At 37.0% G+C, this 72089-nt stretch overlaps 1 protein-coding gene across 1 annotated transcript; it reads right to left on the reverse strand.

Moving 5' to 3' along the window:
• Positions 1-18232: 18232 nt before the first annotated feature.
• LOC123590812 (NKG2-A/NKG2-B type II integral membrane protein-like) lies at positions 18233-45465 on the reverse strand. The gene is made up of 5 exons (XM_045464325.1): positions 45221-45465; positions 44208-44261; positions 43527-43675; positions 20582-20685; positions 18233-19831 (listed from the first exon to the last, which is right to left on the reverse strand). The coding sequence occupies exons 1-5, from the start codon at positions 45405-45407 to the stop codon at positions 19702-19704; spliced, it is 624 nt and encodes a 207-aa protein (XP_045320281.1). The 5' UTR covers positions 45408-45465; the 3' UTR covers positions 18233-19701.
• Positions 45466-72089: the final 26624 nt, after the last annotated feature.

A 72089-nucleotide genomic window follows, 5' to 3' on the forward strand; every position in this document is an offset into this window, starting at 1 on the left:
CCTTAATGTGCCTTACCCATTTAGCCTGTCTCCCCTCCCACATCCCCTCCAGTAACCCTCTGTTTGTTCTCCATATTTAAAAGTCTCTTGTATTTTGTCCCTCTCTATGTTTTTATATTATTTTTGCTTCCCTTCCCTTATGTTCATCTGTTTTGTCTCCTAAAGTCCTCACAAGAGTGAAGTCATATGATACTTGTCTTTCTCTGACTAATTTCGCTTAGCATAATGCCCTCCAGTTCCATCCACATAGTTGCAAATGGCAAGATTTCATTCCTTTTGATTGCCAAGTAATACTCCGTTGTATATATATACCGCATCTTCTTTATCCATTCATCCATCAATGGACATTTGGGCTCTTTCCATACTTTGGCTATTGTTGAATAGTGCTGCTAAAAACATGGGGATGCATGTGTCCCTTCGAAATAGCATACCTGTATGCCTTGGATAAATACCTAGTAACACAGTTGCTGGGTCATAGGGTAATTCTATTTTTAATTTTTGAGGAACCTCCATACTGTTTTACAGAGTGGCTACACCAGCTTGCATTCCCACCAACAATGCAAAAGAGATCCCCTTTCTCCGCATCCTCGCCAACATCTGTTGTTGACTGAGTTGTTAATGTTAGCCACTCTGACAGGTGTGAGGTGATATCTCATTGTGGTTTTGATCTGTATTTCCCTGATGATGAGTGATGTTGAGCATTTTTTTATGTGTCGGTTGGCCATCTGGATGTCTTCTTTGGAGAAGTGTCTATTCATGTCTTTTGCCCATTTCTTCACTGGATTATTTGTTTTTTTGGTTGTTGAGTTTGATAAGTTCTCTAGAGATTTTGGATCCTAACCCTTTATCTGCTATGTCGTTTACAAATATCTTCTCCCATTCCATCAGTTGCCTTATAGTTTTGCTGATTGTTTCCTTTGCTAAAAAAAGTTTAAAAAAAAAAAAAAGATAAAGGAAAGGACCCATATAAATAAAATCAAGAATGAAAGAGGAGAGGTCACAACCAACACAGCAGAAATAAAAACAATAATAAGAGAATATTGTGAGCAATTATATGCCAATAAAATGGGCAATCTGTAGGAAATGGACAAATTCCTAGAAACATATACACTCCCAAAACTGAAACAGGAAGAAATAGAAAATTTGAACAGACCCATAACCAATAAAGAAATTTAATCAGTAATCAAAAATCTCCCAAAAAACAAGAGTCCAAGGCCAGATGGCTTTCCAGGGGAGTTCTACCAAACACTTAAGGAAGAGTTAACACCTATTCTCTTGAAGCTGCTCCTAAAAAATAGAAATGGGAGGGGCGCCTGGGTGGCGCAGTCGGTTAAGCGTCCGACTTCAGCCAGGTCACGATCTCGCGGTCCGTGAGTTCGAGCCCCGCGTCAGGCTCTGGGCTGATGGCTCAGAGCCTGGAGCCTGTTTCCGATTCTGTGTCTCCCTCTCTCTCTGCCCCTCCCCCATTCATGCTCTGTCTCTCTCTGTCCCAAAAATAAATAAACGTTGAAAAAAAAATTAAAAAAAAATAGAAATGGGAGGAAAATTTCCAAACTCTTTCTATGAATCCAGAATTATATTGATTCCAAAACCAGACAGAGACGCCACTAAAAAGGAGAACTATACACCAATTTCCCTGATGAACATGGATGCAAAAAACCTCCACAAGATATTAGCCAACTGGATCCAACAATACATTAAAAAAATTATTCACCACGACCAAGTGGGATTTATACCTGGGGATGTAGGGCTGGTTTAATATCTGCAAAACAATTAATGTGATTCATCACATCAATAAAAAAAAAAAGACAAGAACCACATGATCCTCTCAATAGATGCAGAGAAAGCATTTGACAAAATACAGCATCTTTTCCTGATCAAAAACCCTCAAGAAAGTAGGGATAGAAAGATCATACCTCGAGATCATAAAAGCTATATATGAATGACCCAACGCTAATATCATCCTCAATGGGGAAAAACTGAGAGCATTCCCCCTAAGGTCAGGAACAAGACAGGGATGTCCACTCTCACCACTGTTATTCACCATAGTATTGGAAGTCTTAGCCTCTGCAATCAGACAACACAAAGAAATAAAAGGCATCCAAATCAGCCAGGAGGAGGTCAAACTTTCACTCTTCGCAGATGACTTGATACTATATATGGAAAACCCAAAAGATTCCACCAAAAAATTTGTATGGATATGAAATCAAAGCACAGAAATCGGTTCCATGGAGGGTATTATGCTAAGCGAAATTAGAGAAAGACAAATATCATATGACTTCCCTCATGTGAGGACTTTAAGAGACAAAACAGATGAACATAAGGGAAGGGAAACAAAAATAATGTAAAAACAGAGAGGGGGACAAAACATAAGAGACTCTTAAATATGGAGAACAAACAGGGTTACTGGAGGGGTTGTGGGAGGCGGGATGGTCTAAACGGGTAAGGGGAATTAAGGAATCTACTCTTAAAATCATCGTTGCACTATATGCTAACTAATTTGGATGTAAATTTTAAAAACTAAAATTCAAAAAAGAAGAAGAAATGAAGAGTTTCCCAGATAAACAAAAACTAAAGGATTTTGTGACCACTAAATCAGCCCACCAAGAAATATTAAAAGGGACTCTTTGAGTGGGAGAGAAAGACCAAAAGTGACAAAACTAGAAAGGAACAGAAAAAATGTCCAGACACAATGACTTAGCAGGTAATAAAATGGCATTAAATTCATATCTATCAATAATCACTCTGAATGTAAATGGACTAAATTCTCCAATCACAAGACACAGGGTAGAAGAATGGGTACAAAAACCAAGACCCATCTCCATGCTGCCTACAAGAGAATTTTACTTTAGTTATTTTATTTTATTTTATTATTTTATTTTATCTTATCTTATTTTATTTTATTTTATTTTATTTTATTTTATGTTAATTTATTTTGAGAGAGAAAGAGAGAGAGAGAGAGAAATGGCAGAGAGAGAGAGGGAATCCCAAGAAGGCTTCATGCTGTCGGTGCAGAGCCTGACATGAGGCTCAATCTCATGAACTGTGAGATCGTGACCTGAGCTGAAACCAAGAATTGGATGCTGAACTGACTGAGCCACCTTGGAGCCTCCAAGAGACTCATTTTAGAGCTAAAGACATCTGCAGATGAAAAGTGCAGGGATGGAGAACCAATTACTATACCAATGGATGTCAAAAGACAGCTGAAGTAGCCACACTTGTACCAGATATATTAGATTTTAAACCAAAGACAAGAGAGAAGGGCACCATATCATAATAAACAGGTCTATCCAAAAAAGAAGATCTAACAATTGTAAATATTGATGCCCCACATAAACATGGAAGCACTCAAATATATAAAATAACTAGTAACAAACATGAAGGAACTCATTGCTAATGATACAAAAATAGTAGGGGACTTTAACACCTCATACAACAATGGACAGATCTAAGCAGTAAATCAACAAGGAAACAATAGCTTCGATGACACACTGGACCAGATTAACTTCATGGATATATTCTGAACATTTTATCCTAAAGTAACAGAATATGCATTCTATTCAAATGCATATGGAACATTCTCTAGAAGAGGCCACATACTGGATTACAGTATGGTTGTATTGTAATATGAGTACTGACTCAACCACTACAAAAAGATCAAGACCACACCATGCATATTTTCAGACCACAACCCTATGAAACTTGAAGCTAATCACAAGAAAAATTTAGAAAGATCACAAATATATGGAGGTGAAAAAATATCCTACTAAAGAATGAATGGGTCAACCCAGATATTAAAGAATAAATAAAAATATACATGGAAACGAATGACAATGAAAACATGGCAGTCCAAAGCCTTTGAGACACAACGAAAACAGGCATAATAGGGAAGTATAGAGCAATACAAGTCTACTTCAGGGGCAAGAAACATCGGGGCAAGAAAAATCTCAAATAACCTAACCTTAATCTAAATGAGCTAGAAAAAGAACAACAAATGAAGCCTAAAGCCAGCAGGAGAAGGGAAATAATAAAGATTAGAACAGAAACAAAGGATATAGAAAAAAACAAGCAAGCAAACGAACAAACTGTAGAACAGACCAATGAAACCAGGAGCTGGTTATAAGATAGGATTAATAAAATGGATAAACCCCTAACCAGACTTATTAAAAAGAAAAGAGAAAGGGCCAAAGTAAACAAAATCATAAATGAAAGAGAAAAGATCGCAACCTGCCGGAGGCCAGTTCCAGCAACCAGGGGTTCCCGAAGGAAGAACGGTGTCGGTGAAAAGAAAACAAAACTAAAATAAAAAACTAGAAAATAAAAAACTAAAATAAAAAACTAAAACTAAAGTAAAAATGGACACAGACAACAGCAGCGTGTTGAACTGGCTAATTTATTGCAGCAAATGTGGCTTTACATATGCTAGTGATTTCCTTGTAACATATGTCATCTATGTTTTTCTAACATTACCTAATTTTGAAAATGTTCCTATGTGTAAACAACCTTCAATAAATAACATGGCGATTTTCCTCTAATGTTCCCGCATACCTTTGGATTATTGATTAATTTCTTACATTATCCCATGATGCATCTGCATGTATCTATAATCTACAAAGCATTTGCTTTGCTGTTCTCGTGAAAGGCCCTCCATGTCTCAACACCTCAAGTGGAACAGTTACAGGGACATGACCTCCAAACACATGAGGCCAAAAGAACAATGTGTTTGCCTCAGTCCGAGGTGCCAGGAAGGGGCGGAAAAAGCCTTAGAAACCCATGCCTCACACATTCTCAGAGGGACAATGCACCTAGGAACCAATGAACCATTCTGTTACCTTAACCGACTAGGTTCAGTCATCATCTGGAATGCCTCTGGGGGGCCAGGTGGGCCTAGGGGTTGAAGTCACCTGTGTCCAGAGATACACTCCTTAGTTGCCGGAGTGAGGCTTTCAAATCCATATGTGTCTCCTTTACAGGCCATCTTTGCTGGCAAAGGTATGAGGCTATCCTTCCTGTAAGTAGAGGAGTCTCCATAGGGGATGGTGAGGGCTAAACGTAAGACCACACAATTTCTTGCGGAACCTTATTTTCCTCCCCAATGGTTCTTTTCCCAGGGGGCCTGTCGAGGGCAATTCCCCAACAGACAATACCCCAAGTACTTAAGGCAAAATTACCTAAAAACGGGAGTACAAGAAGCTTCACTGTCGGTGGCCCTCCCTGCAGTCACCAATCCAATCCGTCCACAGCTGGGGCCCTGCCACTCAGGTTGGGATAGCTCGGCTTCCAGCAGCAACCATCACCACAGAAATACAAATAATTATAAAAGAATATTATGAAAAGCTATATGCCAACAAACTGGGCAATCTTAAAGAAATGGATACATTCCTAGAAATATAAACTACCAAAACTGAAACAGGAAGAAATAGAAAATTTGAACACATCCATAACCAGCAAAGATATTAAATTAGTACTAAAAAAATGTCACAATAAACAAAAGCTCAGGGACAGGTGGCTTCCCAAGGAAATTCTGCCAAACATTTAAAGAAGAGTTAATACCTACCTATTCTTCTCAAGCTGTTCCAAAGAATATACACAGAAGGAGAGCTTCCAAAGTCATTCTACAAGGCCAAGATTACCATGATTCCAAAACCCGACAAAGACCGCGCTAAAAAAGCAAATTACAGGTCACTATCCCTGACGAACATGAATGCAAAAAATTCTCATCAAAATACTGGAAAATTGAGGGGCGCCTGGGTGGCGCAGTTGGTTAAGCGTCCGACTTCAGCCAGGTCACGATCTCACGGTCCATGAGTTCGAGCCCCGCGTCGGGCTCTGGGCTGATGGCTCAGAGCCTGGAGCCTGTTTCCGATTCTGTGTCTCCCTCTCTCTCTCTGCCCCTCCCCCGTTCATGCTCTGTCTCTCTCTGTCCCAAAAATAAATTAAAAAATGTTGAAAAAAATAAATAAATAAAATACTGGAAAATTGAATCCAACAGTACATTAAAAGAATCACTCACCACAATCAACATTTATTCCTGGGCTGTAAGGGTGGTTTCATATCCATCATGTGATACACCACGTTAATAAAAGTAAGGATGAGAACCTTAGGATTCTCTCAATAGATGCAGAAAAAGCATTCAACAAAGTATACTAGCCATTCTCAATAAAAGACCTCACAAATAGCTGTAGAGGGAGCATACCTCAACATCATTAAGGCCGTATCTGAAAGAACCGTAGCTAATATCATCCTCAATGGGAAAAACTGACAGCTTTTACTCTGTGGCCAGGTGCAAGACAGGTATGTTCACTCTCACGATTGTGGTTTAAAAGTCCTAACTCAGAATTTGGACAACAAAAAGAAATAGAAGACATCCAAGTCAGCAAGGAAGAAGTCAAACCTTCACTATTGGCCGACATCATGACACTGTAGGTAGAAACTCAGAAGGACCGCACCAAAAAACTGCTAGAACTGATACATGTATTCAGCAAAGTAGCAGGAGACAAAATCACCCTACAGAAATCTGTTGCATTTTTATACACCAGTAATGAAGCAGCAGAAAGAAAACTGAAGAAATAGATCCCATTTACAATTGCACCCAAAACAATAAAATAACTAGGAATAAACCTAACCAAAAAGGTAAAAGGTCTCTCCTCTGAAAACTATAGAACACATATGAAAGAAATTGAAGATGACACCCCCCCCCCAAAAAAATGGATAAACATTCCATGCTTATGAATCGGAAAAAGAAATATTATTAAAATCTCTATAGTACCCAAACCAAAGCAATCTACAGATTTAATGTAATTCCTATCAAAATACCATCAGAATTTTTCACCGAAATAGAACAAACAATCCTAAAATTTGTGGGGGACCACAAAGACCACTAATCATAAAAACAATCTTGAAAAAGCAAAGCAAAGCTAGAGACCTAACAATTTTGGACTTGAAGTTATATTATAAAGCTGTAGTGATCAAGACAGTATGGACTGGCATAAAAACAGGCACATAAATCAATGGAATAGAACAGAAAACCCAGAAATCGACCCATCACTATATGATCAACTAAACTTCTTCAAAGCAGGAAAGACTACCCAATGAAAAAAAGACAACCTTTTCCACCAGTGGTATTGGGAAAACTTGACAGCAACATGCAGAAGAATGAAACTGGACCACTTTCTTACACCATAAACAAAAACAAATTCAAAATGGATTCGTGTCCTAAGTGTGAGACAGAAAACCATAAAAATTCTATAGAAGAACACAGGCAGCAACCTTGTTGACTCAGGCCACAACATATTCTTGCTAGACACATCTCTGCAGGCAAGGGAAACAAAAGCAAAAATGCATTACTGAGACTTCATCAAGATAAAGGCTTCTTCTGTACAGTGAAAGGAGCAATCAACAAAATTAACAGGCAGCCTTTGGAATGGGAGAGATAGTTGAAAATGACATCTCTGATAAAGGGTTAGTATTCAAAATCTATAAAGAACTCATCAAACTCAACACCCGAAAAACAAATAATCTAGTGAAGAAACAAGCAGAAGACATGAATAGACATTTTTCCAAAGGAGACACACAAATAACTAACAGACGTATTAAACGGTGCACAATGGAACTTATAATTAGGAAAATACAAATCAAAATTCCAATGAGATATGATCTCACATCTGTAAGAATGGCTAAAATTAATACAGAAATCAATAGATGTTGGCGAGGATGCAAGGAAAGGGGAGCTGTCTTACACCGTTGGTGAGAACGCAAACTGGTGCATCCACTCTGGAAAACAGCAGAAAGTTAAATATAGAACTACCTTACAACCCAGCAATTACACTAGTAGCTATTTATCCAAATAATTAAAAAAATACTGATTTGAAGGGGTACATGCACTTCAATGTTTATAGCGGCACTATCAACAATGGCCTAATTATGGAAAGAGTTCAAATATCCATCAACTGACAAATAGGTAAAGAAGATGTGGTATGTATATAAAATGGAATATTACTCAACAACCAACATGAATGAAATCTTGCCATTTACAATGACATGGATGGAACTAGAGTGTACTATGCTAAGCAAAATATGTCAATCGGAAATATAAATACCACATGATTTCATTCATATGTGGAATTTAAGTAACAAAACAGATGAACATTACGGGGGGGGGGGAGAAGACCATCAAACAGACTCTTTAGAGAACAGACTAAGGATTGCTGGAGGGGTGGTGGGCAGGGGGATGGGTTAAATGGGTGATGGGTATTAAGAAAAGGGCACTTGTGATGACCACTGGATGTTGTATGTAAGTGATGAATCACAAAATTCTTCTACTGAAACTAATATTATACTGTATGTTGATTAACTGGAAATAAATACAAACATACATACAAACATACATATATACAGTATCCAAAATATATAAGGAATCCTATAAGCCAGTAACAACAACAAAAACCAAATAACCCAATGGAAAAATGGGCAAAAGTATAGAATACTTTTTCCAAAGAAAATATATAAATGGCGATAAAGCATATGAAAACGTACTCAACATCACTAACTACCAGAGAAACACAAAGCAAAACCACAATGCGATATTACTTCATACTCATGAGGATGGATACTATTAAAAAAAAAAAAAAAAAAAAGAAAGTGTCGGTGAGGAGGTGGAAAAAGAAGATCCTTGCACGCTATCTTTGGGAATGTAAATTGATCAGCCATAGGAAAAACTGTATGAAGCTTCTTCAAAAAATTAAAAATTGAATTACCACGTGAATCACTAGTTCCACCTATAGGAAAATATATAAAAAACATTAAAAGCAAGATTTTAAAGAGATATCTGCACACCCAGGCTCAAGGAAGCATTATTCACAAGAGCCAAGTGATAGAAGCAGCCTACTGCCTGCTAATGGATGGATGGAGAAAGAAAGCATAGTACACACATAACAACATATTATTCAGGCTTAAAAAGGAAGGAAATCCTATCACCTGCTACAACGTGTATGAAATGCCAGGGCATTGTTCTAAGTGAAATAAGGCAGGCACACACATGCAATCAATCACTCAATCAATCAATAAAATAGAAGTGTATGATTCCACTATTGAAAGTAGCCAAACTTACAGATACAGAAAGTAGAATGGTGATCGCTCAGGGCTGAGGGAAAAGTGGCGAAGGGTAATAATGGTTCAGTAAGTATGTATTTCTAATTTTATAAGGGGAAAAAGTTCTAGAGATCTGTTAGGCAACGACTGAATATAGTTAGCTCTCTAAACTGTGCGCTGAAAGTCAGTTAAGACACATGATATAGTAAGTGTTCTGTAAGATGTGATATAAGTTTATGCTTCCCACTACAACAGTCTGGAAAAAAACACAACTATGGAGACAGGAAATAGGATCAGTGGTTGACAAGGTTTAGGGAGAAGGAAGGATGGCTAGATGGAGCACAGAGGATTTTCAAGACAGTGAAACTATGCTATATAACTCCATAGTGGTTAATACATGTCATTACATATTTCTGCAAACTCATCAAATTCACAATTAATAGTAAACCTTAATGTAAACTATGGTCTTTGGATGATAGAGATTTGTCAACATACGGTTATCAGTTGTAGCAAATGAATCACTACACTGAGAGATAATGACAGTGAGAGACTCCATCCACGACTCGTGCATTAGACAGTAGGGGAACACAGGAAATCTCTGTGCTTTGTCTGAGTTCTGCTGTGAACCTAAAACTGCTCTCAGAAAGTAGTCTATTTTTTTTCACATGGGTAATGTGGTAAATTTTATGTTATGTGGGTTTTTTTTTTTTTGCCACAACTTAAAAAATAAAATAAAAGGTAAACAAAAAGAGGTGATCTTGACAAAAGCAAGAGAAAACTACTCATTACGTTTAGAAAAATAATAATATGATTAACAGATGAGTTTTCACCAGACACCATGAAGAATAAAAGACAGTGAAGGTCGGGGCGCCTGGGTGGCGCAGTCGGTTAAGCGTCCGACTTCAGCCAGGTCATGATCTCGCGGTCCGTGAGTTCGAGCCCCGCGTCGGGCTCTGGGCTGATGGCTCAGAGCCTGGAGCCTGTTTCGGATTCTGTGTCTCCCTCTCTCTCTGCCCCCCCCCCCCCCCGTTCATGCTCTGTCTCTCGCTGTCCCAAAAATAAATAAACGTTGAAAAAAAAAAAAAAAAAGACAATGAAGGTCAACATCAGAGCTGAAAGTCATGCACTTGTTGTGATGAGCACTGGGTGTTGGATGTTAAGTGATGAATCACTGAATTCTATTCCTGAAACCAGTATCACACCATAAGTTATTTTAAACAAAAACTTGAAACAAGCAAAAAAAAAAAAAAAAAAAAAAAAAAGAAGAAAGGAAAAAGTATTTAGCCACAGAGCTAAAAGTACTGTAAAAACAAAAACAAAAACAAACAAATCAGCCCCCCCAAACAAACATACACAAAACCCAGAACAAAACAAACAAACAAAAAAAACCCAAAAAGACATGTCAAACCAGAATTATAAATTCAGCAAAACGGTCTTTCAAACAAGAAGGTGCATAAAGACCCCACATCAAACACAACACCTAACAGAATTTCTTCTTAGTAGACCCACCGTCCAAAAATGTTCTTCAAGCTAAAAGTAAACGATGCTAGAGTTAACTCATTTCCACAAGAAGTAATAACGATCACCAGAATGATAAATATGTCAGTAAATTTTAAAATCTGTGTATTGGGGCGCCTGGGTGGCTCAGTCAGTTAAGCAGCCAACTTCAGCTCAGGTCATGATCTCGCGGAACGTGGGTTCGAGCCCCGCATCAGGCTCTGTGCTGACAGCTCAGAGCCTGGAGCCTGTTTCGGATTCTGTGTCTCCCTCTCTCTGACCCTCCCCCGTTTGTGCTCTGTCTCTCTCTGTCTCAAAAGTAAATAAATGTTAAAAAAAAATTTAAAATCCGTGTATGTATTTTCCTCTTGTAAGTGATCTATGAAATGATATTATTTAAAATCATCATTACAGGGGCGCCTGGGTGGCGCAGTCGGTTAAGCGTCCGACTTCAGCCAGGTCACAATCTCGAGGTCCGTGAGTTCGAGCCCCGCATCAGGCTCTGGGGCTGATGGCTCAGAGCCTGGAGCCTGTTTCCAATTCTGCGTCTCCCTCTCTCTCTGCCCCTCCCCTGTTCATGCTCTGTCTCTCTCTGTCCCAAAAATAAGTAAAGGTTGAAAAAAAAAATTAAAAATAAATAAATAAATAAATAAAATCATCATTATAACACCGTATGGTTGGATTGTACTATACAATCTTATGCTGGTATATGGGCACACGGGAGGGAAAAGAAAACGTTTTTTTTTGTATTTGTCAACTTTTGTGGTGCAAAATCATCATGAATGGTTCCTTTCAAGTCTCCAATGTGAAATCGTGAATGTAGAGAACGTAAAGATGTGCATAATTGGTGTTCAGAAACCAGGGTTCAGTACAACATTGTTAGAAGGACAGGTTTCCTGCTCTGAGTGTTTCTATGAAATCTTTCCTAAGCTGAAATGATGTAAATTAAAGAAACAATTACCATTAACTTCTATGGAAGAGTTGTTGAGCATTCCCTGACCCAAAAAACAACCTCTCATGTTTTTTTTTTTTTTTTGGGATACGTTAAGAAATATCTTGCTAACGGATGCACAAAATAAATTGAGATGAAATACAGACGCTGAAAACCACAGTTTAAAGCTACCCTTGACAGTGAGATGCTGAGTAGCTGGTCTGACAGGACCAGACTCACTGCTTGGGGTGTGCGCTGCCTCTATAACAGCAAAGCCAGCACTGAATGCATTTTTCGCTTTTCATCTCTTTGTTCAGAAAAGCAAAACTCCCCTTCCCCTTTCTGTTGTTCACCAAAAAAAAAAAAAAAAAAAATGGTACTAATCCAGGTCTTTCATAAAAGCAAAGTGACATAATGCGAACGGTTGGAAAGCTGTAACGGGGGGAGGACAAATTGCAATGTTTGTGCTTAATGTATTTTTACGTATTTATTTATTTATTTATTTATTTATTTTCAACGTTTATTTATTTATTTTTTTTGGGACAGAGAGAGAGAGAGCATGAACGGGGGAGGGGCGGAGAGAGAGAGGGAGACACAGAATCAGAAACAGGCTCCAGGCTCTGAGCCATCAGCCCAGAGCCTGACTCGGGGCTCGAACTCACGGACCGGGAGATCGTGACCTGGCTGAAGTCGGACGCTTAACCGACTGCGCCACCCAGGCGCCCCTATTTATTTATTTAGAGAGCAAGTGTGAGCGGGGGAGGGGGCAGAGAGAGATGGGGACAAAGGATCTGAAGCAGGCTCTGCGGTGACGGCAGACACCCAGATGCCGGGCTCCAGTTCACAAACTGTGAGATCGTGACCTGAGCCCAAGGCCGATGTCTAACCGACTGAACTGCCCAGGTACCCCTCATTTAATGTACTTTGTCCGAATTAGTTTGAAGTAGATGGCAACCACTTCAGGATATATGAGTAAAGAGTCCCATCCACAAGGTGAAAGGCTAGGAGGTACCAACGCTCATCTGCCCTACAGAAAACAGTAAGAACAGTAACGAAACCACTTCAAACGGTTCAGGGAAAGCTCTGCACAACAAAGAGCAGCAAAAACTGGGCAGAACTCGAAAATTCAGGGTGGCTCCTCAGAACGTAAAGGAAGCATTTTGCCCGCACCACCCAGCCAGCTAGTTGGGAGCCGCTTGGCACCAGGAGGAATCCCCTCAGGGGAAGTCACCTCATGGAGAGAAGGGGGGCAAGAGAACCCAGCAAGGTTTAGCTTTGTGGCCATCTGCAGGTTTTGCAACAGAGGTGCCCCACTGATACTGATCCCACTTGATGGAGCAGCCCAGAGAGCCCCCTCTGCAGCTACTCCCAGAGGCTGGAGCTGTTGCCCTGGTGAGACTTGCCTTCAGGGGCGCCAGTTGAGGCATTTGGGGACTGGGTGCCATAGCACTTCACCAGATACAAGACTAGAGCTACGTCTGAGTTCTTCCACTCCCGGTCCCAGGTTGGGGCTCCGTCTCAACATTACTGGGAAAGCCTGTGCTGTCTTGAGCCCCGTCCCCAGGTTCCAAGAATGCTTTGGCTCCCAGTATGGGTACCTGCGGCTACTTCCGTAAGCCCCACCCACTGGGTTCCATGTCACGACGCTGGGTCTTCGTTGTAAAGGGCGCTCCTGCTGCTCTGAACCCCACCCCTACTTGAAGCCTAGACTCTGAACTGCCATGGCTCGCACCAGGTTGCTGCTGCCTGGACCCTTCACTCCATCTATGGCAGCTCAAGGCTCTGACCCATCATCGCCATAGCCAACCTACCACTGCCTACAGCCCCATCGCTTAGGTCCCATATCAGGGTTCTGAAACCTCATTGCTGGTGCTGTACTGCTCCATCCCAAGACACACTTTCAGCTCCCAGGTCCCAGCCTGAACTGTCACTGGGGGCTGGGCTGCTAAAGCTCCGCGCCCAGGTCCCTGGGTCATGAGAGGTGGTTTTAAGAAACTACCACTGGATCGCGGTGCTGCTATCTTGTGACTGCTACTTGGGACAGAGTTGAAACTTTGCCTCACCCTCCCCAGCATATGCGACTTCTACACTCTGCTTCTCCTGCCTAAGCCCCTGCTGAAACTTGTCATTCTAGGGTCTGTGTCTCTGTTATATTCCCTTCACCAACCAGAGCCACAGTTGTGTGCCCCTGAGACCCTGGTACAGTTTGCATAGAGTATCTGCCCATGTCTCTATCCTAGACCCCAGTGCCCCAGCCACAGCAAATGAACTTGTGCGCCATGACCCAGGCACAATGGTAGGTCCATCGGTGCCTTATCTTGGACAATGGCTCCAACACTGCTTTGAGGCCTCTGAGGTCAACATGTCACATCAGACACCAAAAAAGATCCTTTCAGCAAGATCTTCTTCCCACGATTAAGACAAGAGAGAATGGGATGCTAATTTTTTTCAATTTTTTAATATTGATCTATTATTGAGAGAGAGAGACAGAAAGACAGAGTGAGAGTGGGAGAGGGGCCGAGAGAGAAGGAGACAGAATCTGAAGCAGGCTCCAGTCTCTGAGCTGTCAGCACAGAGCGTGATGCAGGGCTCCAACTCACGAACCGTGAGATCATGACCTGAGCTGAAGTCAGACGCCTAACCAACTTAGCCACCCAGGTGCCCCTGGGATGATATTTTTAAAGTGAGCAAAGAGGGGCGCCTGGGTGGCTCAGTCGGTTAAGTGGCCGACTTCAGCCCAGGTCACGATCTCGCGGTCCGGGAGTTCGAGCCCCGCATTGGGCTCTGGGGTGATGGCTCAGAGCCCGGGGCCTGCTTCCGATTCTGTGTCTCCCTCTCTCTCTGCCCCTCCCCCGTTCATGCTCTGTCTCTCTCTGTCTCAAAAATAAATAAAGGTTAAAATTAAAAAAATAAAATAAAATAAAGTGAGCAAAGGGAAAGAAAAAAACCCAAAAACCTGTCAACCAGAAATACCTTACTCAGGCAGCATGATCTCCTATAGCCAAATTATAGAAAGAGCCCAAATTCCCATCATCTCATGAATGGATAAAGATATGGTATTTTTCAGAGTTAAAAATATCATAGTAGTAGGGGGGACCTTGGGCTTGTCTCATGCCTCAAACACAGCTAGATCAACATCAAATCACTCTGAAGGCCTCGGAAATTGATCACAAGGCAATCGATAAGAGAACAAGCTGCACAATTCAAGGTAGAGAATGTGGCAGGTACGCGGAGCAGGGGAACTGGGGGAAGAGAAAATCAGCGTTGCTGCAGAGGGTCAGAGCCCTTTACACAGAGAAGAGTAAGAGAGAAGGAGGGAGAGAGCAATGCATTCGGTTCATGTAAGAAAAGCACTCGCCCCAAACCACTGGTAGGAGAATTATGAGGAACTGACTCTTCCAAGTTTTTGCGAAGAGTTAAGCTGAAATTTTGAGTTTTTGGAATTCTGTGCCATTTGCCGGAGTAGACTCGGGGCGGGGGAGGGGGGTGGCATTGCTCCTGGGTAGAAGAAAAGGAGGCCCGGAATGTACCGTGGACAGGTGGGGTGGCCATCCCTTGGGTTGCACGGGGAGACTTATCCTCTCCAAGGATAAAAGACCCAGCTGGCGCCTCTGAGTGGGCATTCAACAGCAGGGCACAGAGGTACAGGAAAAGGACAGGTGAAGTGATCGCAGCTTTTTTCCTGTGCCTCACCATAAACTCCAGGCACCTGCCCAGCCATGCAACTGCTTTTCGGGGACAGACCGGTGCCAGGGGCAGTGCTGTGAGGTTCTCCCCTGGAGGAGGGGAATGGGTTCTATGCCCTGCCGCATCCTTTAAGATCTGGAATGTTGAATCCCAGTCATACACCAAAGATAAAACACAGGAGAACTGTGGCACCACAGTGTGTGGAAGAACTGGACACAGAAGGGTCGAGGGCAGGGATCTGACAGAAGCCTGGGACACGGGAGGGGAGATGATTTGCTTGCCCGTGAGGGCTGTCTGAACAGTGGCTCCGCTAGCCGGGGATGACAGAGCTGGGTGATGCCTTTTTCCCCCACCCACCAGCATGGCCAAACTTCAGACAGCAATCCAGCATCTCCAGTAGAGGCTAGCACCCTTACACCAAACCCACCCCCTGCACCCTACAGGGACATCTTTAGGAGGACAGGTCTGAGTGTAAGCCAGCACAGTTGACCTCTTCCCCAGGGGTTTCGGTGGACCCCCTAACCCAAGCTCACTTTACCGAGTAATTCTCCTGGCTTATTATGGGTACATATAAAACTTTGGGCATCTTATTATGCATGTATTTAGATATGTATTTGGGGAGAAAATTGGGAGGGGTTCTACATCAGAAATACATTAGGCAGCTCCTCTCTTACTTTTCTCCATTCTCCATGGTAAGAGATGCGTAGGTGTGGATGGGATACTCCAACATTGAAAGGAAAAGGGCACTTAAGCCTCTTCTTTCCCTGGGCCCCTGTAGGTTCCCCAAATCTAGCAGCTGAACAGGTTTGCTCGCCAAGCCTTGACAATGCTTTTCAAAATTTCTTCAATTCCCAACGAGACAGTGTGAGGTGTTGGTAGTGGGTGAGGAGACTGGGCTTTTGGCCAACGAGACAGAACAGGAAATGCAACCTGATTTCAAAAATGGAAACACATGTCCCCCCAAAATTACTCATTTAGTGTCCATAGATGACGTGTATGAAACTCCTCAAAAACCATTTCTTGGATGTTTTATTATTTCCTTTTGAGAGAAAGAGAGACAGAGCACAAGCAGGGAAGGGGCAGAGAAAGAGGGAGACACAGAATCCAAAGCAGGCTCCGGGCTCTGAGCTGTCAGCACAGAGCCTGACGCGGGCCTCGAACTCACGAACCATGAGATCATGACCTGGCTGAAGTCGGACGCTCAACCGACTGCGCCACCCAGGTGCCCTTCTCAAAAACCATTTTCAAACTGAAAATGTCTTTGATATATATGATCAAACTCCAAAGTCAGATTTTATTTCTCATACCCAGCTAAACAAATATATTGTAACAATAGAGCTTTGGACGAGTGGAAGGAAGAAGACAGTTTTAGAGCTTGGGTTTTCTTAGAAATCGGCCTTTATGAAATATTTGGAAAAGCAAAATATAAAGAGATCACATATAGGAAGAACCTCTTGTGGCTTGGCTACATTTTAAGGATATTTAGGCATTATGTAATTTATTCCTCAGCCCTTGGCGTTGGCTACATATACAGTTACCATATCACAGGTGATGGAACTGAAGCATCAAGTTTTTAAGTAAAAATGACCAAGATTTAGTGAATGCTTAGGTGTCAAAAGGTGCTTTTCAAATAATCTTCAAGCAACTCTATGAATAAGATACTATTTGCGTCATATTTTATGGGAGAGGCAAGCGAGACAGATCAGTTTTCTGACTCACAGAACTAAGAGTGTGCATTCAGAATTACATTGAAAGGACCTGGTTTCATTGTTGATGTTTTTAAACTTTATACCTTACTGCTTATTCCACATTTGTAAGTTGATCAAGGCCCCTGGTGAAAACATCTGCATGCTGATGTTTCCCGTTATACAAAACCACCTTACAAGAATTTTTGGTACAGAGGAAAGAAAAATCTAGATGGAAGTTAGGAACGTTCTATTTTTTTTTTTTTTTTTTTTTAACTTCTCATGTTTATTTTTTACAAACAAAGATATCCATCTCATGAAACACAATGAGAAAAATATTCCTATGGTTATTATGGTAAATTGGGTTATTTTTCAGTGAACTTACGTTTCCTCTAACTGACCACTTTGAAAACAGTATACTTTGCAGACAATTAATGACAGGTTTGACCATAGGACTTGTTTTCACAATATAGTGTGAGTGGGAAAGTGATACCTTCTGAGCTCAGAGTGCAGGCATTAAGAAGCACATTTCTGCTGGCCCCTCTGACAGCTGCTAATCTCTGCTTTAAAAGGTCGTATACCACATAGCCCACTGTTCTAAGAATAAACAATACAAAAGGATCTGAGCTGCATCTGTGGTTTGCAGTCAAGTCCATGCAACCCAAGCTCATCAACTAAAACGCAGCCAAACCACAAATGGGTGAACGAGACATAAAGGCTTATTTTTAGATGCCAATGAAATTTGGGTTGTTTGTAACACAAGTTTAGCAATTAGTACATTTGCCACTTACATATTATATGAAATTAACTTTGAATATCCATCTATTTCCTCTGTATGAACATGGGAAATAAATATAAAGAATATGTCTATATTCAAGAGATCAAAGCATATGAAATGCGAATTTATTTTGCGACTTTGAGTTTTATCTCCCTTCCTCTTGTCACTGAATTACAGTAGAAAAATCTCTGAATCACTATCAAATTACTAAAGTTTGTCCTGTGATCTGGCAATAATTAGCTGTTTTACCCACACAAATATCTGTACATTTTTAATTCTTGTTTTCTTCATCATTTACTATTTTATTTTTCATGCCAAAGTATGTATTTATTTACTTATTTATTTATTTATTTACTGGGAGAGTGGAAACAAAGCAAGGGCAGAGAGAGGGGGACAGAGGATCCAAAGCGGGCTCTGTGCTGACAGCACAGAGCCCGACGCGGGGCTCAAACTCACGAACTGTGAGATCATGACCTGAGCCGAAGTTGGACGTTCAACTGACTGAGCCACCCAGGTGCCCCTGCCAAAGTATATTTTTAAATTTGCTGGCACAGAACGACAGAGTGAGGACACAGATAATTGAATAAAACAAGATACCTTCCAAAATATCTGAAATCCTGGTGAGGAAAACAGTAGACAAGAAGAAGTACCAAAGGACACTGGTTGTTATTCATTGAAAAAGCAACCTCTCCCCAAAAATGAATCTAATCTTTGATTAGTGCTGCACTAAAACGGATTCAGAAGGTACAGCTTGGTTCCATTCTCTGAGGAAGTGGGCAGATCTGAATGGCTCTTAGACGGCAACCCTGGGATTGTTGCATGATACCCTGAGTGCCTGGTTATCAATTTAGTACTCTCAGCTCCAAATCTATCCCTCAGTGCTCTTTTCTCAGATAACGGTGCAAGATCCTATCAATTTTCTCTCGTCATCTCACAGGAGGTTGACTTCTGTTGGTAAAAGGCCATCGAGAGACACTGCAGCAGAAAGTGCTCTTCTTCCTGGTTCCTTGGTGTTTTCTCTCCTTTGGCCACTATGGCTTAGTTGCCAGCTGCATGTTTGCAGGAAGTCCTGTGTATTCAGCCTCCATGAGTGTCTGTGGCCAGTGCCATTTAAAGTTTCCTCTTCCAGCCTCTACCTGCTAACACTCTGGCAGGGGGTTCTTCCTGCCTGCCAGTCTTAGACCGAGATCCTTCCTCACCAAGTTCAGCCAGGGGACCGAGGAGCTGCTCTGCCCCAGGTCAATCCAGTGAGCATGTCGGCCATGAAGCTGTGTGCACCCACATTGTCCTCGATGACATCTAAATCCCATCTTCAGAGAGCGGATCTGGCTTCCCAGTGATCCCTCCTTTCGGTACTTTCCTTTAAGCCTAAGGTATTCTTATAACTTTGTTTCATCCCCTCATGCTAGGCTTTCCCATATAGTTAATAATTCTTTATATCAAACTTCTCCTGGTTTCTGTCTCCTACCTCAACACTGACTGATAACCTTGCCACTCTGGGTCATTCAACCTTCACATGCAGCCCGTTTAGGGCTAGAACAAATCAATTAATTTGGCAATATGAGGGGGCTTTTTCACCCTACCAAGGGCTTTATCATAATAATGCTTGATATTATCATTTATAATGTATATGTAATTTATTTTAATAAATAACAAAAGTTTAAGAGATGGATGATATATTCCTGAGTATATATTTTTTTATGTTAATATAAATAAAGATTTAAAAATAATTCTACAACCCTAAGGGTAAAACCTCAGGTACTCTTTGGACCTTGGGTCCAAATCTTTGGAGATTAATCCTTGGTAACAAGCAAAGCATTCTAATGAGTGATGTTGATGATGGGAGACGGCATGCATATGTGCATGCTGGAGGGTTATGGGAAATCTCTGTACCATTGTCTTAATTTTGCCGTGACCCCAAAATTGTTGTAAAAAATAAAATCTTAAAAAAATAACTCTAAGAAAAGAATCATATGGCTTGAAGAAAGGAGAAATATATTCTTTATAGATGGTGAAGCAGCATTATATCAGATTTAGGTAGGTTGAAGTGCCTGGTGCTTACACATATATGTTTTTATTTCTAAGCAGGATTCAATTAAAATTTTTTTGGCCTGAACGTATAAAAAGGTACAATTGTGGTCCCACTCTGAAGATACTGACAACCTGAAACATAGAAAATAATATCTAGTTAATCTTGGTAATACATAATTTTAAATCTTAATGAACATGCAATCCATTTGGACTAAGAGTTATGTATCTAAATCTGAATATTTTCGGGGCGCCTGGGTGGCGCAGTCGGTTAAGCGTCCGACTTCAGCCAGGTCACGATCTCGCGGTCCGTGAGTTCGAGCCCCGCGTCGGGCTCTGGACTGATGGCTCAGAGCCTGGAGCCTGTTTCCGATTCTGTGTCTCCCTCTCTCTCTGCCCCTCCCCCGTTCATGCTCTGTCTTTCTCTGTCCCAAAAAAATAAATAAATAAACGTTGAAAAAAAAAATTAAAAAAAAATAAATCTGAATATTTTCCATATTATTTTTCTATGGAAACACTTCAACAATGGTGTTTCTAAAGTTGTTCCATTAAGGGGCGCCTGGGTGGCTCAGTCAGTTAAGCATCCGACTTCAGCTCAGGTCATGATCTCACACTCCGTGAGTTCGAGCCCCCTGTCGGGCTCTGTGCTGACAGCTCGGAGCCTGGAGCCTGCTTCAGATTCTGTGTCTCCCTCTCTCTGACCCTCCCCTGTTCACGCTCTGTCTTCTCTGTGTCAAAAATAAATAAACATTATAAATAAATAAATAAATAAATAAATAAATAAATAAATAAAGTTGTTCCATTAAAGCTGTTTTTTTTTTTTTTTTTTTTTTCCTATGACAAATTCTTTGAGGCATAAAATAAAGGAGTTGTGAAGAAACTTACGGTTTGGAAAGGAAAGTTAAGCCTTTGGGCCACAGCCATGAACTATTATTTCTTGTCTGGGAGACTCTACACCATGAAGAACGAATGAAGAAGTCCAACATATACTATGAGAAAACAAATTTTATTAGAAGTCACATCAAAGCTCTTATACTCATGTGAACTTTGTAGTAACAAGTCAAGCTCATTCTTTGTGACTTTATATAATCTTTCAAATTGTAATACAGTGCTATGCACCGAACCCATTGTAAAGATATCTTAGTAGGACTAAGTGAAGAAGACACACTGCCATGGATAATAATTTGGGGTTCTGACAATTGCCCTGAGGTTAATCATAATAACTTGTGAAATATTTATTATTTTAAAAACTCCTAGAGATTCAAGTAAGAAGTACCTTTGTAATCTTCTTGCCTAGGACTGCTCCCATGCCTTTCTACCTACCCACCCTAGTGCAGTGATCAAAAAGAATTGTACTATTGGGGCGCCTGGGTGGCTCAGTCAGTTGAGCATCCGGCTTCAGCCCAGGTCATGTTCTCCCAGTCCATGAGTTCGAGCCCCGTGTTGGGCTCTGTGCTGACAGCTTGGAGACTGGAGCCTGCTTCTTGTTCTGTGTCTCCCTCTCTCTGCCCCTCCCCTGCTCATGCTCTGCCTCTCTCTCGCCCTCTCAAAAATAAATAAGCATTAAAAAAATTTTTAATAAAAAAAAAGAATTGTACTATTTATGGGGCACCTGGGTGACTCAGTGGGTTGAGCATCTGACTTCACCTCAGGTCACGATCTCACGGTTCATGAGCTCGAGACCCGCGTTGAGCTCTGTGCTGACAGCTCAGAGACTGGAGCCTGCTTCAGATTCTGTATCTCCCTCTCATCCTTCCCCACTCGAGCTCTCTTAAAAATAAACATTTAAAAAAAATTTTTTTTTAAAAAAGAATTGTACTATTTACAATTTGGGAAGACTGAAAAAAATCATGATGCAGTTGCCTCAAGGGCAGACATGAGTAGGAGTGGGGAAGGGGATGAAATAACCATTGCTTTTTCAGCTCAAAGTGGTGAGTTTGCTTGATAATGAATGAGGGAAACTCACACTTTCCTTTATCTGAGCTCAAGTCCCCCAGTAAGTAAAATGGGAAGATATTGAAGGGAAAATTACAACAGAAGAGATGATATTAGCTCTCTACACACTTTTAGCTGATGGGGAAAATGCGCCCACATGTAGAGGAGACTCAGATAAAAGCGAAAGCTGAGACTTGAGAATTGACAGTAAAGTTATGAGCACTCCCCTCCCACACACACCCCCCACCCCTCCCCACACACATACACATACACCTGCACATCCATCACATGGCAGAGGGTGGAAGCCTTACTGATTTGCAGTATTTGAACACAACCTTTAAAAAATTAGTGTTTGACATCTAAGCTGCAAAATCACAAGGGCAATCCCTAGGAAAATAGGCTATAAGTAAATAAATAAATAAACAAACAAACAAACGATAAGCATTAGGAAAAACTGATTTTTCAGTAAAAGCTATGCAAGCTCCAAAAATAAGAAATCTAAGAAAAATGAAATTCAATGCATGTTTACTAAACTATATTATCAGAAATGTGTACCTAAAAAACTTTTAAAACACGCAAAGAAACCGGAAAATGTCTTCCATACTAAAGTCAATAGAAACTTTTCCTGGGAAAGATGTTAGAATTACTGAAAAAAAAAAGTATTTTAAAGTAACATTTATGAATATTTGTAAGTTATAAAGGAAACTATGTTCAAATAATTAAATGAAAATATGGCAGCAACATAACAACTAGGAAATATCAGTAGAAAAATGAAACTATGTGAAAAAAACACAGAGAAATTCTGAGTTTATAAATACCTGAAATGAAAAATTCACTCAATTGGCTCTATAGAAAATTGGAGATGCAAAAGAAAAACTTGATGAAACTGAAGAAGGGGTAACAGAATTTATTCATCCCATAGAATGAGAGAGAAAAAATAACGGAGTTCAGAGATCTTCAATAATCAGAAAACCACCATGGGTCTGAATAAAATCAAAGGAGGATAAAAGAAGCAGAAGAAAAAAAAACAAACAAACAAACAGAAAAGCAATATTAACACACAGTGAAAGAATAACTTCTTAAATAGCATTTTTTTTCAACGTTTATTTATTTTTGGGACAGAGAGAGACAGAGCATGAATGGGGGAGGTGCAGAGAGAGAGGGAGACACAGAATCGGAAACAGGCTCCAGGCTCTGAGCCATCAGCCCAGAGCCCGACGCGGGGCTCGAACTCACGGACCGCGAGATCGTGACCTGGCTGAAGTCGGACGCTTAACCGACTGCGCCACCCAGGCGCCCCTTAAATAGCATTTTAAAAATATTTGTGGAACCCAGTGGCTCAGCAAACTACTAACAGAATGAGCATAAGAAACCCACATCTCACGACATGATAATGGAATGACCATTAAGTGACCATTAAGTGTCACTTGCGAACACAGACAAAAAAATAAGCCTGAGGGAACAGGGTGGATTATGAGGTGACTTAAGTCAGTATGAAAATCAGGGAATGGGTGGCATATCTCCCACCTCCAGCAGACTTAAACCACATTTTCTACCACAAAATCCACAGATTAGATCCAGATCTGATCTGTGTTCAGATTAGAGGGGGAATGACACCAGCAACAGAAAACAATAGGAAGCCCAGGCCCTTAATCCCCCATGGAAAGAATAACTTAAAAATACATCCAGACGCAAACCCATATGTAGTCAGGCTAATCATTTTTGATAAGGGTGAGAAGACCATTTAGTATGGAAAGGGTAGTATCGTTCACACATGGTGCCAGGAAACTGACTACCCACACACAAAAGAATGAAGGTGGATGCTTAGGTTTATGCCCCATAATAAAGTTCATTCAACATGGACTAAACATCATCGGGACACCTGGGTGGCTCAGTCAGTTTAAGCATCTGACCCCAGCTCTGGTCACGATCTCGTGGTTCATGAGTTCGAACCCACATCGGGCTCCACACGGACAGTGCAAGAGCCTGCTTGGGATTCTCTCTCCCTCTCTGTCTGCCCCTCCCCCAATTTTGTGTGCACTCTCTCTCCCACACACACAAAATAAATAAATAAACTTTTTTGAAAAATCGGGCTAAACACAAGGCACCTGCTTGGCTCAATCGGTTAAGCATCTGACTTCAGCTCAGGTCATGATCTCACAGTTCGTGAATTTGAGCCCCATGTGGGGCTCTGTGCTGACAGCTCAGAGCCTGGCGCCCGCTTCAGATTCTGTGTCTCCTTCTCTCTTTGCCCCTCCCCTGCTCACACTCTGTCTCTCTCAAAAATAAACATTAAAAAAATTTTAATAAAATTTTTAATAATTTTTTAAAAAATGGACTAAACACACAAACATAGATGTAAAACTATCAAATTCCTTGGAGAAAACATGGGGGGAAGTACATAAAATTTTACTTGGCAATGACTTCTTGGATAGGACACCAAAAGCACAGACTACAAAGGAAAAGACCATTGTAGACAAATGGGCTACATCAAATTAAAACATTTCTTTGCATCAAAAGACATCCACAGAATGAAAGATAGAGTGGAAAAATGCTTGCAAATCATATATCAAAACAAAGATTATATCCAAAATATATAAGGAATACAATGTCACTGATAAATACAAAAACCCAATAACCCAAATAAGAAATGGATCGGGGGTGCCTGGGTGGCTTAGTCTGTTGGGCGTCCGACTTCGGCTCAGGTCACGGATCTCACGGTCCGTGAGTTCGAGCCCCGCATCGGGCTCTGGGCTGATGGCTCAGAGCCTGGAGCCTGCTTCCGATTCTGTGTCTCCCTCTCTCTCTGCCCCTCCCCCGTTCATGCTCTGTCTCTCTCTGCCTCAAAAATAAATAAAACGTTAAAAAAATTTTTTTTTAAAAGAAATGGGTAAAGGAATTGAATAGACATTAGAAAATATACAAATGGTCAAAAAGCATATGTAAAGGTGTTCAATATCACTGATTGTGAGAAAAATTCAAATCAAAACCATAATGAGATATCACCTCATACTTACTAGGATGGATACTATTTAGGAAAAAAGGAGGTGGAAAAAGAGGACCCTGGCACGTTGTCATTGGGAAAGCAAATTGGTCAGCTATTATGTAAAACAGTCTAAACCTCCCTCCAAAAATTAAAAATAGAATTGCCCTATGAATCAGCAATCCCACGTGTAGGAAATTTTCTAAAAGAATTGAAAACAAGATCTGGAAGAGATACCCGCCCACCCATCTCACTGCAGCATTATTCACAAAAGTCAACCGGTAGAAGCAGCCCAAATGTCCACTGATGGAAGAAAGGAGAAAAAAAAAAAAAAAACAGTATACACAGAACAGTGTAATATTATTATTCAGCCTTAAAAAGGAAGGAAATCCTATCACATGCTACGACATGGTTGAAATTCCAGGACACCATGCTGAGTGAAATAAGCCAGTCACACGCACACACAAGAATACGATTCCACTTCTAGGAAGTATCTAAAGCAGTCAAACTGGTGGAAACAGCAAGTATAATGGTGATTGCTAAGGGTTCAGGGGAAAGTAGAGAAGTTCATTCTGTCCATTGAGTATGGAGTTCCAGTTTTCCAAGGTGAAAGTTCTAGAGATCTGTTGGACAACGATGTGAATACAGTTAGCACTCATGAACTGTATGCTTAGAGTTGGGTAAGATGCATGAAACTGTTAAAGTGTAGTGGATAAGACGTGAGACATTGTGTGATTCCAACTATATGATGTCCTGGAAAAAAAAAATAAAACTATGGAAACAGTAAAAAGATCAGTGGTTGCCAGAGCTGAGCAAGGATTGAAGGGAAGGGAAGGATTGATAATAGGTGAAGGACAGAGGATTTTTAGGGCAGTGAGCCTATATTATATAAATATGTAATGGATGATAAAAGTCTTTACACATCTCTCCAATCTCATAAAATGTACATAATCAAGAGTAAACCTTAATTTAAACTGTGGTCTTTTGGTGATAAAGATGTGTCAATGTACTTTCATCAGTTGTAGCAAGTGTAACCCTAAGGTGGGAGATATTAACAATGGGAGAGTCTATGCATGTGTAGACAGTAGGCGTATATAGGAAACCTGTGTGCCTTCTCTCAGCTTTGATAGGACCCTAAAATTTCTCTCAGAAATAAAGTTTATTTTTTATATAAATGGGTAATATGGTAAATTTTCTATTATTTTTTTACCACAATTAAAAATAAAATAAAAAGCAAACAAACAGAAAGAGGGGATCTTGAAAGCAGCAAGGAAAAAACTACTAATTACATTTAATTACAACTAATAATATGATTAATAGAGAAGTTCTCATCAGAAACCATGAAGAATAAAAACAGGGAAGGTCAAAACCAAAGAGCTGAATGTGCTGGAAAAACAAAAAAACAAGACACAAACCAAAACCCCTCAAAAAAAAAAAAAAAACCCACAACAAAGCAAAACATGACAAAGAAAGCTTGTCACACAAACGTTCCAAATTCAGCAAAACAGTCTTTCAAAACAGAAGGTGCATGACGACCTAACAGAGTTTCTTAGCAGACCTGTTCTCCGTAAATGTTTTTCAAGCTAAAAGTAGATGACAAGGGATGGTGTCCACAAGAAGGAAAAAAAGATCAATAGTAATGGTAAATATGTGGGTAAATTTAAGAGTCTCTGTGTGTGTTTGCTTCTCTCAATTTTTTAAGAGGTAAGATTATTTAAAGCCACAATTGTAACACTGTATAGTTGGGTCTATACCATATATGGATACAACCTTGTGCTGGTAATTGAGCACATCAGAGAGGAAAGAAAACCTTATTTTGTTAGCACTTGTTGATTTCTGTGGTGCACAGTCACTGCGAAAGTTTCAAGTCACCAATGTGAAATCATGAGCACGGTGTTGAAAAAGATATGCATAATTAGTGGTCAGAAACCAGTATTAGCTGGCTTCAGCACTGTTTCAGAAGTACATACAGGTTTCCCTCCCTATCTGAAAGTAGAGCGCTTTTGTGAAATCATCCGTAAGCTGAAATGGCGTAAATTGAATAAGCTATTATCATTAATGCATATGCAAAATTTTCAAGCATTCCCAGACTGCCACCTTGTCCCTGGACTACTACACCCTGCCTCTGTGCCCAAGCATCCCTGAACCTCATAATCCCAGAATCTGTGTCACTGAGGCATTTGCTTCACCAGCCAGAGTCACAGTGACTATCTATCCCCTGAGATGTAATTACAGGATCCCTCGGATATCGGCACATGCCTCCACTGGAGCCATCAGTTCCAGAATGACAGCATGTGAAACTGCCCAGGACCCTACACCGTGGAAGTTCCATTTGCATTTGTTCCTAGCACTATGGCTCCAATACTGCTTGGAGGGGTTTGAGTGCCAGCATACCAAGAAGGGTCACCTCAGCCAAACCTTCCCCCTTGCACAAGCCCAGAGAGGGTAGAATGTTTTCTTTTTCTTCTTTCTTCTTTTTACGTGCAGTACAGCTAACATACTATAATGTTTTATTAGTTTCAGGTATGTAATAAAGTGATTAAGCATCTCTAAACGTTTCTCATTGCTCATCATAAGTATATTCTTAAACCTGTTTACTTATTTCACCCATCCCCCATCCACTTCCCTTCTGGTAACCATCGGTTTGTTCTCCATAGTGAGAGTCTGTTTTTGGTTTGTCTCTTTTTTTCCTGGTTCACATGTTTTGCTTCTTAAATTCCACGTATATGTGAAATCATACGGTCTTTGTCTTTCTCTGACTGTCTTATTTCACTTTGCATTATACTCTTTAGATCCTTCCAAATTTTTTCAAATAACAAGATTCATTACTTTTTATGCCTGAGAAATATTCCATTGCAATAAACACATTGCAATGGTGTCTATACCTTTTCAAATTACTGTTTTTATATTCTGTGGATAAATATTCAGTAGTGGAATTACAGATCATAGGAGACTTTTAGTTTTAATTTTTTAAGGAATATCAATACTGTTTCCACAGTAGGCTGCATCAGTTTTCATTCACAGTCATGCACAAGCGTTCCTTTTTCTCCACATCCTTGCCCACACTTGCTGTTTCTTGTGTTTTTTTTTTATTTTAGCCATTTTGACAGATGTGACATGATATCTCATAGTAGTTATGATTTGCATCTCCTCGATGATCAGTGCTGTCGAGCATCTTTTCATGTATCTGTTGGCCATCTGTGTTTCTTCTTTGGAGAAATGTCTGTTCATGTCTTCTACCCATACTTTAATTGGAGTATTTGGAGGGTTTTATTGGTTTTTTGCTTTTTGGTTTTTTTTTTTTTTTTTTTGGTGTTGAGTTGTATATGTTCTTCATGTATTTTGGATACTAACCAACCCTTTGTTGGATATGTGATTTGCAAATATCTTCTCCCATATAGTATGCTGTGTTTTAATTTGGTTATTTCCTTTGTTATGCAGAAGCTTTTTTATTTTGATTTAATCCAAATAGTTTACTTTGCTTCGGGAAGCATATCTACAAAAATCATGCTGTGGACAATATCAGTGAAATTACTGCCTCTGCTCTTTTCTAGGATTTTTATGGTTTCAGCTCTCACATGGTCCTCAATCCATTTTGAGTTTATTTTTCTGTATGGTGCAAGAAAATGGTCCAATTTCATTGTTGTTGTTTTTTTTTTGAATTTTAATTTTATTTTTTATCTTTTAAAATTTACATCCACATTAGTTAGCGTTGTTTTGCAGGTAGCTGTCCAGTTTTCCCAGCACTATTTGTTTAGAAGACTTTTTCCCATTGCATATTCTTGCCTCTTTTGTCAAAGATGAATTGACCATATACTTCTGGGTTTATTTCTGGGCTCTCTATTCTGTTCCATTGATCTCTGCATCTATTTTTGTGCCAGTATCACACTATTTTGATTATGACAGCTTTGTAGTGCATCTTGAAATTTGGAATTTTGATACCTCCAGTGATGCTCTTCTATTTCAAGATTGCTTTGGTTATTGGGCATCTTTTGTGGTTCCATACAAATTTTAGGATCCTTTGTTCTGGTTCTGTGAAAAAATGCTGTTGGTATTTTTATATGGATTACGTTAAATCTGTAGATTTCTCTGGATAGCATGCACATGTTAACAATATTTGTTCTTCCAATTCATGAGCATAGAATGACTTTCCATTTGCGTTGTCTTTCATTTCCTTCATCAATGATTTACAGTTTCAGAGTACATGTCTTTTACCTTCTTGGTTTAACTTATTCCTAGGTAATTTTTCGTGCACTTTCAAATGAGATTGTTTTCTTTTTTTTTAATTTTTTTCCATGTTTATTTATTATTGAGAGACTGAGTGAGACAGAGCATGAGCATGGGAAGGGCAGAGAGAGGAGACACAGAATTTGAAGGAGGCTTGAGGCTCTGAGCTCCGAGCCCAACGCGGGGCTCGAACCCACCCACTGCAAGATCATGACCTGAGCCGAAGTTGGATGCCCAACTGACTGAGATTGCTTTCTTAATTTTTCTTTCTGCTACTTCATTGTTGGTGTATAGAAAAGCAACAGATTTCTGTATATTGATTTTTGTGTCCTGCCATTTTACTGAATCCACGTATCAGGTCTAACAATTTTTTGGTGGAGTCTCATGGGTTTTCTAAATAGAGGTATGTTGTCATCTGCAAATAGTTAAGGTTTTACTTCTTCCTTACCAATTGGATATCTTTTATTTCTTTGTGTTGTCTGATTGCCGTGGCTAGGACTTCCAGTACTATGTTGAATAAGATTGTGAGAGTGGGCAACCTTTTCTTATTCCTGACCTTAGGGGAAAAGCTTTTAGTTTTTCACCACTGAGGATGATGCCTGCTGTGGATTTTCATATATGGCCTTTATTATATTGAGGTATGTTCCCTGTAAACCTACTTTGTTAAGGATTTTAACAAAAATGGATGTCGTACTTGTCAAATGGTTTTTCTCCAGCTATTAAAGTGATGATATGGGTTTTATTTTTTCTCTTGTTGATGTAATGCATCACACTGATTGATTTACAAATACTGGATATTTGCATTCCAGCAATAAATTCCACTTGATTAGTGTGAATAATTTTTTAGTGTATTGTTGGATCTAGTTTGCTAATATTTTATTGAGGACTTTTGCATCTGGGTTCATCAGAGATAATAGGCTGTAGTTCTGGGTTTTGTTGTTGTTGTTGTTGTTGTTGTTGTTGTTGTTGTTTTTCTAGTGTCTTTATCTGGTTTTGGTGTCAGGGTAATGCTAGCCTCATAGAATGAATCTGGAAGCTCTCCTTCCACTTCTATTTTTTAGAATGGTTAGAGAAGAATAAGCATTAACTCTTCTTTAAGTTAAAGAAGGTTTGGTAAATTCACCTGTGAAGCCATCTGGTCCTGAAAGTCTTTTGTTACTGTTCAATTTCATTGTTGGTAATCAGTCTGTTCAATTTTCTATCTCTTCATGTTCAGTTTTGGGAGGTTATATGTTTCTGGGAATTCATCCATTATTTTTTGCTTGTCCAGTTTGTTGGCATATAATGTTCTTTTACAATCCTTTGTATTTCTGTGGTGTCAGTTGTTATTTCTCCTCTTTCAGTTGTAATTTTATTTGATTCCTATCTCTCTCTCTCTCTCTCTCTCTCAGTGAATCTGGTTAGAAGATTATCAGTGTTTTTTTTTTTTAATCTTTTCAAAGAACCAGCTCTGGATTTCATTGATCTGTTCTATTCTTTGTTTACTTTCTATATCATTTATTTCTGCTCTAATCTTTATTATTTACATTCCTCTTCTGGTTTTTCCTTTGTTTTTGTTTCTTTTTCTAGCTCCTTAAGTGTAAGTTTTCGATGTTTATTTGTGATTTTTTTCCTCTTCTTGATGTAGGCCTGTATTGCAATAAACTTTCTTGTTAAAGAGCTTTTGCTGTATCCCAAACACTTTACACTGTTGTGTTTTCAGTTTCATTTGCCTCTATTTATTTTTTTATTTCCTCTTTGATTTCTTAGTTGTCCCATTTACTGTTTGGTAGCATGAAATTTAACTTTCATGTATTGGTGTTCATTCCATATTTTTTTCTTGTGGCCGATTTCTAATTTTATAGCATTGTGGTCAGAAAAGATGCATGGTATGACTTCAGTGTTTTTCAGTTTGCTGAGTCTTGCTTTGTGGCCTATTCTGGAGAATGGTCCATCTGCACTTGAAAAGAATGTGTGTTCTGCTCTTTTAGGGTGGAATGTTCTGAATATTATCTGTTAAATCCATCTGTTCCAGTGTGTCATTCAAAGCCACTGTTTCCTTGTTGATATTCTGTTTGGATGATGTATGCATTGGTATAAGTGGGGTGTTAAAGTCCCTTACTATTATTGTATTTCTATCAGTTACTTCCTTGTAGTTTGCTACTAATATCTTTATGTATTTGGGTGCTCCCATGTTGGTTGCATAAATATTTATAATTGTCTTATCTTTTTGTTGGATGATTATAGAGTGTGATTCTTTGTCTCTTGTTACAATCTGTTTTAAAGTCTATCTTGTCTGAAATGAGTATTGCTACCCTGGCTTTCTTTTAGCTTCCATTTGCATGATAAATGCTTTTCCATCCTTTCACTTTCATTTTCATGTGTTTTTAGCTCTGAAGTGAGTGTCTTGAAGGCACATATACATGGGTCTTGCTTTTTTATCCATTCCATCACCCTGTGTCTTTTGATGGAGCATTTAGTTCATTTACATTCAACGTACTTATTGACAGGTATGTAATTATTGCCATTTTGTTACCTATTTTATGGTTGTTTTTGCCATTCTATTCCGTTCCTTTCTTCTCTTGCTCTTTTCTCTCATGGTTTCCTAGCTTTCTTTAATGACATATTCGGATTCCTTTATCTTTATTCTTACATATCTATTACTGGTTAATATCTATTACTGGTTGATTTCTGGTTACCATTAAGTTTATGTTAACATCTTCTGCATATTATAGCAGTCTATGTTATGTTGATAGTCTCTTTTGAACCCATTCTTACTGCTCTCCCACCACCCATTTTAGGTGTATGGTGTCATACTTTATATCCTTTTATTTTGTGAATCCCTTGCCAGATTTTTATAGATATACTTAATTTGAGTGCTTTTGTGCTTCCTGTTTTTCTTAGTCCTCCTTTTGGTCTTACCTTTCCACTCAAAAAGTCCTTGTTAACATTTCTTGAAGGGATGGTTTAGTGGTCGTAAATTCCTTTAACTTTTGTTTATCTGGGAAACTCTATCTCTCCTTCTGTTCTGAATGATAGCCTTGTTGGAAAAAGTATTCCTCATTGCAGATTTTTTCTTTCATTCAGCACTCTACATGTATCATGCGGTTCCCTTCTGGCCAGCAAAGTTTCTGGTGAAAAAGCAGCCAATAGCCTTATGGTGTCTCTGTTGTATGTAACTGTTTTCCTTTCTCATGATGCTTTCAAGATTCTCTCTTGATCCCTACTTTTTGTCATTTTAATTGCTATGTGTCTTGGTGTAGATCTCCTTAAGGTAACTTACTTCACCTATTATTTCTTCAAATAAATATTCTACCACCTTTTCTCTCTCTTCTCCTTCTAGGATCTCTATAAAGCAAATGTTATTACATTTGATGGTGTCTCCAAACTTCCTTGTTCTATTTTCATTTACTGTTATTTTCTTTCTCAGGGTCAGTTGGATTGCTTTCCACTACTCTGTACTCCAGGTTGCTCATGTGTTCTCCTTCCTTTAGTGAACTATTTACTCCTTCTGGTTTACTTTTAATTTCAGTTATTGTGTATTTTTTCTTTCTCCGTTGAGGGTCTCACCGAGGTCTTCCACTCTTTTCTCAGAGTCAGTGAGTATCTTTATGGCCATTGCTTTAAATTCTCTATCAAACATACTACTTATCAATGTTTCGTTTACATATTTTGCTGTGATTTTGTCCTATTCTTTCACTGAAACATTCCTCTCTCTCCACATTTTGCCTAACTCTGTGTCCATTTCTGTGTGTTAGGAAAGGCAGCTACATCCCTGTTCTTGAAAGTAGCAGCTTTATGAAGAAGAGTTCCTGTAGAGTCCTGCTATGCAATGTCACTCGTTCAGAAGAACCTGGCATTACACGGGTGTCTCCTGTGTGTTGTGCGAGCCCCACTGTTGTGCCTGAGCTGCTATTGCTTTCACTCCAGTCATCTGCAATGATTCTCTGAGTCTGTTGGGAGCAGAGTTTGGTTCTAGTGTTATTAGTGGGACATCCTGGGGCTTCCTTGAGCTTGAGTTGAGTCAGACCAGGCATTTGCCAAAGATTCGGTAGCACAGAATGGCAAGGCATCATCCCTATGTTCTTCCATGAGAAGTTTTGTGAGCAGTGCATGCTGTCAGACTAGATATCAGACCTCAGCCCTCTACTGGGCCACATTTGGACCTGGATGTGTGGCACGTTCCCTTGTCTCCCAGGGCAGGAAACCTCTGGAGTGGTGCTGGCCCCTGTTGTGGCTGCTTGCCTACTACCAGGCTTGTGGCACCACTTTGGATAGGCTCTGGACAAGGGCATATTGAAAGGGGCAGATTCAAAGGAGAATGTGAGGCAAGGAACATGGTATTAACAAGGCTTACTCAGGTCTGCTGTGGGAAGAGACCTGGGGAGGCGCTTGGCAGAATAGGTGAGTTTGCAGGGTAGCACAGAAGTAACATACGGTGTTATCAAGTTGGGTGGAGATCATCGGTAAAGCACTGATTCTCACAGGTGTCTTGGTCACTATGCTAGAGAGCAAGAGAGGGAGATGGCACCACACAGCTCCTTTGTTCTTGGAAAAGAATCCTAAAGATCCCTGCCCTCCAGCACACGCTCTGAGATTAGTAAATATATCTCTTTCTTGTATATCCCAGGCGTTTTTCAATTCATGTTTTTGTTGTGCTGTCTCTTTAAGGGTGAAGAATAAGTGTTCTGTGCTCTCTGGGCTCTCCCAGAGCTATAACTACTCGGTTTTAAAGATGCAGGTGTTCACATTAATCAAAGAAAGATTCAGAACAACACAGTCCTCTCAATAGGAGCAGAAAAGCATGAGACAAAAGGCAGCACTCTTCCTCAAGGAAAACTCTCAAGGGAGTAAGAATAAAAAGGACATACCTCAAGGCCATAAAGGTCATATATGAGAGACCCACAGCTAATATCATCCTCAGTGGGGAAAAACCGAGAGCCTTCCCCCTAAAGTCAGGAATACAACGGGGATGTCTACTATCACCACCACTGTTCGACGTAGTATTGGAAGTCCTAACCTCAGTGACCAGACAACAAGAAGAAATAGAAGCCATCCAAATCAGCAAGGAAGAAGTCAAACCTTCACTCTTTACAGACAACAGGATACTCTGTGTGGAAAGCCCAAAGACTCAACCCAAAACCTGCTAGAACAGATTTAGGAATTCAGCAAAGTCGCAGGTTGTAAAAATCAATGTACAGAAATCAGTTGCACTTCTATACACCCTTAATGAAGCAGCAGAGAGAGAAATCAAGGAATTGATCCCATTTATAATTGCCCCGAAAACCATAAAATATCTAGGAATAAACCCAACGAAAGAGGTAAAAGATCTGTATGCTGAAAACTATAGAAAGTTTATGAAAGAAATTGAAGAAGACACAAAGAAATGGAAAAATATTCCATGCAAATGGATTAGGAAAACAAATATTGTTAAAATGTCGATAATACCCAAAGCAATCTGCACATTCAATGCAATCCCTATCAAAATAGCACCAGCATTCTTCACAGAGCTAGAACAAACAGTTCTAAAATTTGTATGGAACCACAAAAGACCCCAAGTAGCCAAAGTAATCCTGAAAAAGAAAACCAAAGCTGGAGGCACCACAATTCCACACTTCAAGCTGAATTACAAAGCTGTAATTATCAAGATAGTATGGTACCGGCACAAAAACAGACACTGAGATCAATGGAACAGAATAGAGAACCCAGAAATGGACCCACAAATGTATGGCCGACTAATCTTTGACAAAGAAGGAAAGAATATCCAATGGAAAAAAGTCTCTTCAGCAAATGGTATTGGGAAAACTGGATAGCGACATGCAGAAGAATGAATCTGGACCACTTTCTTACACCACACATAAAAATGAACACAAAATAAATGAAAGAACTAAATGTAAGACAAGAAACCACAAAATACCCTAGAGGAGAAAACAGACAGCAACTTCTTTGACCTCACCCACAGCAATTTCCTACTATACATGTCCCCAGAGGCAAGGGAACCAAGAGCAAAAATGAACTATTGGGACCTCATCAAAATAAAAACTTCTGCACAGCAAAGGAAACCATCAACAAAACTAAAAGGAAACTGGTAGAATGGGAGAAAATATTTGCAAATGACATATCAGATAAAGGGCTAGTATCCAAAATTTATAAAGAACTTACCAAATTCAACACCTCCCCAAAACAAGTAATCCAGTGAAGAAATGGGCAAAAAACATGAACAGACACTTTTCCAAAGAAGACATCCATATGGCAAACAGACATATGAAAAGATACTCAACATCACTCATCATCAAGGAAATACAAATCAAAACCACAATGAGATACCACCTCACGCTTGCCAGAATGGCTAGAATTAACAACTCAGGAAACAACAGCTGTTGGTGAGTATGCAAAGAAAGGGGACTCCTTCAGCACTGCTGGTGGCAGGCACTCTGGAAAACAGTATGGAGTTTCCTCAAAAAACAAAAACAAAAAAAAACAAAAACAAAAAATAGAGCTACCCTACGACCCTGCAATTTCACTAGTAGGTATCTATTCAAAGGATACAAAAATGCTGATTTTATATATATATATATATATATATATATATATATATATATTTCACTAAAAGTTAACTAACTTGGATTTAAATAAAGTCTTAAAAAATAAATAAATTTCCAAGTGTTAAGCCAGGTTGATTATAAGAACTCACAAAATACGACCCCTCTGGTTTTTGAAGCCAAATGTAATGGAAATTCATCTTCTCTGAGTGTGTTCCCCATGTCCGGGGTGCTTTGTGTGAGGGCCTTTTCTTCTCCTCTCTCCACACCCATGGCATCCCTTCTTCTCATGCACAGTCCTGAGGGTCTGCCTAGCTTGTGACTGGATCTTTGGACTTTCTACGCTCTTGGATGTGTCCTCTTTTCTACATTCAGCTGTGCAGTCTGTTCTGTAAGTCTTTGGGTCATTTTCTAGGTTATTTACAGTTATGTGGGTGTTATCTAGTTTTGTCCATGAGATGAGGTGAGTTTAGGACCTTCTTACTCTGCCTCTTCCCCAGAATTTGGGATACTATTTTCAAAGTGATCAAAGGCAAAAAGTAACTGTCAACCAAGAATACCTTACTCAGCAAAGCTATCATTCCAAAATACAGGAGAGATAAAGAACTTCCCACCATCCCAGGGGATGGTGGATTGGATCAGTTTCTACTCTGGCCGTAGGTGGCAGTCACAGGATTACAGCAACATGACTCCCCTGGTGACCTGTTAAAGCCATGCGTCATAAGTACTAGACCTCTATCCCATAGAAATGCTAAAGGGAATTCTTCAAACTGAAACAGCAACCAAAAAAATCATAACATAAAAATGTATGAAAGTATGCAATCACTGGTACAGACAAAAGAAAAATGATCCTTGACAGTGGTCCAGGCAATAATGTCTAGAATATGTCACCACAAGCACAGGCACCAAAAAATAAAATAAAAAGTGAGGCTACATTGAAATAAAGAGCTTTTGCACGGCAAAGGGAACAATCAATAAGCTGAAAATACAATGTATTGAATGAGAGAATGTAATTGCAAACCATACATCTGACAAGGGGCTAATTTCCAACATATAAAAAGAACCTTTCCAACAATATAACAAAAAAGAAACTAATCCAATTTTTAAAATGGGGAATGGATCTGAGTAGACATTTTTCTGTAGACATATAAATGGCCAGTAGGTACATGAAAAGGTGACCAACTAATGACTCATCGGGGAAATACAAATCAGTGAGCATAAAGTAATAAGATAATCACCTCACATCTGTTCAGATGACTTTTATCACAAAGAGAAAAGATATTGGTAGAATGTGAAGAATGGGAAAAATTCAGGTGGGAGTGTAAAATTGGTGCAGCCACAATGGAAAATAGTATAGTGGTTTTTCAAAAAATTAAAAATAGAACTATCAAAGGATCCAGTAATCTCACTCTTGGTATATATTCAAAGGAACTGAAATCAGTATCTCAAAGGGATCTCTGCACAGCCATGCTCAATACAACATTTACTTACAGTAGCCAAGATATGAAAACAAACGAAGTGTCTTCCAACAGATACATCATTATGAAGATATGATATGTATAATGACATGATATAGATATAGATTAGATATAGATGGATATGGAAGTTAATTAAAATCATAGAAGGAAGGAAGAAATGATAAACATATATTTATTTGAAAGTTGATGCTAAAATATGAAGAGTAGAAGAACTCGTGGTAGCCTCAAATGGAACAATACCCCAAATTCCAAGGGCATCATCAATAGAATGGATAAATACGTTGTAGCAGAATCAGACAATAGAACAGCAAGGAAGTGTCGAGAAATTACAAATTCATGCAATTATAGGGATGGGTCTCACGAGTTTAGCTTTACCTAAAAAAGCCAAATATAAAGTATACACATAGTATGATTTCATTTATATAATGTGCTCTTTAATGAAGAAAAGGACATGAAAGGGGTATTTTGCAGTGCTGGTAAAATTCATTTCCTCATTCCATGTGACAGTGACACTTGAAAATTCTGCCATCTGTTGGCATGAATGACATGTGTTTTCATCTGTATGTATATAATACTTCAGTAAAATTATATGAGAATATTATGAAAATATGCAAATATGTTTAAAAATTCTATCAAACATTTAAAGAAGAGTTGATGCTTATTTTTCTCAAATTATTCCAAAAAATTGAAATGGAAGGAACACTTCCAAACTCATTCTATGAGGCCAGCATTACCTTGATTCTAAAACCAGACAAACACCCCACCAATAAAGAGAACTATGGACCGATATCCTAGATGAACATGAATGCAAAAATTCTCAACAAACTACTAGCCTGTTGAATCCAATAGTACATTAGAATAATCATTTACTATGATCAGGTAAGATATATTCCTGGACTACAATAGTGGTACATTATTTGTAAATCAATCAATGTGATACAGCACATTAATAAAAGAAAGGCTAAGAACCTTATGTTCCTTCCAATAGATGCAGAAAAAGCATTTGACAAAATACAACATCCAGCCATAGTGACTCAACATAATAACCATCAACAAAGCAGGGATAGAGGGAATATGCCTCAACATAATAAAGGCCATATACAAAAAACCCACAGCTGATATTATCGTCAGTGGGGAAAAACTGGGAGCTCTTCCTCTACCGTCAGGAATAAGACAGGGATGTCCACTCTCACCATTGTTATTTAACATAGTACTGGAAGTCCTAGCCTCAACAATCAGACAACAAAAAGAAATAAGAAGGATCCAAATCAGCAAGAGAGAAGTCAAATTTTCACTACTTCTAGATGACATGATACCCTATACAGAAAACCCAAAAGACCCCACCAAAAAGTTGCTGGAACTAACACATGAATTCAGTAAGTTGCAGGATACAAAATCAATGTACAGAATTCTGTTGCATTTCTATACACCACAACTAAAGCATCAGAAAGAGAAATTAAAGAATCAATCCCATAGAAAATTGCACCCCAAACGATAAGATACTTAGGAATAAACGTAACCAACCAGGTGAAAGCTCTTAACTTAAAAATTCTGAAACAGTAATGAAAGAAATTAGAAGGTGACACAAATAAATGAAAAAAACATTCCATGATCATGGATTGGGAAAAAAAAATATTGTTAAAATGTCTATACTGTCCAAAGCAATATACACATTTAATACAATCTTTATCAAAATACCAATAGCAGTTTTCAAAGAGGTAGACCAATCTTAAAATTTGTATGGAACCACAAAAGACCCCGAATAGCCAAATCAATCTTGAAAAAGAAAGGCAAAGCTGGAGGCATTACAATTTTGGTCTTTAAGATGTATTACAAAGCCATAGTGATCAAGACAGTATGGCATTGGCACAAAAATAGACAGATCAATAGAACAGAATAGAAAACTCAGAAATGACCCACAACTATATGGTCAACTAATCTTTGATAAAGCAGGAAAAAATATCCAATGGAAAGAGGATGGTCTCTTCAACAAATGGTGTTGAGAAAACTGGACAGAAACATGCAAAAAAAAAAAAAAAAAAAAAACAGGATGAGTTTCTTACACCATACAAAAAAAAATAAATTCAAAATGGATAGAAGGTCTAAATGTGAGACAGGAAACTATCAAAATCCTAGAGGGGAACACAGTCAATAACCTCTTTCACATCAGCCATAGCAACTTCTTATTAGATGTATCTCCTGAGGCATAGGAAACAAAATAAAAAATGAACTATTGGGACTTCATCAAGATAAAAAAGTTTCTGCATAGAGAAGGAAGCAATCAACCAAACTAAAAGTCAATCTTTGGAATAAGAGAAGATATTTGCAAATTACATCTGATAAAGCCTGAGTATCCAAAATCTATAGAGAACTTATAAAACTGAACACTCAAAAAACAAATAATCAAGTGAAAAAATTGGCAGAAAACATGAATAGACGTTTTTTCACAGAAGACATACAGATGGCTAGCTAATAGACACATGAAAAAATGCTCAACATCACTCACCATCGGGGAATATTACAATGAGATATCACCTCACACCAGGTAGAACAGCTAAAATGAACCACACAGGAAACAACAAATGTTAGTGTGGATGCGTAGAAAGGGGAATGCTCTAGCACTGTTGGTGGGAATGCAAACTGGTGCAGACACTCTGGAAAACAATATGGAGGTTCCTGAAAAAGTTAAAAAGAGAACTACCCTACGATCCAGCAATTGCATCTCTAAGTATTTACCCAAAGGTTAAAAAATACAGATATGAAGGATTACATGCAACCCAATGTTTATAGCAGCATTATCAACAATAGCCAAATTATGGAAAGTGCCCAAATGTCTATCGACTGATGAATGGATAAAGAAGAGGTGTTACATATATATAATGGAATACTACTCAGCCAAAACATAAAAAATGAATGAAATTTTGCCGTTTGTAATGATGTGGATGGAGCTAGAGAGTATTATGCTAAGATAAGTCATACAGAGAAAGACACTTACCATATACTGTATGCTTTTACTCATGTGGAATTTAAGAAACAAAACAGATGAATTTAGGGGAGAAAGAGGAGAGACAAACTAGAAGACAGACTCTTAAATAGAACAGAGTGATGATTACTGGAGGGGCATGGGGGAGGAGATAGGTTAAATGGGTGATGGGTATTAAGGAGGGTACTTGTGATAAGCACTGCATATTGTAAGTGATGAATCACTAAATTCTACATCTGAATCTAATATTACACTGTATGTTAACTAACTGAAATTTAATAAATTGCAAAAAATATGACTTCTCTGTTGCAGAAGGCATTTGATAAAACTAATATTCTTATTTGAAAAAAACTTTTAAAAACATAAAAATAAAATACCACTCAAATATCTAGAATAGTCAAGACAACAAAGCAAAATTAATATATATATGTATTTTTAAAAAAAATATCTTTTTAAACAGGAAATTGAAATAAAAGGGGCGCCTGGGTGGCTCAGTCGGTTAAGCGTCCGACTTCGGCTGGGGTCATGATCTCACAGTTTGTGGGTTCGAGCCCCGCATCAGGCTCTGTGCTAACAGCTCAGAGCCTGGATCCTGTTTCAGATTCTGTGTCTCCTCCTCTCTTGGCCCGCCCCCCCCCCACCTATGCTCATGCTCTGCCTCTCTCTGTCTCTCAATAATAAATAAACGTTAAAAAAATTAAAAATAATACATAACTAGATTAATGAAACAGATTAGAAGGTGAAAAGTTATACCCACACATAGAGGAATGCAGATTTCAACAAAGATGTATAGTCATTCACTGGAGAAAGTATAATCTTGTCAACAAACGCTGTGGAAATAACTGACTATCAAATAATATTAATAATTACATGCCCTAAACTCCATACAAAAATGCTCCAAAATGATTGTAAACCTAAGTGTAAACTATACACTTCTTTTAGTTTTTAGATAGACTTTTTAGACAGAACTCCAGAAACATGATCCAAAGAACAAATTGATGAAGTATATTTCATCAATATAAATGACTTCTGCTTTTTGAAGACAAAGAAAAATCACAGACTTGAAGGATATAACTGCAAATCATACCTCTAATAAAAGACTTGCCGCCAGGTTACATAAAGAATTCTCAAAATGCAAATAACAAAAATTAAATATAATCAAATATTTCATGAACTACATCACCAAGAAACATAGAAGATTGGCAAATGAGTACAGGAAAAGATGCTCAAAACTGTTTGTCTTAGGAACATTCAAATTAAAACCACCACAGACCAGACTTCCTGTTTTGGAAAAATATAGAGGATAGACTTTTCCCTATTCATCCCACTAAATATAGCTAGAACCCCTGGACATTATACATAATAAGACAACATAAGAAGATTTAGAAAGGTAATGAGAAAGCTGGCAGATCCCAGCCCTGGAAAACCGAGGAATGACAGGGAGGTCAGCTCCCTGGAATTTCTCTTTACCTCACATATCCCAGACTGGTGCCTGAGAGGCCAGCAAACCACAGACACAACAGGTACACACAAAAATCCCCCCAATGTTTTTTTCTCTCCAGTCAAAATAACGGGGAAAAGGTATGCTGGAAAGACAGAAAACTTTTTGATACTAACTGTATTATTCCAATCCAAAACCATTGACTATCCAATAAAAATATAACTCAGGCTTGCAGGGGAAATCAAGAGATTCTCCAATAAAGGAAAACTAAGAAAATGTACCACCACCACCAGATCCACTCTGAAAGAACTGCTAAAGGGAATTATCTTAACAGAAGTTAAATGATAAAAGGAGTCCTGGATCATCAGGAAGAAAGAGGGAACAAAAGAAAGAATAAAACTACCATTAGGCTTAATGGACGGACTTTCCTTCATCTCTTGTATTTTCTAAATTGTTTGATATTTGAAGCAAACTTAGAGTTGAAGCAAAATTATAACATCCATGTGATTCTCAACATAAATAGAGAAATATTTAAGACAATTCTATTGTAAATGGGACAGAGCAGAGGGACATAAAGAAAAGTAAGGCTCTACATTTTACTTAAGCTGCTGTGGGTTGTGATAGACTGTGTAGTTGTGATATATGTATATATAATTTTATAAAGATATATAATAGATTACTATCTTATAAAGCATATTAGAGCTTATATACTTACATATATAACTCTCTATATAAAAATTAAATGTAAAGAAAAGAATCTACTTTGCTATAAATTTTGTTCCATCAATTACATAGTGATGTAGAAAAGTATAACCTTCACTTTTATCTCACAGCATCACAAATACAGCATCACAAAAAATAAATTCCCAAATGGATCATAAACCTTAGTTAAAAGTTAATAAATAAATCAATAAATCCTAGAAAGTCATATAGGAAATTATATTCATGAACTCTAACTAATTTCTGAAATGGGTCCCAAACAAGCACCAATGCCCAAAATGATAAATTGAATTATAGTAACATTAATAAATTTTGGTCATTAAAAGAGTAAACATGCAAGTCGCAAGAGTCAAAGATCCATTTGCATCTTAAAACTCAAAAAAGAGCTCTTATCTAAAATATGACAAGGACTTCTAAAAAGGGAAAAGAAGACACCATCTAGAAGAAATGGACAAGACACACTTGAGCACTTCTCACTAACACAAAAGAAATGATCCTAATGAGTTACAGCCCAAAAAATGGTACTGTTATGAAACATTCAGAGCTTATTATATTAATTTTGTCAGATTACTGCGTTTTGGATCAAGAACCCATTTGGTACAACATGTATTCACGCAATAAGCTAGGAAAATGTTGGAATAATCTAATAAATTGAAATACACACATACCTGTGAAGGTGAAATTTCATTCTAATGCTTAGAGGAAAATGTGTTATGATTACTCATAAATACCATGATAGTGTTATATTTCTACATTGTTATTTTATTGTGATAAATATAATATTGACATGCCTAAATATATTATATACTATATAGTTATGCCTCATATATATTATTATAATTACAAAGTAATATGTAAAAAAGATAGAGTAAAGGCTTTTCTTTTTTTAAGGTTTTATTTTTATGTAATCCCTATACACAGTGTAGGTCTTGGACTTAGCAACCCCAAAATCAAGAGTCGCATGCTCTACTGACTTAGTCAACTAGGTGCCCCAAAAAGGCTTTCCATAAAATGATTCTTCATAGTGCCCTCACCACATATTAAGAGTAAACTAAAGTTGTATCTGAGAATAGATTTTAAAATATCATATTCATGTAAGACAGCAGTGAAAATTCACAAACTATAGACAAATGCGATAGCATAGATGGATTACACATACGTGAGGGCGAAGGGAAACACACATAAACATTCATACCGCATGATTCCATTGACATAAAGTCCAAAAATAAGCGAAGATATTTCATAATATTGAAATTGGCAGGGCTGACAAAGGTCTGATGTGTGGTAAAATTAAATAGCAAAGTTTATTTCTGCCAAAAGAGCATTTATAGAAGCACAATTTTCTATGAAAAGCAAGAAGTGGAAATTATCAAGTGTACCTTAAAATATAAAAATATAAATAAAATATCATAGAGTCAAACTAGGTAATATTAACAGACTTTGAAATAAACTATAAATATGTACAAACCCATGAATGAACTCTACAAATATTCTATTAACTGACAAGCTATTAATAAAATCTGGAAATATTTGAAATCTCACCATTTCTTCTTCATCATCTATGTACAGCAGGTTAGAGTTCTTAGAAGCACAGGACATAAAACTTTCATTCCATGATTTTCTCTCAGTGCTAATGTAATAGCAATTGTTGGAATACACAAACCACTCTTTTGGACAACCACAGTGATGTGCTGGAGAAAGATTATGAGATATTACCCAAAAGCATTTTCAACACTAACAAATTCTAGTAAATTTACATACTTGTATATGGATACACATGCGTACATATTTATGCACCCTCACAGACCCATATAAATAAAACAAAATATGCTCACGTACACACAGAGAGAATGGTCAGCTTCTCATTCCCTAACTTATGTGTCCATATAAAGGAAACACACAAAAATATCCATCTCAGCATGCCCTGAGATCACTGAACAAAGCCACTTTTTTAGAATAGTAAAATGATTTACCTCTCATCATGTTATACCAGAAGAAAATTTGAGGAAATTGGTAACAATGGGTATGGCAATTTTAAATGAGTATCTCTTCATATTGTTGCCTAAGAAGTAATACTCTCGTATAATCATCATTTCTGAGCGATTATTACCCAGTTTTGTAATTAATTTTCCTCCAAAAACTCCAGTACCATTGTTGCCCAGCCAAAGGTAGAGATAAAATAGAAACTATGTTAATATTAGAATTTTGAAAATCACTTTGTACCTTTCTGGATCTTTGTTGTCAGGGACAAATTTTTCTGCTCTGGTATTTCAGTAGCTGAAAAAATTAAATGAAGCCTCATAAAAATTTAATATTAAACCAAATACATCGTAATGATTTGAGTTTCTCAATTTAAAACTTTCTGTATTGTTAGAATTAGAAAACTGTAATAAAATTTATACTACTAAGCAATATCAATAAAGTAATGATTAGGGAGAAAATATTTCGAAAGCCTACAAACCCAAACCTCACCATCTCTTACAGTATTTGGCATAATCGATCTCAAGAATTAATTTGTATTTCTCAACAACATTTCTCCTAGATCATCTCTTTGAGTAATGACATCTGAACACGTGTAATGCTGTCTGCAATTATTCTGTTATTTATATTTTTGACAAATTCAGAATAACCATAGCACATTTAGAGCACATATGCATTAAAATGAAAATTCTATTCCATAATAGTAGGAGACATTTTGAGGCACTGACAGTCATTAAAATGAAAAATTCCCAAATAGTCATTCAAACACTTACGGGTAACAACTACTATTGTTACCACAGTGGACATCAGGACAAGGCAGATGATTCCCAGGATCCTAGCAATGAGCTTCCCTGGAAATAACAGTAAATATTTAGAAGAGAAATGAAAACACTGAGAAAGGATGGAAGGGAATAATTATTTAGGAAAGTTACATATAAGAGAACTACAGATGCACAGGGAGTCGCAAATAAACACTTGGACCCCAAGCCCATATCTACCATCGTAATCTTTTCCCAGAATATAAGATTGCATTTTAAGTAAAGGTGATACTCCATGAGCTTTTGGTCAAAGACTACAAATTTCAATAGCTGAGTAAAGTTAGTCTTTAGATTTCAATTAGAATATCATTATCCAACTCCAAGCTCTGATATTCACAAATGAAAACTATGAGATCATTCCCGGCTCATTCTCTACACCCCTGCACCTTAACTGCACATCCTAGAACAGTTATACTGTGTGCATATTAAATGTTTTACCTTTGCAGTGATAATTCTTGTCATTCCCTTGAAGATCCTGAGAAGCATTTTGAAGATTTAATTCTGCATAGAGCAGTTCCTGCTCAGTTACTGAAATGGAACTTTTAGTGCCCTTGGGTTTCATTTGCTGTCTCTTTGAGTCTTTCATCAGATTAAGTTCTGCATAAGTAACTTCTTGGCTATTCATGTCTGCAGCTGAGTCGTGACAGGCACAGTGCTGTATGAAACTGTACTGAAGGTCTTGATAAATAGTGTATGTAATGTAAGGACAAGATTGCTCACACGGGGTGGAGTGCGGGGTAAGTGATACTACTCTTTTGCAGTTGAACAATGTGAAATCTGGTACTAATTTCCTAAGAGCTTTAAAGGAGTGTGTCATGATAGAATAAATGGGTTTTTCTCTGATATTCTATGTTTGACACAGTAGTATTGGTTGGAAAAATGTAAAGCAATAGATTAGTGAAGAAGAAAGGAATTCATGAATAACACTGTCCTCATTAATATAAGGCCAGATTCCACAGAAACATTTCAATACTATTAGAATAACTGGGTTAAAACTAAAATGCTGCATTAGAAGAAAATGTTGCACCAATGTTTTTGACAAGTTTTAAATCCATTATTGGTTAAAAGTTGAGTATTCTGATTGGGGAATTGTGTTTTAACACATATAGAACTATCCTGTAATAAATTACTTTTATTTGGTGACATACGTATTTATTAAAAGGTGATGTGTTATTATCAAATGATCTTTTATTTTGGGTTATTGTGGAGTTCTGAGAAATTATTAAATTTTAAAAGAAAAAAACGTATATGTTCAAAACTGTTAATGTGACACACTAAACTTATCCAAAACTTGAACAATACTGAAAACAAAATTTTAAAAAATGACTTTCTTAAAGAACTTTTTTAACACCAGAAACTGCCATTCATTGTAATATGTGTAACCATAAAATGATAAAATTACAAAAGTATAGATCATTTGTGGAAGAACTGTTTTGGTACAAACTTCCAGAAAGATTTGTGAATGTTAAAAGTTGTGAGGGTAGTTTTAGTTGTGTAAGCAAGTGTAATAAACAGAAATAAATGTAAATTAATAGTTCAGCCAATGAGCTCTGTAGTCAGTGAGATCTGGACCTACTTCTGTCTCTCAAATTTACAAAGTATGACGTTTAAAAAGTTACTTTGTGTCTAACTACCTAGTTTACTAATGTAAACTTGGAGCAAAATATGTAAAAATATAACACATATAAAGCATTCACTATTCAATCTGGCTTTTATAAACTCTCAATATTAATTATTTTAATTATTTTTAACACCATAGTCACATTATAACTACTGATTTGTTAAAGCATAAAACATTATGCATTACACAGTAGTGCCTTTCAGTATGGATTCTTTTTTTTTTTTTTTTTTTTTTGAGTTTTGGTTAATTTTTAAAAGGTCTTTTGATTGTTTACAGTTAAGTTTAAATTAGCATTTTACGGAAGGTAGCTCATCCTGCTTTTTATGAAAACCAAACTGCATTCATTTACCTAAGTAAGTGTGTAATGTTGGACTCTCACGATGCGATGAATTCACTTTAAGAATCTATTTTTAAAGGCTGGGCTAAATATCAAATCATACATGTAATTATATCTATACTGATGACAAATTCAAAATTAACTGTTTCTTGCCATGATGCTAATGGGGTTTCACTCATTATATTAACTTACAAACCCAATTATATGTGTCTGTGTGTGTACTTGATTACTTCTCCACAGGCAAGATTAAATATTTTAAAAAACTCTCCAATGTATTTCATATTCATTCTTGTCTGTTACCCTGAATTGTTGGAATACAGATACCAATGTTCTCTGTGATTTCATTGTATCTTAGCTGTGCCTCAGATGCATCCCACCAGCATTTATAATCTCCCACTCACTGGGGTGACGGAGTAAAGAGACAGGACAGTAGTGACACATGCCTTCTGTGGCCCAGACACTCACGCATCTTCCAGAGGGAACCAGGTTACTCTTGTAAACAGATGATATCTGTGGTTTTCACAGCCTGTTGGCCCTGTGTGACCTCAGAAGGAGGCAATAATGGAAAAAGTAGATTTCTCATCGATGTGTCACTTCAAATTTGAACAGGAAATTCTTACCCTTGGGCTATTTTGAAGCCCATTTATATTATCACACGCCTCCAGAATGCAGAGACTTGTAGCCTGTCGTGTGTCGTTTAATTTGTCCATTGGCAAATGCCCTTGAGAAATGTTTAGGTTCCACAAGATATTGGGATCAGAAACTTGACCACCCAGGCTGTGCACTTGCTTCCATCTGAATCACAAACACTGAGGACTTAGGCCTTGTGAGAAATACCTTAGATGTTTACGTTTTAGACAAAGTTGCTAAATATCACATACTTCCTTCTCTTATGCCCTTGCTATGTCGTTTCTATTATACTGAAAATATTCTAAAACCATCATCCCCATAACAAGTATTTAATGTTATTTGACACTAATTCTGAAGACTTGCTATATTTTCGGCTTTCTTGTCACTGCCACAAAGTCATTAATTTCCAAACTTTTCTTCTCAATTTTTCTGCCCTAAGTTTTAAGATACCTTCATTCAATTTTGTCATGCATAAATGAGTTATTAGGTTTCTGCAGAAAGTGAGAAATTTCTGGAAAGGAGAAAATATCAAACAATATTGAACAATAACACCATGGCAGAAATTGAAACATTAAATAATTATTCATATTATTCATTGATTCATCCTCTCATGATAACTAGTTGTCTGTATTTTAATCAGTATATTTGTTCTCATTGACAAAAGCCTGAGTCTAAATCCATAGGGGAAAAATGAAGGTAATTTTTACAAATTTAGTGAGGGCAGAAAAAGTACTTTTTAAAAAATGTTTATTGGGGTGCCTGGGTGGCGCAGTCGGTTAAGTGTCCGACTTCAGCCAGGTCACGATCTCGCAGTCCGTGAGTTCGAGCCCCGCGTCAGGCTCTGGGCTGATGGCTCAGAGCCTGGAGCCTGTTTCCGGTTCTGGTCTCCCTCCCTCTCTGCCCCTCCCCCGTTCATGCTCTGTCTCTCTCTGTCCCAAAAATAAATAAACGTTGAAAAAAAAATGTTTATTTATTTATTTTTGAGAGAGCGACAGAGACAGCACAAGCAGGTAGAGACAGAGAGGTAGAGAGAGAAGACCGAGCAGGCTCTGTGCTGTCTGCATCAAGCCTGACACGGGGCTTGAACTCATTAAACGTGACATCATGGGGGCACCTGGGTGGCTCAGTCGGTTGAGCGTCCGACTTCGGCTCAGGTCACGATCTCACAGTTAGTGATTTCAAGCCCCACATTGGGCTCTGTGCTGACAACCCAGAGCCTGGAACTTGCTTCAGATTCGGTGTCTTCCTCTCTCTCTTCCCCTTCCCTGCACACACTCTGTCTCTCAACAATAAATAAATGTTAAAAAAAAAATGTGACAACATGACCCGAGCTGAAATCAAGAGTTGGCCGCTTAACCAACTGAGCCGGGTGCCCCCAAAAAGTACTTGTAAAATGCAATTTCAAGGATTTTTACATACATGTAGGTTTCTACTGGTCTGTAGTTTTTCCTTTGCAACAGTGGGGGATAATTTTATCTGTCAATGATGCATAGTTGACATACAATATTATATTAGTTCCAGTGTATAACACAGTGAGTCAAACTCTACACAGAATGAAATGTTCACCCTTATAAATCTTATGACCATTTGTCAGCACACTAAGTTATAAAAATATTATTGACTATATTCCCTACGCTGTAATTAATACCCCGGTGACTTACTTATTTTTTAAGTGTTTATTTAAATTCCAGTTAGTTAACAAACAGTGTAACATTAGTTTTAGGTGTACAATATAGGGATTCAACACTTCCGTGCAACACCCGGTGCTCATCACAAGTGCACTCCTTAATCCCCATCATCTATTTAACCCATCCCCCCCACACGCTTCCCCTCTGGCAACCATCAGTTTGTTCTCCATAGTTGAGAGCCTGTTTCTTGCTTTGCCCCTCTCCCCACCCTCTTCCCTTTACTATTTGTTTTATTTAATTTCCACCTATGAGTGAAATCATATGGTATTTGTCTTTCTCTGGCTGACTTATTTTGCTTAGCATAATACACTGTAGCTCCATCAACATTGTTGCAAATGGCAAGATTTCATTCTTTTTGATTGGATGATATTCCATCGTGTGTGTGTGTGTGTGTGTGTGTGTGTGTGTGTACTCAACCGTCTGAGCCACCCAGGAACTTATCATAAAGAAAAGATAAAGGACTCAAATAAATAAAATCACAAATGAGAAAGCAGAAATAACAACGGACAGCACAGAAATACAATTATAAGAGATTATGAAAAACTATGAACCAACAAATCGGACAACCTGGAAGAAATGGATAAATCCTAGAAACATACAAACTCCTAGAACTGAATCAGGAAGAAATAGAAAACTTGAACAGATGGGTAACCAGCAACAAACATCATCAGTAATCAAAAAACTCCCAACAAACAAAATTCTAGGGCCAGATGGATTCACAGGTGAACTCTATCAAATATTTAAAGAGGAGTTAATACCTATTATTCTCAAAGTATAGGACATTTCTTCCCTCCTTCCTCCCTCCCTGCCTCCTTTCTCTCTCCCTCTCTCTCTCTCCTACCTCCCTCCCTCCCTCCTTCCTCCCTCCCTCCCTCCTCCCTTCTTTCCTTCCTTCCTTCCCTTCCTTCCTTCCTTCCTTCCTTCCTTCCTTCCTTCCTTCCTCCTTCCTTCCTTCCTCTCTCTCTCTGTCTCTCTCTCTCTCTTTCTTTCAACACAAACTCCACCAGAATTGAGACCCTGAAGAACTCTCTGGTCAGAGGTGTGGGCAGGGGTTTGTGCTGGTCTTTAGGGGAGGGGTCCACCACTCTGGGACTGACATAAACTTGACTGAAAAGGCCAGTCCTGCCAGGACACAGGGGTGATGGGCTTGGTGTAAACAAGTTAGGCAGCCAGTGTTTCACTGCAATGCTTCCTGCAAGTGGGTGGGTGTTTATGCTAGATACAGGAGAGGGAAATGGCATAAGCCCCCTCCTTTTTGCCAGGAGAGGCATTTCAGTCAACACTTCCTCTCAGGGGTGTGCTCTGATAAGAGTGAATAATCGCCCCCGCATGTGCCCTGGGTGTTCTTCAGATTGCTATTTCCATGCCATCTGCCCCCGTGTTGTTTGCTTGCCTTCTCTCCAGGAGCAGGGTGGTGCCTTCAGGGCTCTATCCTAGTCAAGCTCACGGACCCTTAAAACTCCAGACATTAAGCCCTATAGTTGCAAAAACTCATGAAATTCAGCCTCTTGTTTTCCAAGCCATGGCTTTGGGGAAAGGTTCTCTTTGTGTTCCTGTGTGCACCTCTCTCTCACCCTTATCCGTGACCATGGCTCCCTTCCCTCCACAGCACTCATGATCCCTTTCTTCCCTAAACCACATCTCTGCAATTCCTTCTTTCTTTGATGTGGCCTCTTCTGTCCCTTTAGTTGTTGAGTTTGTTCTGTCAGTTTTTAGGTCACTTGCTGGGATATTTAGGATGATCTGATAGTTATCTAGTTGTGTTTTTGGAACAAGACAAGCCTAAGTTCCTTTTATTCTGCCACCAACTTCCTCCATCCTCCTGTGACTTATTTATTTTTAACTGAGTGCTTGTACCACTTAATTCCTTTCACTTATATCACCCATCACTCCTCTCCCCTCCCCTGTGGCAGTTAGCACTTTGGTCTCTATATGTATGAGTTGGTTTCTCGTTTCTGTTTTTGTTTTGTTTTGTTTTGCTTTGCTTTCCTTTTTCCATTCCATATATATGTAAAATCACACAGTGTTTGTCTTTCCTGGTCTGACATATCCTGGGTATTTTAAATAAAGCCACAGTGAAAATAGGGTGCCTACAACTCCTCAATTAATGGTTTCATTTTATTCAGAAAAACACCTGGAAGTGGAATTTTTCTATCTTAAAGTGTTTTTACTTTTAATTTTTTGAGTAACCTCCATATTCTTTTCTCTTCTGGCTACAGTAATTTACATTTCCACCAGCAACACATGAGGGGTCTTTGTCTACATCCTCACCCACACTTGTTACTTATTGTCATTTTGATTCTATCTATTTTAACAAGTGTGAGGTGATATCTCATTGTGGTTCTGAATTGCATTTGCCTGATGATTAGAGATGTGGAGTATCTTTTAATGTGTCTGTTGACCACTATACATCTTCTTTGAAAGAATGTTTATTCAGTTTCTCTGCCCATCTTTTAATTGTTTGGGGGTTTTGGGGGGGTTTTGAGTTGTAAGAAATCTTTGTGTATTTTGAATAGTAATCCCTTATGGATATATCATTTGCAAGTATCATGTGCCACCAGTAGGTTGCGCTTTTTTGTTTATGATTTCCTTTGCTGTGTGAAAGATTTTTAATTTTATATATATATATATATATCTCCCCACTTGTTTATTTTTGTTTTTGTTGCCTTTGCCTGAGAAGACAGATCCAAAAAATAGTTTAAGACCTATGTACAAGAATTTACTGGGTTTTCCTTTTTTGTGTTTTATGGCTTCAAGTCTTTAAGCTTTGAGTTTATTTTTATATACAGTGTAAAAAAGTTGTCCAGATTCTTTTTGTTTGTTTGTTTGCATGTAGTTGTCCAATTTTTTCAACACCATTTATTGAAGATGGTCTTTAACCCGTTGTATATTTTTGCATCCTTTGTCATATTAATTTACCATATAAGTACATGTTTCTTTCTGGGCTTTCCATTGTGTTCCATTGATTTATATAAGTCCATTGTTGTGCCAGTACCATATTATTTTGATTACTATAGCTTTTTAATATAGTTTGAAATGTAAGAAAATAATATCTTCAGTTTTGTTCTTGTTTCTAAAGATGGCTTTGGATATTGAGTCTTTTGTAGTTCCAAACAATTTTAGGATAATTTATTCTAGTTCTTTGAAAAATTCTATTGGCATTTTGATAAAGATTGCATTGAATCTATAGGTTGTTTGGGGAGCATGGATATAGTCACAATATTAATTCATCCTGCCATAAATATAGTATATCTTCCCATTTATTTATGTCATCTTCTAATTTCTTTTATCAGTGTCTTATTTCAGATATAAGGCTTTATTGGGCTTACTTAAATTTATTCCTAGGTATTTTATTCTTGTAGATGCAATTATAAATGGCATTGTTTTCTTAATTTCACTTTTTGATAGTTTGTTATTAGTGTGTAGAGATGCAACAGATTTCTACATTTAAATTTTGTATCTTGCAACTTAACTGATTTATTAGTTCTAATAGTTATTTAGTAGAGTCTTTAGATTTTTCTATCTACAGTATCATGCCATCTGCAAATGGTGACAGTTTTACTTTTTCCTTATAAATTTGGATGTCTTTTATTTTATTTTTTTTGTTTTGTTTTTTCAGATTATTGTGGCTAGGACCTATAGTACTGTGTTGAATAAAAAATGATAAGAATAGGTATCTTGTCTTTATCTTGGTTTTAAAGCAAAAGTTTCTGGCGTTTCACTGTTGAGAATGATGTTAGTTGTTGGCTTGTAATATATGGCCTTTATTATGTGGATGTACATTCCGTCTCTATACACTTTCTTTGTAGTTTTTATCATAAACAGATGTTGAATTTTGTCAAGTGCTTTATCTTAATCATATGATCATATGATTTTAATCTTTCATGTAGTTAACGCGATGTATCAAGTTGATTGATTTGCAGTTATCGAACCATCCTTGCATACATGTAATAAATCCCACCTGATCATGGTGTGTGGTCCTTTTAATGTGTTGTTTAATTCAGTTTGCTAATATGTTGGTGAGGATTTTTGCATGTTCACTGGGAATATGAGCATATTATATTTTTGAATTTTGTGTCTTTATCTAGTTTTGATATCAGGGAAACGTCGGCCACACAGAATGAATTTGGAAGCTTTCTTTTGTTTTCAATTTTAGAACTAATTTGAGAAGAATAGGTATTAATTCTTCGTTAAAAGTTTGGTAGAATTCACCTGTGAAACCATCTGGTCCTGGATATGTGTTTGTTGGGAATCATTTGATTAGTAATTCAATTTCTTTACTATTAATTGTTTTTCAGGTTTTATTTTTCTTTCTGATTCTGTTCTGAAAGATTGTCTATTTCTGGAAAGTTATCTTCTTCTTCTAGGTTATCCAGTTTGTTGGCATATAATTGTTCACCCTAAGTCTCTCATGATATTCTGTATTTGTCAGGTGTCTGTTGTAATTTATCCCTTTCATTTTTGTGAATGTATTTATTTGGGCCCTCACTCTTTTTTTCTTGATGATTCTAGCTAAAGATTTTCCAATTTTCTATATTTTTCCAAAGAAGTAGCTCTTAGTATCCTTGATCATCTCTGTGGTGTTTATAGTCTATGTTTCAATTATTTCCATTCTCATCTTCTTCATATATTACTTTTTCATATATTTCCTTCTAGTATATTTAATAGATATGTGTTTATGTACATATATAGATAGATATCTTTTTCTAATTCCCTTAGATATAAAGATAGACTGTTTATTTTAGATTTTTTTCTTATTTATTGAGATAGGCCTGCATCATTGTTAACTTTTCTCTTTAAACTGATTTAGATGTGTCTCAGAGATTTTGAGACATTATTATTTAATTTTCATTTTTCTCCAGGAATTTTTTATTTTCTCATTGATTTCTTCGTCGAACCATTTTTTGGTTAGTAACATGTTATTTAGCCTCCACATGTTTGAGTTTTAGCAATTTTTTTTCCTTGTAATTGATTTCTCGATTCATACCTTGATGCTCAGAAAAGATGCATTATATGATTTCAGTCTTCTTTAATTTAATGAGACTTGTTCTGTGACCTGACATGAAATCTATTCTGCAAAATGTTCCAAGTGCACTTAAAAATAACGTGCACTCTGCTGATTTGGGATGTAATGTTCTGTACATATGTATTAAGTTCATCTAGTCTAATGTGCCTCTCTTTCCTTATTGATTTTCTGTTTTGATAGTCTAGCTACTGATTCAAGAGAGGTGTTAAAGTCTCCTACTATTACTTCATTACTGTCAATTTCTCTCCTGTGTCTCTTAATATTTGCTTTATTTGTTTAGGTACTCCTATGTTGACTGCATATATATTTACAATTGTTCTATCCTCCGGTTGGATTTTTCCCTTTATCATTATGTAATGCCCTTCTTCCTTTCTTGTTACAGTTTTGTTTAAAATCTATTTTGTCTCATATAAGTACTGCTACCCTACCTTTCTTTTTATTTCCATGTGAAATGGGATATTTTTTTCCATCTTTTCTCTGTTAGTCAGTATGTGTCTTTAGGTCTGAAATGAGTTTCTTGCAGAGGGCATATAGATGGGTTTTGTTTCTTATCCAGTCAGTCACTATTCAGTCCTTTGATTGAAGCATTTAGTTCATTTACATTTAAAGTAATTATTGATAGGTATGAACTTACTGCCATTTTGTTAATTGTTTCCTGGTTGTTTTGTACTTTTTTTCTGTTTTTTGTTTGTTTGTTTGTTTGTTTGCTTGTTTATTTTTTGGTTTGAGGGTGTGTTGTGTTTTGCTTTCTTCTCTTGTGTTTTGATGACTTTCTTTAGCGTTATGTTCTGACTCCTTTCTGTATTTTGTGTGTGTGACTATAGTAAGATTTTGGTTTGTGGTTCCAGTAAGGTTCATAGATATAACACATGTACATAACAGTCTATTTTAAGTTAATAGTTGCTTAGGTTCAAACACATTCTGTAAGCATTACATTTTTACTACCCTCCCCCAACATATTTTGTGCTTTTGACACAATGTATTACTTCTTTTTACATTGTGTATCATTTAACCAATTATGTTTAGTTGATATTTCCACTTTGGTCTTTTAATCTTCATATTAGCTTTATAAGTGGTTGATCCATGACCTTTAATATATGCTTGGTTTTTGCCAGTGAGATTTCTTCTTTTATAACTTTCACACTTCTATTTATGACTTTTTCTTTTTCCTTAAAAAGTTTTTTTAACATTCTTGTAAGTCCAGTTTAGATGTCATGAACTCTTTTAACTTTTGTTGGTCTGTGAAACCTTTTATTTCTCAAATCTGAATAATCTTGCCAGTGGAGAATTCTTGGTTTAGGCTTTTCCTTTTCAGCATTTTGAGTATACAATGCCAATTCTTTCTGACCTATAAAGTTTCTGCTGAAAATTCAGCTGACAGTTTTATGGGGCTTCTCCTGTATATAACTAGTTAATTTTCTCTTTCAAGTTTTAAGATTCTCTGTATTTAATTTTTTCCATTTTAGTTAGTATGTGTCTTGTTGTGGACCACTTTGCATTCATCTTGTTTGGAGTTTTCTGTGCCTCTTAGACCCAGATGTCTGTTTGCCTCCCCAAGTCAGTATAGTTTTCTGCTATTATTTATTCAAGTAAGTGCTTTTGCTTTTTCTATTTTCTTCTTCTGGGATTCTTGCAATGCAAATATTAGTAAACTTGATGTTGTCCAGAATTTTCTTATTCTCATTTTTAAAAATTCTTCTGCTTCTATGATTTCCACTACCCCATCTTCCAGATCACTGATCCCTTCTTCTACATCACCTAATTTTCAGTTGATTCCTTCTAGTGTATTTTTAAGTTTTAGTTATCATACACTTCAGTTCTGATTGATTTTTTTATATGTTCCATTTGTTTTTTTGAAATTTGACTGTGCTCATCCTTTCTTCTCCAGAGCTTGGTGAGCATCTCTTTCACCATTACTTTGAACTTCTTATCAGGTAGATTGTTTACCTCCATTTCATTTTGATCTTTTTCTGAGATTCTGTGTTGTTCTTTCATTTGAAACATGTATTAAAGTAACTGAATTCATTATATAAACCTTCATACAAAAAAAATCTATAAACTCAGATGGCATTAGTAGTGAATAATAACACTTAAAAATATAACATAATCATATTGTTGCAGTCACTATGGAAAACAATATGCAGTTCCTCAAAAAATTAAAGATAGAAATGCCATAACACCCAGAAATTCTACTTCTGGTTATTTATCCAAAAAAAAATGAAAACCTTTATTCCAAAGATATAAGCACCTGTATGTTTATTGTGGCATAATTTACAATAGCCTAAATATGGAGGCACCATAGATGTCTATAATAGATGAATAAAGAAAATGTTATATATATGTATAAAGATTATTATATTATTATATTATATATAATATGCTATATGTATTATATATATGTAAAGATTATTATATTTGTAAATATATATTATATATATGTAAAGATTATTATATTATATAATAATCTTATGTAAAGATTATTATAATTATTATATTATACATATAATCTTTACATACATATAATCTTTACATATATATGTAATCTTTATATATATATACAATCTTTACATATATATGTAATCTTTATATATATATACAATCTTTACATATATATAATCTTTACATATATATATATATAACCTTTACATATATATATAAAACCTTTACATATATATATAACCTTTATATATATATATATATATATATATATATATATATATAAAATCTTGCCATTTACAACAACATCAATACACCTAGAGGATATTATGCTAAGTGAAATAGGTCAGAGTAAGACAAACACACCATACATTTTACTTAGATATGGAATCTAAAATAAAACAGTTGTACAACCAAAAAGAAATCAGATGCACAGAACAAGCTGGTGGTTGCTTGGTGGGGGTGGATAGGACAAAATAGGTAAAGAAGATTAAGGGGTACAAAAATTCCAGTTACAAAATAAATAAGTCACATGGATGAAAAGTACAGCATAGAGAGTATAGTCAATAATGTTGTAATAACTTTGTATGGTGACAGAGAGTAACTACACTTATCATCGTGAACATTGAGTAATATACAGAATTGTCAAATCACTATATCAAACACCTGAAACTAATATAGGTCAACTATACTTCAATTAAATATTTATATATATATAACATGTATATTATATTTATATATAATATAGATATGTATATGTAGTGTACATATATACATTTTATATGTAATATAAATTTATATGTAATATAAATATATGTTATGCATGTGATAATATATATGTAATAATATATGTAATAATAATATATATAATAATATATATAGTAATCTGAAATACATATGTATATGTAATATAATATGTATGTAATACATGTAATATATTACGTATACATATGTATATGTAATATATGTATATGTAATATACATATGCATATTATATATGTAATATAAATTTATATGTAATATAAATATAATATATATGTAATATATGTGATAATATATATGGAATGATATGTGGAATAATAATATATAATAATATGTAATAATATATGTAATATATATATTATAGCAGTACTCTTGCACAAAGAAAGTTGAGGATTTACCTATATGGATATAAAATCTTTCAGGCGCTAGGGAAAGAGATATGCTTCCCAATATAGCCTTGATAACAAAACATAGCTATCAATGAAAACTCAGTCTAATCTCTTTGTGAATGGGTGAAGAAAAAATTCTTATGTACACTATTATATCTCACAAGACAGATTTTTGCTGTTATGTTTTCCTTGTACTTCATATAAAAATAGTGAATATTCATTGTGTATTCGTTTCTTGGCTGACGTGTTAATTAGGAATATATTACTAAATTAAAAACTATATAAGGATCTTCAGATTTTTGGTTACTGACTTCTATTTTAAGTAAACTATAGTTAGAGAATTTTCTGTGAAGCTGGAAATGGCATATTTCTATGTAAATGTGACTAGTTTAGTATAATATATGCACTGATTTTTTAAAAAAGAACAATACAGAATTATCCTTGTGGTTTTATTTCAGAAGTGTAAGATGACTTTAATATTTTAAAGAATAATTTAATTACTTTATAAGTACTATACAGAGAAAACATCATTCCAATTGATGGAAAAATAATATAAATGTAACCAATTATAAAATCTGTTAGAAAAAATTAATATTATGGAATTGCTTTAACATGAGAAAAGTGTGATTTAAACAAACAAAGAAACCTTAAAACAAACCTCATACTTGAAGATAAAATATTGAAATATTAACCCCTAACATAAGGAATGCTGCATATAGAACATTTACTGTATCTTCTATTCAACATTGGAAATAAAACCCTAGCCTGTGAAAATAAGTCAAGAAAAAAATACATAATTACACCTGGAAAGAAGAAATAAAACTGTGATTATTTACAGCTGAAATAGCTTGTGTATATAAAACATCCAGAAGAACATTTATTTGAAATGGTAGAATTAATACATAAAATCAGTAAAGTCGTTCTATATAATACCAACATGTAAACTTCAATTGTGTTTCTATTTACAATAGCAAAAGCTTCTAAAAATTTAAAAATAAGGATGCCATTTACAAAAGCATAACTGAAATACTCATATTTCTGTAAGACTTCAGTATAGAAACATACAAACTATAATAGGAAGAAATTAAAGAAAACCTATTTAATGGAAGGATCCAACACGATACAAATCAGAAGAGGCAATATTGTAAAAATGACTAATCTTTACAGATTAAAGATTAAATGCAAACACAATTTCAGGAGTTTATTTTTAACAGCTTTATTGAGGTTTCATTTACACAGCATAACATTCATCCATTTGAAGTGATTAATCAATGAATTTTAATATATTCACACAGCTTGCAAACATCAGCACTATCCAACTCTAGAAAATTTCATCACCCCAGAAGGAAACACTGTACTGATTAACAGTTGTTGCCTATCCTACCTCCCCTTAGACCTTGGAAATCACTAATCTTACCAGAGAAAGGTAGGACCAGCGAAAGACATCCCATGATAAAAATACTAGACCCAGGAAACCTTTGTATTCTTGTGGGCATAAGACTCACATCCTCACTCCCAAGACACATCAGTAGAATGTATTTTAAAATGTTATATTCACACAGTTTAGAAGTAAGAGTTAACACACTATAGATAAATGGGATAATATTGGTGAATTCCAAGAAATAGCATACGGGAATGAAAAGAGGAACAAAAATGCATACTGCGTGACTCCAGGTATATGAAGTTCAAAACCAAACCAAGAGACAAAAAGTTAGGACAGTGGTTGAAAAGGAAGGAGGAGGAGGAATGATAAGAGAATACAAAGAAGCAGGAGCCAGGCTGCTGGAGAGGGGAAGTCCTGTTCATGATCTGATTCATAATGACATGCTTCAATTCACTTTTGCATCAGTCTGCGTAATCATGTTTAGTTTCTTTGATGTCTGGTCAATTAAATAGCAAAGTTTATTTTAGACAAAAAAAAAAATTACAGAAGCATGGTTTTCTATAAAAAGGAAGAACTGGAAATTATCAAACATGCATCAATAGTAAAAAATATATAAATAAAATATCATGAAGTCAAATAATGGAATATTAATAGGCTTTTAAATAATAAACTGCAAATATACACCAAAAATATAATATTGACTGAAACAAGTTTTTAACAAATGCTGGAAACATTTGAAATCTCTTCATCATCGATGTAGAGCAGATTAGAGCTCTTAGAAGCACAGGCCTTCAAACTCTCATTCCATGTGTGTTGTGTTTTTTTCTTCAAAATTAAAGTAATAAAAATTGTTGGGACATGTTAACCACTCCTTTGGACAATAACAATGATACACTGAGGAAAGATTATAAATTGTTATCCAAAACAGTTTGAATTTTTGAAATGAAAATTAATTTACCTATTTGTAATAGTTATAAACATTACATGTACATAACATAGCTATGCACACTCATAAGCTGGTAATATACAACAAAACACATTCACACACACTCAGAGAGAAGGGTTAGTCTCTTATCCCCTACTTTATGTGTCCATATAAAGGAAACAAACAAAAATACCCATCTATTCTTGTCCTGAAAGTCATTGAACAAAACCACATTTTTAGAATAGTAAATTTTTTATCACTTATAATGGGAAGGAAGAAATTTGAGCCAATTGGCAACAATGGATATAATAATTTTAAATGAATATTTCTTCACATTGTTAGTGAAGAGGAAATAGTTTTCTCTAATCAGTATTTATGAACATGGATTGCCTAATTTTATAATTTACATTCCCTCAAAAAATATCATTTTGGGGGCGCCTGGGTGGCTCAGTCGGTTGAGCGTCCGACTTCAGCTCAGGTCATGATCTCACGGTCTGTGAGTTTGAGCCCCGCATCTGGCTCTGTGCTGACAGCTCAGAGCCTGGAGCCTGCTTCTGATTCTGGGTCTCCCTCTGTCTCTGACCCTCCCCCATTCATGCTCTGTCTCTCTCTGTCTCAAAAATAAATAAACATTAAAAAATATATATATTGGGGCGCCTGGGTGGCGCAGTCGGTTAAGCGTCCGACTTCAGCCAGGTCACGATCTCGCGGTCCGGGAGTTCGAGCCCCGCGTCAGGCTCTGGGCTGATGGCTCAGAGCCTGGAGCCTGTTTCCGATTCTGTGTCTCCCTCTCTCTCTGCCCCTCCCCCGTTCATGCTCTGTCTCTCTCTGTCCCAAAAATAAATAAACGTTGAAAAAAAAATTTTTTTTTAAAATTAAAAAAAAAATTACTTACAGGGAATAACAGCTATCAGTTACCCACAGTGGCTATCAAGGTAAGGCGGATGATTCCTAGGATCCCAGCCTTGAGCTTCTTCAGAGATGATGGTAAATCTGCAGGAAGAAAAATCAAACACTGAGAAAAGATGGATGAACACAATTGTTTAGAAAAAGAACCCATACGCAAAAGATATCATATATATAAACTTGGACTCCAAACTCATATCCACCATTGTAATCTTCTCTTAAAATATGCCATTGCATAATGCTCCATGAGATGTTGGTAAAGATGAGGAAGTATAACAACGCCTGAACAAAGTTAGTCCTCAGATTTCAATCAGAATACCGTATTCCAACTTTAAGCTCTAATCCTCTCAAATGAAAAATATGTGAACTTATTCTCTATGCTTACCCCATAACTTGGCACCCCAACTGCACATGCTAGAATAGTTATACTCTTGTGTCTATTAAATGGTTTACCTTTGCAGTGTTAGTTCTTATCATTCCCTTGAAGATCCTGAGAAGCATTTTGAAGGTTTAGTTCTGCATAGGTTATTTCCTGCTCAGTTACCAAAATGGAAGTTTTAGTGCCCTTAGGTTTTATTTGCTGCCTCTTTGAGTATTTAGCCACATTCAATTCTGCATAAGTTACTCTTTGGTTATTCATCTCTACAGCTAAGCAAAGCCAGGGACTGTGGCCCAAGATAAGAGTACTTGACAATAAATGGTACATCTAATGCAGAGATACCTAGTTCTATAAAACTGGGGGTGGGGGTGGGGGTGGCAGGTGAGAGTGTTCATTTTGAAACTGAAAAATCTAAAGATCTAGTTCTAAATTTCTTAAAGAAACAGACTTTTCCTTATTCATCCCACTAAATATAGCTAGAACTCCTGGGCATTATATATAATAGGATAACATGAGAAGATTCAGAAAGGTAATGAGAAAGCTGGCAGATCCCAGCGCTCAAGACCTGAGGAATGACACGGCGGTGAGCTCCCTGGAATTTCTCTTCACCTCACATATCCCTTAAAGAAGAAAAAATACATTTATGATGCTGTATTGTTAAAAAAAAAAATGTGTGTAAGTGGACATATCTAGTTCAAACCCATGTTTTCCAAGGGCCAACTGTACAAGTAATTGTAATAATCCAGATAATATAATTTAATAATTCAATCAATGGGCTCTCAGTCAAAAAGGTTTGGAATTAATTCTGGCCTTGAAACATATAATGTGTGACCTTTGAAAAGTTACTTAGTATCTAGGATCTTAGTTTACTAATCTAAAATGGTAATAAGAACGTGTAAAATATAATGCTTGTAACACTTAGCACTCAACTGGAATTGAGTGCTAAACAATTGTGTTCATCCATCTTTTCTCAGTGTTTGATTTTTCTTCCTGCAGATTTGATAAGCTCTCAATAATATTAGCTATTTTAATTATTAGTTACAAGTCCATGTTATTATTTCAGATTCATATCAAATCCTATAAAATAATTTATTAAGTAGAATCTCTTTAACTAGGATGGCACACTTTGTTTGCAATGTTTGTTCATTTTTTTAAGTTCTTTGTCTATTATTAAGCTTAAATTAGCATTTTACAGAAGCAACGCATCCTGATTTTTACTAAAAAATCAAGGTGCTTTTATTCAATCCACATAAGTGTATAAGGAATTAAGTTTGGCCTTTATCATGCAGCAAACTTCTTTGCAAGAATTTATTTATAACGGTTGAACGAGATATAATTCAACATATTAGTATGTAAAAAACACCTTGTATTGATTATAAAATCCAAAATTAAATGCTCCTTATGATGTTTGTGGGTTTCCCTTTAAATTATATTGATTTACAAACCCAAATATGAGTGTGTATATGTACTCAGCTAATTTTCTACAGGCAATAACTTGAATATTTTAAGAAATATTTTTATACTTTACAGATATTTTTTATGCTGAGTTATTGAAAGAAAAACACCAATATTCTCCATAATTTGATTATATGTTAGTTGTGCCTCCAGTGCACCCCGTCTAGCATTTGTAATCTCCCCCTGAATGAGGTGGCTGGTAGAGAGAAAAGAAGATAATGACCATCCCTTCTGTTGGCCAGAAAGCTGTGGATCCTTTTGGGGGAAGGCCAGGTTACTCTCATAGAGGCCTGCTATAGCGGGGGTATAAAAGGAGAAACTGGACAACCCAAATCCAGGACAAGAATACATATTTTCTGTGACCTTCACAGATTGCCCTGGAAAATCCCAGAGTGAAGCAAGCATGGAAAAAAAGAGATTTCCCATCAATGCGTCAATTAAGGTTTGAACAGGAAATTCTCACATCTGGGCTATTTGAAGTCCGTTTATCTTGTCACACACTTTCAGAATGCAGGACACTTGGGGCTCTGATTGAAAGGGCAAATGGGCCTCTAAGTGAGCCATTCAGATTCTCCATTTTTAAATGCGTCTGAAAAAATATCTTCATTAACGTACAGGATTTGGAAGGATGGTGGGGTTGTTTCTATCTCAGTCACAAACCCTGCAAGCTTAGAGTTTATCTCAAGTTTAGCCTTCAGAACTAGGTTGCTGAATCTTGGCATTGCATATATCTTTTTCTCATATCCACGTTATTGCATTTCTATCATCACAGAAAATTTTCTAAAAATCATAGTCTCATCATCAACAGGTATTTAATGATATTTGTTACTACTTATTCTGAGGAGTTATTACATTCCCACCCATATTATACCTAGCACAAAATCAAACGTCCCCCACATAACATCTCTAGTCCTCTGCCCCAGTTCTTGCATTCAGTTTCATTCTTTTTTTTTTTTTTCAACGTTTATTTATTTTTGGGACAGAGAGAGACAGAGCATGAACGGGGGAGGGGCAGAGAGAGAGAGGGAGACACAGAATCGGAAACAGGCTCCAGGCTCCGAGCCATCAGCCCAGAGACTGACCAGGGCTCGAACTCATGGACCGCGAGATCGTGACCTGGCTGAAGTCGGACGCTTAACCGACTGCGCCACCCAGGCGCCCCTCAGTTTCATTCTTTTTAAATAAATAATTTAATCTGCAGATTTCCTCTGGTAAAAATAAATGTCCCTTGGCGAGATTTAACATAAATAATATTAAACTATATCACCATGCCAGAGGTTGAAATATCAAATATAACTAGTCATTATATCATTCATTAATTCATCACCCAATTATGACTAACAACTTATAACTTATACCAAACGTTTCCTCCAGACCTATGAGAGGTACAAGAAGTAAAAGCACGAGACTTAATCAAATGTGTGTTGTTTGATATGCATTAATTGATTCACTAAACATAATTATGAAGATTTTATAAGCTACCCAGATTTCTGTTATACAGTGAAGAGAGACAATCGCTGGAATACAGTGGTTTGACATGAGGGAAAAAATGGAAATAATCACAACAGTGTAAGAGCAATGACAGGGATGTGCAACTTGAAAGAGAACCACAAAATCAAATTCTGGTGTGGGTTGACCTAGGGAGGAGGTTAAAAACAATTTGATTTTGAGAGAGAGTATCTGATTTGAGTCCTAAAGAAGTATTACGCGTTAATGACATAACCTAGGGGAAAAGCAGACCAGAGAAAACCACATGAAATCACAAATAAACAATTATGGTCCTCATGGCAGCATTCAATGTTAGGAGGGCAGTGAGAGGAAATGAAGTTGGAGAGAGAGCAGGGATAAAGAACAACCCTGTATCCCTTTAAGCAGCTTCGTTATGATCCATAGGCAATGGTAGCTTATTGGGTTGCATATATCACCTGATACTGACTGACTCAGAGTTTTAAATATGCAACTGCCTGTTATAGAGAAAGGAAACCGACCTTTAAGAAATGCTAGGAAGAGGGGAGCCTGGGTGGCTCAGTCGGTTAAGCGGCTGACTTCGGCTCAGTTCATGATCTTGCGGTCCGTGAGTTCAAGCCCCGCGTCAGGCTCTGTGCTGACAGCTCAGAGCCTGGAGCCTGTTTCGGATTCTGTGTCTCCCTCTCTCTCTGCCCCTCCCCCATTCATGCTCTGTCTCTCTCTGTCTTAAAAATAAATAAACGTTAAAAAAAAAAAAAGAAAGAAATGCTAGGAAGACGTGAGAGAGTTACAAGGCACCAGAGGCAATTCAAGAGATGCATGATAAGAGTTTTAATAAGAGACATCATGATGGGAATATAAAACGTACCAAATAATAATTATAATTAATAATAATATTTATAAAAATAGATTTTGGAGTGATGCAGTACAGGGTTTAATAAATGACTGAACTTTAGGAGGTGACAAGGAAAGAGGATAGGGAAAATCAAGAAACACACAAGCATTTCTTGGGAACTGATTTAGTAATGGAGGTAGAGATTACTTAACATTTGCACATGTTTACCATGAGGTACCCATCCCCAGAGTTTGGGAATTCATCCTACAAAAACCTGGAGTTTTAAAACGGTAAAGGACAGCTTTCAAATGACTAGTGTGGACCCACACTGTTGTCTAGAAAACAAATTGTCTGAGTCCCTGACAAAGATGTTGAATCGAGCCTTCTTGACTCCAGCCTGGGATCTATCTGTTCAGAAGGCCTGCTTTTAAAGAAACGAGACAAACCTATATGGCTTCCTGTTTGCTAAGTCTGACTTAGAACAGATACAAAGGTTCTAAGTTAGCAATCTTTTGCTAAATACATCAGTATAAATTGAATTAACTAACACATCAGTTTTCTCATTATTTTCATATAAGCCCCATTTTAAACCTTGCTAAGATCTCTGCAGTATTTCCTGAAGAAAAATGACAAACAGAAAATTCCACAAAAGGTCTTTGAAATCTGATCATTCAGATGACTAAGTATATAGTTAGGTCTGTAAGTCAGTTCTGTAACAAAATGTATTTCAATAATTACATTTTTTTCTTTTTCAAATAAGCATTAGCAAATAAATTTCCCAATAAGACTAGATTTAATTGAAATATCAATAGAGCTCCAATTGAATTATAATTCATGAGTTAAACTTCCCACTTTACTAGGTCCTAATGCAATCATTCAAAAGTAAGCAACAATTTACCCTTCATTATGAGAGTATAGGGTGCTTTGCAATTTTTTTCTGGATTTATAATGGCACATACCATTCCATTAGGCTTCATCTTTTATTATTAGTTCTTTAAAACAGCAAAGATTTTTCCCAAATTCCCCAAGTTTACACACACCAAAGAATTGAAATGCCAATTTATATAATCTTGAGTCAGGATTTTTCTAGAATTTAGCAAGATTTTAAACTACATCTTCAAGAAAACCTTGCCTGTGAGAGCTTTTAGGAATTTAGTCTTGTATTTCCTCTTCCTTTCTCAGCGAATCTGTAGTTGATCTTGTATCTGGTATGCCAAAGACGCTCACTTCTGTTAGACTAAAGGGTTTTGATAAACCCATTTTCCAAAAATGAAAAGAACTAAAACAAAGAACTAAGAAACAAGAACTAAAAAACAAAAAAACTAAACATTAAACACATCATTTAAATACAAAAACTTAGTAAATAGCGTTTTTATATATTAATCCCCCACAAATCTTACCTTTATGTAGCAAATTTCAAATTGTAAGACATACTTCTCTGGTTCTATAATGCAAAAGCTAATTAGCAATACAAATTACTTTTGGAACATATCACTTTCAACCAGGAAAAAAAAGAAAAAGAAAAAGAAATTAGTCTTTTTAATACTGTTTTCATACTACCAAAACCAGTATGAAAACATATAAAATTTTATACATACAGGAAAACCCACAACACGTGCACACATAGATCTCATATGTTTAATTAAATGGTATTTATTTATTTATTATTTATTTATTTATTCTCAAGTTGGCTAATATACAGTGTGGTCTTGGCTTCAGGAATAGGACCCAGTGATTCATCTCTCACATATAACACTTGGTGCTCATCCCAAAAAGTGCCCTCCTTAATGCCTGTCACCCACGTAACCCACCCCTCCACCCCCATCAACCCTCAGTGTGCTCTCTGCACTTAAGAGTCTCTTATGGTTTGCTTTCCTCCCTGTTTTTATCTTATTTGTCCTTCTCTTCCCCTGTGTTCATCTATTAAGTTTCTCAAATTCCACATATGAGTGAAATCCTATAGTATCTTTCTTTCTCTAACTGACTTGTTTCACTTAACATAATACCCTCCAGTTCCATCCACATTGTTGCAAATGGCAAGATTTGATTCTTTTTTCGTTGCTGAGTAGTATTCCATTCTGTGTGTGTGTGTGTGTGTGTGTGTGCGTGTGTGTGTATGTGTGTGTGTATCTAGCTATCTATCTATCTATCTATACCACATCTTGTTAATCCATTCATCAGTTGATGGACATTTTGACTCTTTCTATAATTTGCCTACTGCTATACACATTTCATGTGCTCCTTTGAATCAGCATTTTTGTATCCTTTGGATAAATTCCTAGCAGTGTAGTTGCTGGATCATAGGGTAGTTCTAGTTGTAATTTTTCGAGGAACCGCACACTGTTTTCCAGAGTGGTTGCACCAGTTTGCATTCCTACCAACAATGCAATAGGATTCCCCTTTCTCCTCATCCTCACCAACATCTGTTGTTTCCTGAGTTGTTCATTTTTGGCCATCTTACTGGTGTCATTAATTTTTTTTTTTTAAGAAAACAACATTCCTCAGAGGAATAAGATATTCAATGTTTTCAACAGATTTGTAAAGTCACCTTTAGTCACTGACTCACACAGTATATTTAAATTTCTTTCTGGCAAATCCAGTTTGTGATTCCAAATTTCATATTTATTTTATTGTCCTTATAAATGAAATCAATGATAAAACATTAATTCATGGATTTAATATTATGTTTAATAAGTGATTGAATTTTGACACAAGCCCTATCGACACAATCCCTAAACTTCCTGATCCCCTCCACATATGTATGCATGGCCAAATTTTGTATACTCATGAAAATGGAAGGTTAGCCTTCCTCTTTTATAATATATTTGTGAACATCTTTAGTTCCATCCCATTTTCTCTGCTAGTGTCTTATTGACTCCATTGCCCTGAAACTTCCTCATTTCATTCTTTGTAGGATTTCTGTTGCCAACAAATATGTTTACAGAAACAGCTTCACTTCGGACCTTTCCATTACGCAATCCACGCATCATTCAGGCAATTATTTCAACTGCATAGTCAGTAAACAGCCCCTCTGACAATGTTGACCTCCCAGGCTGAGCCACACGTCCCTGAAAGCCACAGAGTTTCTACCACATCACAGCTTTGGCAGTGCTAGTGCTTGCTCTGTACCTATAGGTGTGAGCAGGCATGCTGTGGCACACAACCACCAACTCACGCTCAGAGTGATTTCTCTATCTACTCTTCTGTTATACCTATATTCAGCTTTTGCATACACTCGACTCTATTGGTCACATTTCACTTCTAAGTGCTTCTGAGTACAGGAGTTACACCCCCTCTTTTCAATGCCTCTTATGCCCTGAGAATCCACAAGTATCTTATCCTTGTGCTGTTGTTACTTGACAGAGCCTATGAAAAACATCGAGACAGAAAACAGGGTATCTTTGAACATGCGGAGTCTTGTCTGAAATACTCTTTACTCCCTTCCATGTGGTTAAATCTTCAATATCACAGAAAGTTAGTTGCAGAATACTTTTCCACAGCCTGCCTTTGTGTGACGTATGCTGCTAACACAGCCTGGACTCACCTTAACCCATATCTTATCACACTACACCATGGTGTCTATGCCTTATTTTCCCAAAGACCACAAGTGTCTTGATGAGCTATGCTTACTTATCTTTGCAACATAGGACTAACACAGTAATAAGCTGCATATACTAACTTACTAAATGTTAGTTCAGTGAACAAGTAAGTGGGTATTAAAGGTATCACAGGTATTAAAGCACAAAATAATGCTTAAGGGATAACCAAGGTAAGTATCTTTTTTTTTTTTTTTTTACTTTTCTAACAGTCATAATTTTTAAAGTGAATGAAGAAAAAGAGCAGCAGGTGATGTATGGAAGTGTTATCACTATATTGTACACCTGCAACTAATATTATACTGTATGTTGACCAGCTGGAATTTACATAAAAAAAAGCTTTTAAAAAAGAGAGAAGTGTTTGTGGAAGATATAAAATACAAGCAATTAGAATCCAGTATTTTTTAAATAAACACAATGGAAAAACTTTAATGGTTAATACAGTTGGATTTCCATCTTTTCTACTTTTTTTTATTTAAAAAATTTTTTTAATCTTCTATTTATTTTTGAGGCAGAGAGAGACAGAGCATGAACGGGGGAGGAGCAGAGAGAGAGGGAGACACAGAATCTGAAACAGGCTCCAGGCTCTGAGCGGTCAGCACAGAGCCCGACGCGGGGCTCGAACTCACGGACCGCGAGATCATGACCTGGGCCGAAGTCGGACGCTTAACCGACTGAGCCACCCAGGCGCCCCCATCTTTTCTACTTTTACCTGCAGCCCTCCTCAACACTAGACTCAACCATCTGCAATGCAAACTAAAAACTGCTCGTTTTAAATTACAGTCACATTAGTGAATTCAGTTAACAAGTATTAAAATGGTAATTATTTTTTTATTTAATTATTTTCTTTGTCTTTTGGAAATCTTTGATTGTTCTTTTGGCATCAATGTTACAAAAAACCCAATAAAATTCAATCATCGCACTTCTATACTCGGTTATATTTGGAAATTTCTTCTTCTAAGAAATAATTTTCTTATGACAGCAAGTATAGGTCTACACGCCTATTATCTTTTGCAGGGGGTAAGTTGCAATTAAACTGAATTTTGTTAAAAGCATAGATAGTCACAGCCATCTAAGAAAAAAACTAAAAATTGCTTAGTTGTCAAAGCAAAAGAAACAGAACACCTGTCAGCTGTAACTTTATTGAAAATTCTTTCAGGAATCAAAACTACAATTAGTTCCTCAAACTTCAGAGCCGCATTCTTACTTCTTACTTTTATTTTCTAAGCTGATGTAATCTTCACCATCTGATTTGGGACTTTTTCTATTTTATCGGTCCGTTTTTCCCGAAGTCAATTTTTCTGAAGTCTATGATCATCAGAGGTAGTACTTCTGTTAACATTTTATAAAGGGCTCAGCCAGCATCAATTACATGACAAAGTATCCAGATGTAAGGGATACTGTGAAAATACACATAAAAAGAAGAAACCAGGTAGAGTTTAATGGTCAGAAGAACGCAAATGTGTCCTTTGATATGATAGATGTAAATAAAAACTGGGAAGTGAAAATTTATTGAGGTTAGAAGTTATCCAACATTGTATGTTTTCTGAAAAACTTTACATGAAGATAAAAAGTGAGTGTAATAAATATTTATTCAGGGACACTGATACTGAAAGAGAATAAAATAAAGGATGCTATGAGGAAGAAGCTTGTAGCGATAAACTCTGTTATTTATACGATAAAATTCCCTATAATAATACATGAATAACAATGGGAGAAGGGAGAATTGTGGCACTTTTTTCTATGTTAGTTTGCTCCTAAAGTTGTGAATTTTTTATTCAGTTGTGTAATTTTTGTTTGTCAGGGTGTTTAAATCAGGTTAGAGTGTTGTATTACGGTTTTCTTATGTTTCATGTTTGGTTTTTGTGGGAGAATTTTCATCAGCTTAAATGTTTGAATTCTCATTGTCTATGTTCTTCCTGTAATATCTGAAAATACATGACACACACTTTTTAAAGAGTGGAGTGGTAGTTGGTTGATTTTTTGGGTTCCTAGGTCAAGAGTGGCCTCTTCTGTCAAGAGAATGCAATGCAGCACCTTCAGTGAGTGGATTTGGGAGACAGAAAAGGGTTTTTGTGGTTTTTTTTTTTTTTAAGGTTTCTTTTTGAGAGAGAGAGAAAGAGAGAGCACAAGCAGGGGAGGGACAGAGAGTGAGAGAATCTGAAGCAGGCTCTATGCTGATAGCTCAGTCTGACAGAGGGCTCGAACCCATGGACTGGGAGATCATGACCTGAGCCAAAGTCAGATGCTAAACCAACTGAGCCACCCAGGTGCCCCTGTTTTGTTTTTTAAATGTCATTTTGTCTAACATATTATAACACCCTCCCCGCTTCACGTGCGTTTATCTGCTTCTTTTTTGAATCAGCTAACTAGGGTTACAAAATGCATTTTTATTACCAACAACCACTGACGACTTCTCTCTACCCAAACAAGCATGAACTCACTGGTTTTATGTTCAACTTCAGTTAATTTTCTAGAATGGAATCTAGGAGGAGGTAAAGAATCCCTTTTACTTATACATCTGGTGGAATCACGTCTCATCTGAATTCAAATACAGATTGAAACAGGTATTATTTCTCCATTGTTGCAAAATGTAAGAGAAAACATCTAAAAATTTGGTCCCTGTCCAGCATTTATTTCAGTGACAGAATAACAAAAACACTTGCCAATATTACCAAGCAGAGGGTTTTAAAGTTACACATTAATCTCTTTATTACTTCTTCTTGACCAGAAAGTGTCATCCTAGCATTACGTATCCTATCCAGTTTTTAGTCCTCCATTGTTTCTCTATATCCATTGTTATATAGTTCTTTTAAATGTTTAAAGAAAGATTAAAAACTACACTATGGTGAGATTCTTATCAAGATTCTTATCATTGTTAGAATATCATTTTATGCCACTGTCTGTTTCTTCACAATATTTCCCCAGCGCCTCAGAAAGTATATACAGTCGTCACACCCCCCCCTCCCAACCCCCATCTGTGGTTTCAGTTGTCCAAGGTCAACTGCAGTCTGGAAGCAGATGATCCTCCATCTGACATTGTCAGAAGTAGCCTAATACTAAGTCACAGTGCCTACCTCAATCACCTCACTTCATCTCGTCACATAGGCATTTTCCCATGTCACATCAGCACAAGAATGAGGGGCTCCTGGGTGGCTCAGTTGCTTGGGTGTCCAACTCTTGATTTCAGCTCAGGTCATGATCTCAAGGTCATGAGATCTAGCCCTGCATCAGATTCTATGTTGAGCATGGAGTCTGCTTGGGATTCTCTCTCTCCCTCTATATCTGCCCTCCCATACTCATGCTTTCTCTCTCTCAAAATAAGTAAAAACAACAACAGAAAACAAACATAAACACACACACAAACAAAAGAAAGAAGGATGAGTACCCTACAAGATATTTTGAGAGAGATCACATTCACATAACTTTTATTATAGTATATTATTATAATTTTTCCATTTTATTATTACT

Source organism: Leopardus geoffroyi, chromosome B4, assembly GCF_018350155.1.
Source record: "Leopardus geoffroyi isolate Oge1 chromosome B4, O.geoffroyi_Oge1_pat1.0, whole genome shotgun sequence".
In the NCBI taxonomy this organism is placed as follows: domain Eukaryota; kingdom Metazoa; phylum Chordata; class Mammalia; order Carnivora; family Felidae; genus Leopardus; species Leopardus geoffroyi.

Coding starts and splice junctions, on each gene's coding strand:
- LOC123590812 (XM_045464325.1), bottom strand. CDS start 45,407: ATGAATAGCCAAGAAGTTACTTATGCAGAACTTAATCTGATGAAAGAC. Junction 43,676..44,207: donor GACAACAAAGATCCAGAAAG/GTACAAAGTGAT, acceptor ATCTTTCTCCAG/CACATCACTGTGGTTGTCCA. Junction 19,832..20,581: donor TTAACTTTCCTTTCCAAACC/GTAAGTTTCTTC, acceptor TCTATGTTTCAG/GTTGTCAGTATCTTCAGAGT.